Below are 66,704 nucleotides of genomic sequence, written 5' to 3' on the forward strand. Positions count from 1 at the left end.
ACTTCAAATCCCAGAATTCTTCCTCTCGCTCTTCATCTTGATGATGTATGGACAGGCGGGGGGAGGGAGCTGGAACTGGTTCTAAGCGGCATTGTAGATTTGTGAAACCTCTTCTATAGAAGAGGTTAGAACCAGTGATGTGCAGTCACTAGAGGCAAGGGAGGCGGGGCCTCACCAGTCTCCTGAGGGAAAGGAAACTATTTTTAAAATAATTAAAAAGGCCAAGGTAGTTGCTCCCAGACTCTAAGTCACAGTGACTCTGAGTCTCCTTACTGCAGGAGGAGGCTAGAGAACTATGGGCCTCCTTTGCATAAGGAATTTTTCGTCTTTTAAGAGTCAACCAAGGGTTAAAACACAAAAAATTCTATATGCAAATGAGGCACATGATTCTCCCGCCTCCTCCTGCAGAGGCACTTTGTTTAGAGCCTATTTTAAAACATTTAAGCAGAGTCATCCACATGGTGACTCTAGCAGCAACTAGCCTAGCCTGCCTGGCCCTGGCTAGACCAAATCTAGCATTTTCGCCACAGCTGGAAGGTATGTGGGTCAGAGCGAGAGGGCAGGAGGGAGGAATTCAATTTATTTGTAATGTAAGTAATTTTAATTTGTTTTTATTATGTGTATGTGCGTGTGTGTGGTTTTTTTTAAACCTGCCTCTGCTGGCCCGCGGGCTGGCACATCTATTTTCATTTTTCATTTTTTTTCAGTTTTCATTTTTCAATTTTTATATTTTTTTAAAGCCATGCCGCCTCGGCGCACCACAGAGCGAAACAGGTCTTGGTTTGTGGCCGGGCAGCATGTACTTTAAAGAACTCCAGAACCCAGGCAGGCCAGCGTCAAGACACAAAACCCAGTTTGCAAAAGACCCTTCTGCGTTCAGGTACAAATGGCAGTGCCCATCTTGGAAACCCAGTAGGGGTTTTTCTCCCCTTCTCCTTCCTTTCCTCCTTCCTTCCTTCCTTCCTTCCTTCCTTCCTTCCTTCCTTCCTTCCTTCCTTCCTTCCTTTTCTTCTTTCTCAGTTTCTTTTTTCTTTTTTACCAGCCTGCCATCTGGTTGAAATCAAGCCCACGAGATAGTTCTTTTTTTCCTTAAAAGCTTTGGGGTTTTGGAAAAAAAAACACTGCTCAGCCTTCTTCCTGGGTTGACAGGCCGAGCAATTCTTATCCCCTGCCCGGAGGAAAAGGAAAAAGAAAACAAAATGACACTTGCTGGCTTCAATTAAAAAAAAAAAGTATCTCTCGCCAATCTTTAAAAAAAAAGAATCCCAGAAAAATGGAACTTCTTTTTTCTCTTTTCTAAAGTCTCGGCTTCTTCTTGTCTGGAGTAATTTCTTCTTCTTCCCTTTGCTCCCCCAATGCACACCGATCCAGGCATGCAAATAAAACTCAAGAAACTTTTGAGGCTGCAGAATTTAAAGTCCAAACAAAGCGAGCAAATCGGGAGGGTAAAAGTTCCTCGGACTGCATGTTTCGCTGAATGGCAGCCGAGCCCTGCCTGAGTGCCGGCATGCCTTTAAAGTGCCGGCTTGTCATAGCAGACGCTGCGGGAGCGATTGTGGGGAGGCTGCGAGGTCCGGGCAACCCTCGCTCCCCAACTTCTTCCCCGGCGATCCTGAAGGTGCTCTACAGGCACTCAGGAGCCTGTCGCCTCCACCCATCGGCGGCTCGGCACTCCTCTGGCTGGCGTAGCTCGATCAGCACTCATTCGGTGCTGCCTTGGTGGCTCCATGTGGGTGCAGCGGCCATGGCGGTGGGCGCGGAGGGAGGTGGCAGCGGCCCCCTGGCCCTGGCAGCAGGTGAGCACTCCCCCTGGGAGGGTGGGGGGCTTCGGGCCCAGGGGGAGGGGAGGGGTGCCCGGGGGAGGGGTGCGGGCGTGGTGGGGGCTTGTGGAGGGACATGGTTGGAGGTCCTGGGTGGAGGGAGGAGGGGCAGGAGGTCCTGCCAAGGGTGGTTATAGATCAGTGAGCTTCATGGCCGGTGAGGGTCCCGCTCTATGGTGGACGTGGCGCCGGAGCTTTGGCAGGGCTTTTGCACTTGCCTCACCAGCCATGAAGCTCACCACACGTCACTGGTTAGAACTGGCAGGAACCTACCCCTGGTGTGTGTGTGTGTGTGTGTGTGTGTGTGTGTGTGTTTGTATGAATTCCCCATTCTTATTAAAAAGCACATATAAGATAAATTGTAAAACATGTTTTAGTTTTACATTTTTGAAATATTAGTTTTATTTTTTTTCAAATATCCTTGTCTGCTCTTATTTCTTCTTCTCCCCATCCTTGGATGGAATGTGTGAATGATTGTCTATTTCACTTTCACTTTTATCTAGTTTCCAAAGGATTTTCAAATCAAGATCAGTTAATCTGTACTAGACAGTTGATGTTTGACCATTTCATCCAACATTTGGCAAGGAAATGGATTCCCGACCCATTAATAAAAATTAAATCTTTGTCCTGGTTTCTAGAATTAGAGCGATGTTGTAGCTGCAAACTTCCCAATTCCATTTCTTCACTATTTTCAAAACAGGTTAAGGATTGTCACTTATTATGTCACTCCAAAGAAGCAAAGTTGTTGATCAGACATATAAAGAAAAAAATCACCAGGTAGCCAATGGTTCCATGGCAATTATGTCCCTTATGAATGACTGCAATTATTCCATTATTCTAGGAGGCCACAAAATCAAACATTCTGCACAGAAGGGAACAGAAATTCAGAAAGAATCTATATAAATATTTCAAGAGCCACACAGAGGAAGGACGTGTAATGCTGACTCTGTGCGATTCATTTCCACAAAGTTCTCTTCCTTCTGTTTTATCTGCCAGAAGTTCTCCTTGAAGATAGACCTCTTCTCCATACACAGAGAATCATAGAATCAATCCTCCTGGTATCCTGATGCACAAAGCAATTACTCTGAGCTGCCCTGCGAGTGATGCTTTCCCTGTTCCACATGAGTGGTATCAACCCGGGGACCTCATCATCGGTGGGATGATGTCTCATTTGATTTACCATTTCTATGAAACTCTATTCAAACAGCATCCTTTTGTCAACCTTGATGATTCACCAATGTAAAGATTTTTCCTTTGAATCACCTGACTTTAACCCACAATAGCAAAGAATTGTTTATATGATTAATAGCTGTTTGTAGAGAAAATGTAGAGTTTTTCAGGTAAATGTAAGGAATCTTTGTGTTTTGGAAGATTTCTAGCGGTGAGAGAAGGAGAAACCTTCTTCGTGTTTGTTTCATCAACAATGTATTTCAAAGCACATTTGATTGCATGGAAATTATCAAAAAGAAGGCTAAAAAAATCCAGCTCTGCCACATTTCACGAGACAAAAATATAAGGTGCTTCTCCAAAAGGCAACTGGATTTTCTTGGTTTTTGCTTTGAAAAGATTGCATTTCTCATCCAAGAAACTTCTTGGATGAGAAGTGAAATATTGGAAATGCACTTTTGGGACAGCCATGACCTGGACAACTGAGAATCTCCATAGACATAAATATGGGAACTTAGTTAAATTTATTGACATTCTATTATACTAAGGAGGTAAGGAATGGTAAAGGTAAAAGTTCCCCTCACACATATGTGCTAGTTGTTCCTGACTCTAGGGGGTGGTGTTCATCTCCGTTTCAAAGTCGAAGAGCCACACTGTCCGAAGATGTCTCTGTGGTCATGTGGCCGGCATGACTAAATACAGAGAGGCGCATGGAATGCTGTTACCTTCCCACCAAAGGAGGTCCCTATTTTTCTACTTCAAACTGCTAGGTTGGCATAAACTGAGACAAGTAATGGGAGCTCACTCCATTACACGGCAGTAGGGATTCAAACCACCCAACTGCCAACCTTTATAATCAACAATGTTCAGCGTCTCACACATGATCTATACTTCTTTCTAATTCAGTAAATTTCCTAGAAAACCAAATCAACTGGGAAAATACCAAAGCCACAGCATTCTAGTTTAAACTAAACATTGAAGTTAAAATTTCAGAAAATTAACATAGTGTGTTTTATAATGATAACCTTTCTGGAAAAATAAAAATATTAAAGGAAACAAATTGTGTTCAAAGTATATTTGGACTGATTATAAAGTTAACTAATCCTTCAATCAGAAATAGGGTTTTCCAGTGGTCAGTTATGGAATGAACAGCCTAAAATAATTTGCAAAATTATAAATTATCATTATTTTGATAATTATTGTGCTCAATCTATTTTCAGCATAATAACCAAATTCTACCAACATGTCCTTGCCTTGGCCTTTGCTGTGAAGGAGATCAATGAGGACCTCCAGATCTTACCTAACATCACACTTGGGTTCCATATCTATGATAGTTACCACAATCCATGGATGACCTATCGCACTACTCTGGACCTCCTTTTCAAATCCCGGGACTTTGTCTCTAACTACAAATGTGATAGCCAGAAGAATCTCATGGCCATCATTGGAGGATTAGGTTTTGATACATCATCTAACATAGCTGAAGTTGTAGGCTTCTACAAAGTTCCACAGGTCAGTGCGGAGAAGATGAGTAGAAAATTTCTGTACCTTGTTGTTATCGTATAATTATTGAGAATCAGATATTAACACTGTTTTAATATCGTATGTATGTATGTATGTAGTATAGAATCAGATATTAACACTGTAACAGCATTCCAAAAAAGGCATTAAGAATTGTTAATCTAATTGTGCGAAGCTTCTTTTCTGGTAACAATGTATTAACTAACTAGGGCATACAAAACCTTTGCCAGACCAATTCTCAAATACAGCTCATCTGCTTGGAATCCACACTGTGTATCGAATATTAATACAATTGAGCGAGTCCAGAGGCATTTCACGAGAATAGTACTCCACTCCTCTACTCACAATAGAATCCCTTATGCCACCAGGCTTGAAATTTTGGGCTTGGGCAATCTGAAACTGTGTCTCCTGCAGTATGATCTGAGCACAGTACACAGAATTGTCTGCTAAAACATTTTACTTGTCAAGAAAAGCTTCAGCTTCAACCTCAATAATACACAGGCAAACAATTGATACAAACTCAAGGCAAACCATTCCAAACCTAATTGCAGAAAATATGACTTCAGCAACAGAGTGGTCAATGCTTGGAATGCTCTACCAGACTCGGTTGTTACATCCTCAAACCTCCACAGCTTCAACCTTAAACTGTCTACCTGGGTCTTATCCCATTCCTAAGAGGTCTGTAAATAGCAGTAGCAATAGCAGTTAGACTTATACACCGCTTCATAAGGCTTTCAGCCCTCTCTAAGCGGTTTACAGAGTCAGCATATCGCCCCCACAGTCTGGGTCCTCATTTCTCCCACCTCGGAAGAATGGAAGGCTGAGTCAACCTTGAGCCGGTGAGATTTGAACCGCTGAACTGCAGATAACAGTCAGCTGAAGTGGCTGCAGTACTGCACTCTAACCACTGTGCCACCTCGGTAAAGGGGGTGTACATAAGCGCACCAGGTGCCTAATGCACCTGTCCTATGTCTCTATCTATTTTTATCCATTTCTTTCATTTATATCCATGTTTATATTTATACCTGGTATCTTGTATATGTTTAACAAAATAATAAATCTAAATACAAATTGTATTGTAGACCTTGAGGTATAATACTTATCAGTTGTTTTATAAAACTGTAATGCCAATCATAGAAGTAGAGGAAAGATTTGAATGAAGCACACCCTGGTCCTGTTCAACCAAATGAATTACCATATTTTGCAGAATATAAGTCGCACCTTTCCCCCCCCCCCAAAAAAAGAGGGTAAAAATCTGGGTGCATCTTATACACTGAAATCAGCATTTTTGGCCTAATGAAACCCTGCCCCCTTTGCAAAAATGGATGTGCAGAAGGTTTGGGAGGCCTGCAAAGTGATCTTGAGGGCTGGGGAGGGCAAAAAAAGGGGCCATTTTTGACCTTCCAGCCCCTAGGAGCACCCTACAAGCCTCCCAAAACCTCTGCATGTCTCCCCCCCAATTTTTTTTTGCAAAAAATGAGGTGTGCAGAGTGTTTGGAAGGCCTGCAGAGTACAAAACTTTTTTAAAAAAATTACCTCTTCAAAATCTTATATTCCGGTGCGTCTTATAGGCCAAAAATATGGTATTATAATGTGTTTGAAATAATTCATAGAAATTTGATTCTATATTAATATTTTAAACAAAATAGAAGGGAAAATCATCTCTTGGATATTGTTTACAGGAAACCTAGATCGAGAAAGATCTGATTTGAGCTAACAACTCAACAGAATATTACTCTGCTTTTTTTCAGCTGACATACGGCTCATTAGCCCAAGAGGAGTTTCCCACCAGCAAGCGACCTTCACTTTATTTCATGGCCCCAAAAGAGGACCATCAATATGTTGGAATTATCCAACTGCTTCTTCATTTCAGGTGGACGTGGATTGGGATTTTTACTATGGATAACAACAACGGAGAACGTTTCTTACAAAAAATGCAGCCCTTACTTTCACAGAACGGTATCTGCTCATCGTTCATAGAAAGGCTTGCACAACTAATCCACTTTGAACAGTATGGAGAACTTTATCACGTAATCTCAAGTATTTTCATTAATTTGAAGAATAGCAACAGCACTGCATTTCTCATCTATGGAGAATCTCAGACAATTACGTGGCTGAGAGCTCTCATGTTTCTAGCAGATCCTGAAAACAAGCAAATGGCATTATTTAGAAAGGTGTGGATCATGACTGCACAGATTGATTTCATATTATCAGGATTTCAAATCAGTTGGGATCGCCAGATGTTCCATGGGGCTATTTCCTTCAGTGTTCATTCTAGAGCAGTTGCAGGTTTCAAGGAGTTTCGTCAGACCATCAAACCTCATTCAGGGTGCAGAGATGGATTTCTGCAGGATGTCTGGGAACAATTCTTTGATTGTTCATTCTCAAAATCAGAATTACAAAAAATGCACAGTAGGAGATGTACTGGGGAGATGAAGCTAGAGAATCTCCCTGGGCCTGTCTTTGAAATGGAAATGACTGGCCAAAGCTACAGCATCTACAATGCCATTTATGCTGTGGCTCATGCTTTGCAAGCTCTATTCTTGTCAAGATTCAATAAGAAAAAAACAGTGATGAGTAAAAAAACTGACCTTCCACATCTGCAGCCTTGGCAGGTATTCTCTCTACATTGGACACTTCTATTATCTCAATGAGCAATTTGATCTAGAAATATGAGATCAGATCTGTCTGTCTGTCAGGTTTTTGAAAGATGCCCTAATTAATTCATGAGCCTTGAGCCAAGTTTCAAAAGAAAACTAGTCATTTATTAGGAACACCATTTCAGCAATACCTCATTGCAGTCAGATCTGATCTCATTTTAATTATGGCTGAATTTTACCCCTGTTTCCTCCCTCCCCTCAGTCTGTGTCATAAATCACATTCATCAATGAGGTGCACGCCTCACAAGCCTGCTGTAGTAATCTAAGATCTGACTCTAGCCAAAGGTATGCATGGAATGCCTTCCCCGCTTTCCTCACCATGGCAACTTTATGAGTTGACATATGGAGGAAAGACTTAATATTTTCTGCTTATAAAATCCAGTCAGTTGTGAACCTCAAGAAACTACTATATTATTAAGTACCACAGTTAAGGGAACCTCGCTTCCCCATGGATTTTGCTGGTCAGAAGGTGGCAAAGATCCTAAATGTGAAAACAGGTCATGTCACTTTTTTCAGTGCCACAGTAACTTAGAACACTCACTAAATGAACTGTTATAAATAGAAGATTAAATAGAATAAATAGAAATAAATAGAATAATAGAAACTAAATAGAGTAAATAGAAATTAAAAGAGGCTTGCTCCTAGGGAGGAAAGCTATGGCAAATCTAGACAGCATACTAAAAAGCAGAGACATCACCCTGCCAACAAAAGTGTGTATAGTCAAGGCTATGGTTTTCCCAGTTGCAATGGATGGCTGTGAAAGTTGGACGATAAGAAAGACTGAGCACCAAAGAATTGAGGCCTTTGAACTCTGGTGCTGGTGAATACTCCTGCGAGTCCCTTGAATTGCCAGGAGATTAAACTGATCAGTCCTAGAGGAGATCAACCCTGACTGCTCTTTAGAAGGCCAGATCCTGAAGATGAAACTCAAATACTTTGGCCCCCTAATGAGAAAGAAGGACTCACTGGAGATGAGCCTCATGCTGGGAATGATTAAGGGCAAAAGAAGAATGGGACGACAGAGAATAAGATGGCTGGATGGAGTCACCGAAACAGTAGGTGTGAGCTTCAATGGAGTTCAGAGGATGGTAGAGGAAAGGAAGGCCTGGAGGAACATTATCCATGGGATCATGATGGGTTGGGTATGACTTTGCAACTAAAAACAACAACAACATAGAGTGCTACCTGTATTATCATTCCAATTCTCTCTTTTTTTTTCATTCTCTTTCACATAGCTCTATCCATTTCTACATGGCATTTCTATTAACAATTCGGCTGGGGAGAAAGTTTCCCTGAATGAAAATGGGGAAGTAATAGGTGGATTTGATATCATCAACATCATCACATTTCCCAATCGGTCTTTTCAAAGAGTGAGAGTCGGAGTAATAGATCCAACTTCTCCAACAGGCAAAGAATTATTCATTGATGAAAATCTGATTATCTGGCACCCAGCTTTTAATCAGGCATGGATTCACTTAATGGACTATATCTTGAGCTATTATGATTGCAAATAGAGGCCTTGGTCTCTTAAATCATACTGACCAAAGCCTCTTTAGAAATCTATTTTTTATGTTTGTAAGAAAAAATGGAATACAATGAGCAAATATGGCCCATGAGCAAGCATTAATGAAATTGACAAAATGACCTTACAATGTAAAAGTCAGGTTTTGTTTTTGGTTGCAGTTATCTTTCAAATTATGGACATTGCCTTATTTCCATAGCATTGTGATCTCACATGTTAATCCACTCACCTTGCCTTTTTCCAACAGGCCCTTTAGCTCATCACTTTTATTTCTACAACTTTTAATGTATAATATAAATCCAGCTAGATAATATTCAGTAGCCCTTTGAGAAGTAAAGAATTCTTTTCCCCAATTAAAGGGATTGATTAATAACTCATGAACGAAAGTGTTCCCAGGATAATGTTGAAGAATCTACTCAACTGGTTAACCTTTGGTCCCAGTTACTGAATCAGATTGGATCCTTTAGTATTAATATTATTTTTTTTAAAAAAATCTTCCTTTGCAAAAGGCCTTTTATTTTTATCACCAGGTACTTCCAATTTCTCTGTGCAATGACCATTGCTCCCCTGGATACTGGAAGAAGGAGGCTGAAGGAAAGCAATTCTGTTGCTATGACTGTGTTCCATGTCCAGAAGGGAAAATTTCAAATCAAAAGGGTAGGTTAGACATTCCAAGAAGTTTTCATTAGGTTGATTTAAGCAAACGAAGAGGAGCAGTGGTTCAATGGCTTAATAATGCTGGAGAAGGTAATTAAACTCCAACCCTTTGAGCCCTAGCATTTTGTGCAGAGGTGATATTCAGCCAGTTCTGACAGGTTCTGGAGAACCGGTAGTGGAAATTTTTAGAATTGGTATTTTGCAGTATCCTTCCCCTGCCACGCCCACAAAGCCACACCCACAGAACCAGTAGCAAAAAAAATTGAATCCCACCAGTGACTGCGTGATGTGGTGAGCTTCCATCACTCGTCTCAGCTTCTGCCAATCTAATAGTTCAAAAGGATGTTATATGCAAGTAGATAAATAGGTACCACTTTGGTGGGAAAATGAGCAGGCATTTCATGTGGACGGTTAGAATCCTGCTGGCACTGCACTTCCCATTTGTGATGCTCATTTGCAAGGCAGCTCTGGTGGAGGGACAGGGCTACATATGATGTTACAGGAAAGGCACTCTACTTTCTTTCTGGTGCAGAGCTATCTTGCCCCCTTTGGAGACATTTTGCTTCTCATCCAAGAAGCTTCTTCAACTCTGACTGGATGGTGGGGAATGGAAGGATTTATATTTCTTGCAGACAGCTGGTCACTTGCATTCTTTCTGAGAGTTGTTGAGGCCACTTGAAGGTTTGTCTGTGTCCTCAGGGTCACCTGACTAGTGCAAATTGGAGCCTTCTTGGAGCTGCTGAAAGGACTGTGTTGTGGACTTGTGCTTTCTGCAACTGTGTTCCTTTCTGACCTGTGTCCCTTTCAGGCTGTTGGGGATGAGTCTCTGTTGTCTGTTTCTCAAACTGAAGCACAAATGGTTCCCGTAGCCTGTAATATTTTGCTGGAAATCCATTCATACTCCCAACCATTTGAAGGGTGCTCATCCCAAACTGCACAGCTAAATGTCAATAGATGTTCTCAGTCATCCAGGTCATGGTTGTCCCAAAGGTGATTTTTAATGACCAGCTGTCTGCAAGGAATAGAACTCCTTCCATTCCCCACTATCCAGTCAGAGCTAAAGAAACACCTAGGAGGAGAAGTGAAACATATTTTTAAAAAAAGAGGAAGGTCCAGTTGCCTCTTGAAAAAGCACCTTTGGGACAACTATGACCTGGGTGACTGAGAATCGTCATAGACAAACAGAGCTAGTAATCTTAGGCAGCCAAAGTACAAGCCTGTATCAGCATTATTGTCTCCTGGCTAATGTATCACTATATAATAAATAAATACTGTAAGTAAATTTAAGCAAGGTGTAATACACTATCTTATTGTGCAAATAACTCATACTTTACATCTTCAAGATGAATATTCATTTTTATAGCTGTGACTCACAATCTGTTGTTCAGGTCAATACGCTCTGTTACTAGGGATTTAAATGTATATCCTCACAGTTTTCTTCTCCATGTTTTGGAAAAAAAATGGGGGAAAGTCCAAATGGCCTACATTGCAATAAAATTTAAAATGACACAAAGAGTTGTATTTCCTTCCATTTCTGCTTTGAACTGAATTTTCATAGAAACATGATCCGCCGGGTAACCAGTGGGAAGAACTCAAAGGAATAACAACTGGCACCCATTTAGAAAGTACTTTGAATGCTATGGAATGCCTAGATGACAAATTCTTTGATTTTCCTTCCAGATATGGATGACTGTTTTCAATGTTTAGAAGATCATTATCCAAATAAAGAAAAGAAAGGCTGCATCCTGAAACCGATAGTCTTTATAACATTTGAAGAAACCTTAGGAATTGGTTTATCCTCAACAGCTCTTGGTTTCTTCTTCTTGACCTCTTGGGTACTTGGAACTTTTATTAACCACAAGGACACTCCCATTGTCAAAGCCAACAACCGATCCCTCACCTACACCCTCCTTGTCTCTCTTCTGCTCTGTTTTCTCTCCTCTTTGTTTTTTCTCAGCCAACCTGACAAAGTGATCTGCCTTCTCCAACAACCAACTTTTGGCATCACTTTTTCCATGGCCATTTCTTGTGTACTGGCCAAAACTATCACTGTGGTTGTTGCTTTCATGGCCACTAAACCTGGTTCTCAGATGAGGAGATGGGTAGGAAAAAGATTGGCCTTTTCTATTGTCCTTTCCTGCTCTCTCTTCCAAGTATTGATGTGTATTCTTTGGTTGTCGACATCACCTCCATTCCCTGAGTTGGACATGAAATCAGAGCTCCAAGAAATGATTTTAAAATGCAATGAGGGGTCAGCTTTCTTCTACTGTGTCTTGGGCTACATGGGTGTCTTGGCCATTGCCAGCTTTATTGTGGCTTTTCTTGCCCGTAAATTACCTGACAGCTTTAACGAAGCCAAGTTCATCATCTTCAGCATGTTGGCCTTTTGCAGTGTGTGGATCTCCTTCTTTCCAGCCTATCTGAGCACAAAAGGAAAAGCCATGGTAGCTGTGGAGGTCTTCTCCATCTTGGCCTCCAGTGCTGCATTACTGGGATGCATATTCCTCCCTAAATGCTACATCATTGTTTTGCGGCCTGACCTCAATCACAGGGAGCAACTCACAAAGAGAAAGTAGCATGTTATATTTCTGGCTCACCGAAATCCCCCCCCAAAAAAAAATGGAATAGAAAGACTACTATGTACAGGAAACATATATAAAGTTGTAGGAATATTTTAACTTCTCCCAAAGAAAGATTTGTGTAGGATATTTATGATCATTAAGATTTATTATGATTCCAAAATCAGTGCTGATGCAGTTTTATTTTCACCATTTTCCAAGATTCTTTAATTTAATCATTTCTCCCTTTCAACACATCCATTGCGCTTCACTTTGAGAGTCTAATTTTCTTTCTTACTATTAGGATATTTCAGATATTGACTCAAAGTCCAATGTTTGCAGAGACACTTTCATGATTTTTATACTTTCAGTTCCTAAAGCATTGCATAAATACAGTAAAAAGCTGGTTGTTGTTTTAGAAACATATATTTAACACAGCATCAGAGTAAATCAATTTTGGATATTTTAGGGTTCTTTCAAATGTAAAATTCTTTGATTTTGTGAATCTTGTACATTTAATTTTTTAAAAAAGCTTGCTTGCTGGGTCATAACTATTCACTCCCTAATAAATCAATATCCACTGCAACCAGTCATGAGATATTAATACAAGAAATTTAGTGAAATGAAATGTATTCTTGCTTTTGCCTCATCCTATGTTCCAAAGGTTTTTGGCCCAATAACTATATTTTTTATAGAAGACTAGTAGAGCCAGTGGGAAGAGTACAAAAAGATTTAGTTTAGAGGACTTACACAGAAACAAGAATAGAATAGAATAGAATAGAAAAATAGAATGGAATGGAATGGAATAGAATAGACTAGAATGGATTGGAATAGAATAGAATAGAATGGAATGGAGTAGAATAGAATGGAATGGAATGGAATAGATTAGAATAGAATAGAAAAATAGAATGGAATAGAATGGAATGGAATGGAAGGGAAGGGAAGGGAAGGGGAGGGGAGGGAAGGGAATAATAGAATAGAATAGAATAGAATAGAATAGAATAGAATAGAATAGAATAGAATAGAATAGAATAGAATAGAATAGAATAGAATAGAATAGAATAGAATAGAATAGAATAGAATAGAATAGAATAGAATAGAATAGAATAGAATAGAATATCAATTTAATAAAACAGACATCTTAGCACATCTGTGTTAATCCCAATACTGGAAATGACATCAGAATTCCACCCAGTTAAAAGTTCATGATCTTGTCCCTATACCCACAATCCATCACATGGTCCAATCTTCTTCTTCCACGCTGGCATCCACACCCAACTTCTTCCGGTCACATGTACTGGTGCGGAGACAAAGGATGACCTTGGCTTCTAGTAAAGAATGAAAACAATACATTCCACAATCTCACTCCTGTCTATTCCCCCCTCCCATCAACTATACTAATGAAACAGCATATTGAAATAAGAGAAAGTGTGGCAGGCCAAAATTCTAAAAGGAATATAATTGCAGGCCTGACACAATCATTTCAATATGAGACAGCCTTGTGCAGCAGCTGCCAAAAAAGCCAACACAGTTATTGCCATGTTTCAATTTTTACCCTCAAAATGATGCCATTGAGCACTGCACACCACAAGAACATTCCCCCCTCATCACTCTGCTAAACACATAATTCCCTCACCACTGTCAAACTATTCACTAAGGCTGCATTACTATTACGATTAGTCTTATCAGCGTTCCTATCACTCATCTCCCCTCACTTATGACTGCAGGGCTGTAACTTTGTTGCTTGTATCCTCTCGATTTATATTGATATTGATTGTTTCCTGATTGCTTATTGGTACCCTGTGACTATCATTAAGTGTTGTGCCTTATGATTCTTGACGAATGTATCTTGTCTTTTTATGTACACTGAGAGCATATGCACCAAAGAGAAATTCCTTGTGTGTCCAATCACACTTGGCCAATAAAGAATTATATTCTATATTCTATGTATTATAATCTATTCTATTCTATACATTCAAGTTGACAATAAAGTTATTCTAAGTCTACCTGTCCAATTCTATTTCTCCAGGTGTTTTCAAAACAGGTTCAATCTTAGTCATGCATTATGTCATCTAAATCAATGATCAGCTATATAGAGAAAATTGGCAGATTGCCTATTGTCCAATGGTAATTATGAATTACTGAAATCACTCATTATTCATAGTAGGGCAAAACAAGAAAGGTTCTGCGCAGAAGGGAATAACAAGTGAGAAACAATCCATATAAGTATTTCAAAAGCCACAGCGAGGCAGGAAGGGGTAATGCTGACATTCTGAGCTTCACTTCCACACATTCTCTTCCTCCTGTCTTATCTGCCAGAACGTCTCTTCGAATGATAGACCCAGATATTTTCCTCATGAGCAGGGAGTCATGAAGTTGCTCCTTCTGGTATTCCTGATGAACAAAGTAGTTACTCTGAGCTGCCCTTCAAGGGATGCTTTCCTAGTTCCACAGGAGTGGTACCAGCCAGGTGGCCTTATCATTGGTGGGATGGTGTCTCACATTGTTTACCACTTTTATGAAATTAAATTTAAGGAACATCCATCTTTAAAAGGTTATGGCTTACCACTGTAAGGGTTTCCTTCTCTTTCCACACAGTTTCCAATCTTAACCGAACCCTCCAAAACTTTCTTATGCAAATGAAAGCTGCTTGAATATAAAAGGCTGGGTTTTGTATATTATCTAACCCTGTTTGTCTTTCAAATGTATTTGTGCGTGTGAGAAGGAATAATTTCCTTTATATCATGTTAAAGTCATTCTTGTAAAATGTAGGAAACCTTGTTGCAAGAAGTCTTTTGAGGAACATTTAGTGAGATTAAGGTACTTTTTTTAAAAAAAGTCTACATTATCTATTCATATTCAGGTATGTGGATAGGAAATAAGAGTAATAGTTTGAAAAAAGCTACTATATTGTTGTAGTACACATCTCTTGCAAATCATAGAATGACTGTGTAAAAAGTATATTTAAATTCTGCACTAATTATTGAGTGTTTTAGAAAACCTGTCATCTATCTACGTCAGCAGGAGACAGAAATGCTTCTTCTTCTTATAGAAATCTTGCCACCTTACAAGAATTGTAGAATCATTTTTCAATGAGTGCATTTAACCTATTTGCAGTGTCATAACCAAATTCTACCAGCACATCCTCGCCTTGGCCTTTGCTGTGAAGGAGATCAATGAGGACTCCCAGATCTTACCTAACATCACTCTTGGGTTTCACATATATGATAGTTACCACAATCTAAGGATGACCTATCGTACCACTCTGGACCTGCTTTTCAAATCCCAGGGATTTGTCCCTAACTACAAATGTGATACTCAGAAGAACCTCATTGCCATCATTGGAGGATTAGGTTCAGACACATCATCTTATATGGCAGAAAGTATAAATGTCTACAAAATTCCACAGGTAGTTTGGGCAAGGGATCAGATAGAAACTTTAACTTCTGTTGTAATGAATGTTAGATATTAGATGTTTGTCATGCTTTTCTGCAGGATTTCACTGAAGTCCACTTTGCAATCCTTCTGTAATTTGATTCCACAATGCAGTGTATTGGCTCAAGGAAATGCATTTTTTTAAAAAAATCAAAATCTTTTAGCATGATCACAGATTGGAAAATTAAAATGGAAAATATAAATTACAGAACAAACTTAAACTTACTGAAGCAGGCAGGCATTGTGTTTTTACTGCCATCTGGGAACAGATGGTATCTCTCCTTACTCTGTCTTCATTGGGGTCTGTTAAAAAATAGTTTAGTATAAAACTCAACTGTTTTTCTTGAAGGATTGGATGATTGGGTCTTTTTGGAGAGCTGTATATTTTTTTAAAAGCACTAAAGGAAAACATACTTAACTGTTTCCATTTCTCCAGAATCTCATGGATAGTCTTTCATCTAAAATATTTTATTCTGCCAGCTATAAAGAAGAGCAGAAGGTAGTTCAATAAGTCTAGCTCTAAAGAACATAGAGTATAGAATAATAGAGTTGGAAGGGACCTTGAAGGTCTTCTAATCCATCCCCCTTTTTGAGCAGGAGACCTTATACCATTTCAGATAAATGATTCTCCAGTCTCTTTTTGAAAGTCTTCAGTGATGGAGTTTTGAAGGCAAGCTCTTCCATTGGTTGATTTAGCAAATTTCTCTCTTCTTCTAGATTGCTTCTCCTCTTAATTGCTTCTAGGTTTCTTCTGCCCAGATTTAACTATATTCCAGGTGTTCGTGAGGATGAACATTCTGGAACTATATCAGGATGCTAATTTTAGTTCATAATGTTATTCCATAAGTGAGAAAATATTTCATTTTGAGATTTCATTGCTTATATTGCTCAACTTCTATAATCTATGTATAATTGTAGACATTTTAAGTGTAGGGACACCTTCATTCAATATACATCCAGAAAGCAATCCTTTTTTTTTACATATTTCCCCCTTGATTGTCATGAATAATGGCTCTCCTTTTTTTTAGTTTAGTTGACTTATGGTTCTTTTGCCCAAGACGAGTTCCAGACTACTAAACTATCTTCACTTTATTGCATGGTCCCAAATGAGGACCATCAGTACGTTGGAGTTCTACAACTTCTTCTTCATTTTGGATGGACGTGGATAGGAGTCTTCACTCTTGACACTGACAAAGGAGAACGTTTCTTCCAGAAATTGCAGTCATTGCTTTCCCAGAATGCCATCTGCACAGCTTTCTCACAAAAGATTCCACAGTTGGTTAATTTGGAAAACGTGTCTGAATTACTTGGGGGAAACTCAATTGTCTGCAATAAACTGATAGATCAGAAAGCAAATGCTTTTCTTGTCTATGGAGAATCTTTCACAATTTTGTGGCTCAGAGTTGTTGTGTTTCTGTGTGATCTAGAAGAGAGCACCTCATTTAGAAAGGTTTGGATCCTGATGGACCCAACTGATTTCATACTGACAGCATTTCAAAGAGGTTTCGATCTCCAGGTGCTCCACGGGGCTCTTTCCTTTGCAGTGCACTCAAGAGAGGTTCAAGGCTTCAGAGAATTCCTTCGAGTCAACAAGCCTTCAACCCACAAAAATGGATTTTTTCAAGAAGTTTGGGAGCAAATGTTCGACTGTTCGTTTCCAAATGAAGAATTTTCTGATCAAACTTGTACCGGAGAAGAGAACTTGGAGAATCTGCCTGCATCTCTGTTCGAGTTGAAGATGACTGGCCATAGCTATAGTATCTACAATGCTGTCTATGCAGTGGCACATTCTTTGAATGAAGAAGTGAGTTCAAAATCCCAAAAGAGATATATTCAAAGGTTTGAATTCCCAGATCTTCAGCCTTGGAAGGTAATGTCTCAAAAGATGCTTTACCTATCGTTTGTTTTAGTGAATAGCCATTCTCACCCACTGCTGAGTATGGCTTCTTTTGGCCTATACTCACAGATCAATAAAAATATTGAGGGAACAAGACCGATGGTGTAAGAGGTGATTCTAAGTTACAGAATACAAGAAGATGAAAATAACCAATACCTTTGCAAATCTCAGTCCAGACAGTGAAGTTTATATATCATCCTTGGGTCTATAAATAACCATTTCATTCCCACATAGAATTGCCCTGTCTTGTAAATTTATCCAGCCCAGTTCCAAGAAAAAAATTAACGAAGGAGAGTCTGAAAGCATTGTTTCTTTGCTTTGTGCCCAACACACTTTTTAAAAATGTGGGGATTTCTCTTTTCTGATTAGTTTTTTGCAATGTAGTCAAGACAGGGATGTTAGAACTCGGAGACAATGACAATTGGGGTTTTTTTATCAGTAGAGGTGCACTATTTAGGTTTACTTTATTGTCACTGCATCTCGTAGAATGAAATTAAATGCCATCTTCAGAGTACATTGTACATAAAACAAAACACTCATCCTTCACATTCTATACAGTTGAATTGAAAACCCCTGATATTCCATTCATATTGCACTATACAATAGAATCCAATATAGTTTCTTCTCTGGGATAAGAGCTGAGGTGGCGCAGTGGTTAGGGTGCAATACTGCAGGCCACTTCAGCTGACTGTTATCTGCAGTTCAGCAGTTCTAATCTCACCGGCTCAAGTTTGACTCAGCCTTCCATCCTTCCGAGATGGGTGAAATGAGGACCCAGACTGTGGGGGCGATATGCTGACTCTGTAAACCGCTTAGAGAGGGCTGAAAGCCCTATGAAGCGGTATATAAGTCTAACTGCTATTGCTATTGCTATTGCTATATAAGCTGTTTTCCAGCTGATTTGTCCCTGTTTTTATTATCCTGTACCATCTGCCAGATGGTAACAGTTCAAAATAAGGGTGCCCAGAATCAGATGGATCTTTCAGAATGTTTTGAACTTCCTTAAGGCAGTGGGAGCTATAAAACTCTTCCAAAGAGGGGAGAAGGCAACCAATGATCCTCTGAGCAATGATGTGAACCCTCCAGAATACTGTCCTATCTGCCAGTGTGCAATTAGCAAACCATATACAGGTGCAGTAAGTTAAAATACCCTCTATGGTGTAACGGTAGAAGGTCACCAGCAGTTTTTCATTGAATTGTTGTTTCCTGAGAAATCTCAGGTAGCATAATCTCTGGTGGGCCCTTTTGATCAGTGCTGCAATGTGAGCACGCCAGGCCAGGTCCTCGTTTATGATAACACCCAGAAACTTAAAACTTCATGAAGTGATGTGAGTTTTCAGACTTAAACAAACTACCAGGAAAATTGTTGAGCTAGTTGCTTTGAAATACTTGTCCTCATTTACTAATATGGTCAAAATGAGTTCCAAACCTCATCTATTGACTATTCAATGTGGGTTTTACATTTTCTACTTCTATAGTTCAAGTTCAGAAGACTTTTTTTCCCATTTTCATTCACCACATGAGCCGTGCTGGCACAGTGGTTAGAGTGCAGTACTGCAGACTACTTCTGCTGACTGCCGGCTGCCTGCAATTTGGCAGTTCAAATCTCACCAGGCTCAAGGTCAACTCAGTCTTCCATCCTTCCGAGGTGGGTGAAATGAGGACCCAGATTGTTGGGGACAACATGCTGACTCTGTAAATCTCTTACAGATGACTGTAAAAGACTGTGAAGCTATATATAAGTCTATGTTCTATTGCTATTTCCTGGAAAAATGAGAGTAAAGTAAAGGGAAGTTTTAATCTTTTTAGCCCTCATAATTTATTTTCTTTTCGACTCCCTTTTTCTTATCCTTCTTCATGTAGCTCCACAAATTCCTTCAAGGGATTTCTTTTAACAACTCAGCCGGAGAAAGAGTCTTCTTTAAAGACAAAAGGGAAGGTCAAGGTGGTTTTGATATTCTCAACATGATCACTTTTCCGAACAGATCTTTTCAGAGAGTTAAAGTTGGAGAGTTAAGGTCGAATGCTCCAGAAGGAAAAGAACTCGTCATTGAGAGGAACACAATCCTTTGGCACCCTGGATTTAACCAGGTAGGCAATCATGATTGTGCAAAACCTGCATGAATTGTATCTTGATCCATTATGACCCATTGATCATTGTTTGTTAAAACATACCGAATAGAATAGAATTCTTTATTGGCCAAGTGTGATTGGATACATAAGGAATTTGTCTTTAGTGTGTATGCTCTCAGTGTACATAAAGAAGATATACGTTCACAAGAATCATAAAGTACAGCACTTAATGATAGTCATATGGTACAAATAAGCAATCAAATCATATTAGGAAACAATAAAAACAATATAAGTTGTAAAGATGCTTGTATCTAGATATAGCTATAAGTAGGAAGAGGTAGATACTAGTAAGGATGAGAAGAATAATAGTAATACAACCTGGATGGGTTGCAGAACCAAACCACACAGTTATAGAAGTCCAGTTGAAAGACTGAGTAATTTCTTTGTACAACTATATCAGCAGCTCCATGAGCTTCCTGAGTTGGCACAGAAAGAGCATTCTTTCTTGTGCTTTTTTGATGACATTTCTGATGTCCATTTTAGGTTTGGAGATATGATAGAACCTAGAAATTTGAAGATCTCTACTGTTGATACTGTGTTGACTAGTATTGTAAGAGGTGGTAGTATGGGAGGGTTTTTCCTAAAGTCTACCATCATTTTGTACAGTTTTGAGTGTGCTCACTTCCAGATGGTCACACCATGAGGCTAGTTGTTCAACCTCGAATGAGACCGATCACTGAAGATAGTCACTTTCCAAATTTGATTCCTCTTGTTGAAAAGCGGGGGGATCAGTGGTGGGTTTCAAAAATAGTTCAAACCTACTCTGTGGGTGTGGCCTCCTTTGTGGGAGTTGCTTGCTGCCCATGTGACTGGATGGGAGTGGCTTGCCACCCATGTGACCGGATATGAAGATGCCGATGACACTTGTCAGAACCACCTTAAATTACCTCACACACAACACTGGCATGCATAAGAATATGATGTAAACTTGTTTTTTTCAAGGCATCTTTGGTTTGCATTAAAACAACTTCAACACACGCAATGTTCGATTGCATCACATCCTTACCTTTCACAGAGGCACTGAGTTTTATAAATATGAGCATGATAGTATAGAATAATCATATCCAAGGAACAGTGGTGGGTTTCAAAAAATTTTGGAACCTCTTCTGTAGGTGTGGCCTGCTTTCTGGGTCCACTGGTGGAACTCTTCTAACCGGTTCGGTAGATTTGACGAACCGGTTCTACCGAATAGGTGTGAACTGGTAGGAACCCACCTCTGGGGGGAATGTACATTCTGTACAAAGGTTCATTTACCAAATTGACAAACTGGTACTATGATTTTATTACTGCCGTCATTCCAATTTATTTACTTGCTCTGTCCCTCTTCAAGCAGATCCTCTTACACTCCCTTGTAATTTCAACATCTTTTTAATGCACAGTTTAAATCCAAGTTGATAAAATTCAGCAGCCCTTGGGAAGTAAACTTTGATCTGCCTCCATAAAGGGGGATAAAAATCAGAAACTGTTTTAAAGATCTCCCTTTTCAAAACCTTTGATGTTTATCACCAGGTTCTTCCACTTTCTCAGTGTAATGACCATTGTTCCCCTGGATATTGGAAGAAAGGAGATGAAGGGAAAAAATTCTGTTGCTATGACTGTGTTCGATGTCCGGAAGGGAAGATTTCAAATCAAATGGGTAAGTTAGACATTCCAGGAAGCTTTCATTAAATATGCTTAAGCAAACTGTAACACATATAGGATGTATAGTATATGTAATTACTAGATTTATGAATACCGCAGGGGAAATATTTATCTCTTTACCTGTGGGTCAAACTCAATTTGCCATTGAGGTGCCTACAGGTTATGTTTCTTATACAAATGCAATATATATGAGCCATAGAGTTTATATGATGACATGATCTATATCTATAATTATTTATAGCTAGCTATATAGCTATATAGCTATATAGTTATATAGCTAGCTAGCTAGCTAGCTATATAGCTATATAGTTATATAGCTAGCTAGCTAGCTAGATAGATAGATAGATATGGGGAGGGGGAGGGGGAGGGGGAGGGGGAGGGGGAGGGGGAGGGGGAGGGGGAGAGGGAGAGAGAGAGAGAGAGAGAGAGAGAGAGAGAGAGAGAGAGAGAGAGAGAGAGAGAGAGAGAGAGAGAGAGAGAGAGAGAGAGAGAGAGAGAAAAATTATCCTAAAAATACAAGTTCCAGGTGAAGTTATAAAAGAAGAAACAGACATTGTGATCTCTGGAACTTAAAATATATTGCTTACTTAGCTTTCGTTAACCACTGCTAACATTGTCAGAGTGTAAAAACCATTAAAGAGATGTATATATACACACACAAATAGATGCATTTTCATCTTTATTTGTATTAGTTATTCTTCTCCCTAAGAATAACTAATCAGTAAACAAAATATTAGTTTTTGTAAACTTGGGATATATTCAGCATTTAATCTCTTGGTTTCTTCTGTCTTATGATGTCATCTTCATAACTTGTGAGGACAACCTACTCATTAGGCTAATCTGATAAATATTTGAATGGGAGATCACCAGCTAATTTCTTTTTAGAAAGTAGATGGGATTTATAGAGAAACTTCTAAAGGCAAACTGTTCCAACAATTAATTGTTGTCACCATTGGGACAACAGTAAATTTGAAAATGTCAGAAAGACTGCATTTTAAAAGTAGTTGCACTTTATTTTATGCCGGTCTTAAACGATACAATACCGTGTTTCCCCGAAAATATGACAGGGTATTATTTTCTTTTTACCATCAAAATATGTCTTGAGCTTTATTATGTGGGGAGGGTTTATTGTTTTGGGGTTGACGGGCGGCTGCTCTCTTGCAAGCGGGCTCCTAAAGAGCCGGGCACAGCCTCATGGGTGAATGGCTGTGTTGTACGAGTACCACAGGTGCTCATGCAGTTTGGCAATACCTCTAGGTCAGTGAATGGCATTGTGCCCGGCTGCAAAGGGGATTTGCCCCCTTTGCAGCCGGGCACAATGCCATTCACTGACCTAGAGGTATTGCCAAACTGCATGAGCACCTGTTTGCCGCTACTCAGCTCCCGTGGCTTGGCACCTTCCAAATGCCAGTGAATAGTGCTCTGCATGGCTGAAGAGGGGGGTTGCATGAGCGGCTGTTCCGCTCTTGCTCACCCGCCTCCCAGCCTCATATACATGGCCCAGCTCTCATTATGGAGCCAGGTCACTTCCGCCACTGCTACCATCCCAGCCTGGTTTTTTCCACAACTTCCAACCAGAGTCTTTCGGCAGTGGCCGCTCTGGGCGCACACTCTATGGTTGTGGGCCAGCTGCCTGCAGAGTGTACAACCATAGAGTGTGCACCCAAGCGGCCACTGCCAAAAGACTTGGGTTGGAAGCTGTGGAAAAAGCCAGGCTGGGATGGTGGTGGCGCCGGAGGTTCCCTGGCTCTGTAATGAGAGCTGGGCCATGCATCATGAGGCTGGGAGACGGGTGAGTGAGAGCAGAACAGCCGCTCGTGCAACCCTCCTCTCCAGTCATGCAGAGCACCATTCACTGGCATTTGGAAGGTGCCAAGCCATGGGAGCCGGGCAGCAGCAAACAGGTGCTCATGTGGCTTAGCGATACCTCTAGGTCAGTGAATGGCACTGTGCCCGGCTGCAAAAGGGGTTTGCCGGGTGGCTGCTCATGAGCATGGTCACTTCATGGCTGTTGTGTTGCGCTGCTGTGACAGTGCAACACAGCCATTCACCCATGAGGCTGTGCCCGGCTCTTTGGGAGCCTGATCGCAAGACAGCAACCACCCGGCAATCACCCTCTTCAGCTGGGCACAGGCTGCTCACCAACCTAGAGGTATCCGGAAGGTGCCCAGCAACACGATCACCTTAGCCTCCTCCCAGGTTCCTGTGGCTTGGCACCTTCAGGATACTGCTAGGTTGGTGAGCAGTGCTCTGCCTGGCCAGAGGTGGGGGGTTGTCCAGGGGGCTTATATGCGGGGGGCGGCTTAGATTTTTGCCCACCAGAAAAATGTGGCATGGCTGTATTATGAGGACACATCGTATTTTGGGGAAAACATGGTAGAAGTAAAACTGCCTAGTACCCAACAAGCAATTCCATCAATGGACACATTGACCTATAATCAGCCTACAAACCAGTGGTGGGTTCTGGACGGTACGCCCCAGTACAGGGGTACTGGTGGCAGATGGGAGCAGTGGCCACTGTACCAGAATAGTGCTTTGGAGGGCCCACCCACCCACCCACCTTCGTTCCTTACCTCTATTTGAGCTAACTAGGTCATTTGCGCATGTATGTGCAGCGTATGGCACCAATGCGACCTCCGCCAAGTAGCTGAAGCATCACAGGGCGGTGGGTGCACATGCGAGCACAGTGTACTTGCACGTGGTGGATGCCCAGCCACATCCAGTGTACCGATTGTGACGGGATCCAAACCAACCACACCCTCAGGATCCAAATCAACCACACAGCCAACCAGAGACAGCACTGACCTTCCAGCAACCCATGCAATTCCCCCCACACTCCCACTCACCAGCAGTTCACTTCTGAAAGAGCCTGATCTGAGGTAATGTCCTTATCACAAGACCCACCACAAGACTCACAGATAACTCAAAACTGATTCATCACAAGACCTGTCAGAAGACCCTCAGTTGATACACCCATCACACCTAAGCCCTTATAAACAGAACACTGACATCCCTTAAAATCTGCTGAAGATGTTACATAGCCTGGTAGCGAAACGTTTGGACACCAATCCACAAGCTCGGAGAATGAACCTTTACCCTCACATTACTTTAGTGTTTGCATAATCCCCGACCTCTGGTCCTTCCGACGCGCTCTAAAAAGTTGGCTTTTCCAGCAAGCCGGCCTGGCCTGAACAGAATAAAATAAATGATTAATTTAATTGTTAATTTTAATCTAATTTTTAAATTTTTATTGTTAATATTAATTGGGTTTAATTTGGATACTTTATTTAATTTCCTTTTCAACTTTTGTAATATGTGTGTCTTTTTATGTTGTACGCCACCCTGAGTCCTTTGGGAGAAGGGCGACATATAAATCCAATAAACAAACCAACAAATAGTTTTGTGACTTCTTCAAGGTGAATATTCATGTCTATCATTGTGAATCACAATCTGTTATTCGCAATACAAAATGCAAATAACCATCTGTTATTTGGAATATAAAGAGTGAAACTCATTACCCCACTTCACAGATTCCTTCTGTGAGTTTTGGAAAAATGGGAAAAGTCAAAATGATTTAAATTTTAATAAATTTGAATAATTATTAGACAGGAATGCATTTCATAGAATAATGGCCCTTCCCATTGTGTTTCTTTTATGCTGGTCCCAGCTGGTACAATGATGTAAAAAACTGCATTTCCATAGAAACACGATCCAACTGGTAGACAATTAAAAAAAACCCCGTGAGATGGATAATGGTTGGGACCCATAAAGAATATCATTTTCAAAAATATGGAATGTATAAAAACTTTCCTTGCCTTTCTTTTAGATACAGATGACTGTTTTGAATGTTCAGAAGATCATTATCCAAATGAGGAAAAGATAGAATGCCTTGTGAAACCAGTGGTGTTTCTAAATATTGAAGAAACCCTAGGAATTGGTTTCACCTCAACTGCTCTTTCTTTCTTCTTCCTCACAATGTGGGTACTTGGGACTTTTATTAAGCAGAGGGATACCCCCATTGTCAAAGCCAACAACCGATCCCTCACCTACACCCTGCTTGTCTCTCTTCTGCTCTGTTTTCTCTCCTCTTTGCTCTTCCTCAGCCAACCTGGCAAAGTGACCTGCCTTCTCCGACAATCAATGTTTGTCATCACCTTCTCAGTGGCCATTTCTAGTGTACTGGCCAAAACTATCACTGTGGTTGTGGCTTTCATGGCCACTAAACCAGGATCTCAGATGAGGAGATGGGTGGGGAAAAGATTGGCTCTTTCTATTGTCCTTTCCTGCTCCTTATTACAAGTATGTATTTGTATTCTTTGGTTGTCGACATCTCCCCCATTCCCCGAGTTGGACATGCATTCAGAGTTCCAAAAAATGATTTTACAATGCAATGAGGGTTCAGCTTTCTTCTACTACTGTGTGTTGGGCTACATGGGTATCTTGGCCATTGCCAGCTTCATTGTGGCTTTCCTTGCCCGTAAATTACCTGACAGCTTTAACGAAGCCAAGTTCATCACCTTCAGCATGTTGGCCTTTTGCAGTGTGTGGATCTCCTTCTTTCCAGCCTATCTGAGCACAAAGGGAAAAGCCATGGTAGCTGTGGAGGTCTTCTCCATCTTGGCCTCCAGTGCTGCATTACTGGGATGCATATTCCTCCCTAAATGCTACATCATTGTTTTGCGGCCTGACCTCAACCACAGGGAGCAACTAATAAAGAGGACTTAGTACATCAGTTAATTTTTCTTGCTGTTTTGACAAAGAAGAATTTTTAAAAAATCCTATTTGCTGTGTATATGAAACATATAGAAGTTATTTCTGTGAAAGGTGGATTTTTGGAAGGTTATTATGATTTTTAAGATTTATTAATGTCACCCATTCAAAAAAAGGGTTCATGGTGCTGCATTTTCAAATATGTTTGAAGATTGTTTAACCTAATTCTTTTTACTCTTTCAACACCTCAGCTCAAGAAGATTTGGGGAATCTAGATTTCTTAGGTACTCTTGGGAGATTTCAGATATTGACTCAAGAATATCAGAATTCTTTTGTGGTTTTTATACTTTCTGTTCATAAACCACTGTATAAAAAAATAAGAAGCTGGTTACCATTTTATGAACATGTATTTGGTACAGTATCATAGAATATTATTTTTTGGTTTTTTAGGGTCCTTTGACATGTAAAATTTAAAAAGTTTCTGAATCCAGTACATTTAATTAAATTTAATTGAATTAAAGGTCATAAGCATGTATCATTCTATTTCCATTTTAACCTATTACCCAATTTTAAAAATATTGGAAATGTAGTGAAATGAAGTTTTGTGAAATGTTTGCTTTGGCATACATTGTTCCTCTGTAACCATGTTCTCCCATCATAGGGGGAAGATTCAAGCAATCAATGCTCAAACTTTTATTGGAACCTCACATGCCCAATGCCACGAATAACCACTAGTAGTGATGTAGACCTCAGTATGTTTGTAGAATAGGGTTACACTGTCTCCAGATGGCATTATTTCTGGTCCTCATGACACAAGATGGACTTCAAGGAAGGACTTAAAAAAAAAGTAGAGGGAAAACCAGATACTTAATTATTTAAAATTGCTTACTTATAACATGGCAGGGCTTTCAAAGAAAAGGTAAAAGAGATAGAAATCCATATTGCCATTGTTAATTCCCATCAGTCTGGTCTACCCACATTGGAAAAGAGAAGTGGATCAAACAAAGTTCAACATCCTTTCAAAGGATGGAGGAGATCTTCATAAGCTTGGTGACCAGTAAATAAATTCTTAGAAGCCCAAATGTTTCAATATTCATTAGTTTTAATTGCCCATTAAAAAACCCCTTTGGAAAAAAAAATGCCATTTATTTTTCAGAGTATAAGATGCACCAGAGTATAAGACACACCAAGATTTTGACGAGGTAAATTAAAAAAAAGGTTTTTGCACTCTGCAGGCCTCCCAAACCCTCTGCACACCTCATTTTTTTGTGAAAAATGTGGCACGCAGAATGTTTGAGAGGCCTGCAAAGTGCTCCTGGGGGCTGGGGGGGAAATGAGTAAAAAATGACCCGGACTTTGTGAAAATGGGCCCATTTTTTGCCAAAAACAAGGCATGCATAGGCTTTGGGAGGTTAGTAGATTGCTCCTGCATAGCTGCAAAGCTTGTCGGGCCACCACCCTTCTCCCTGTCAGGCTAGCGTCTCCCGAAGTCGCCGGTATTGCATGAGTAACAGTTACTACTGGCTGCGCTGGGTGCCCAAGAAAACTCCCCAGTGCAGCAAACTTCGAGGGTGGCGGAGGACTCTGACATGCTCTGCCACCACTACTGCTGCCACTGCTGCTTCCATTGCTGCTGCTGCTGCTGCTACCAGCTGCACTGGGCGCCCACTGGCGCAGTGCAGTTCTGGAGTGGTGGAGTGTCCTGCCCTGCTGTTCTTAGCCTGCTCGTTTTGTGGATCGAGCTGGGAAAAGGATAGCAGGAGTCGCCGGAGAAGCAGCACATGAACAGCAGTCTTCATTCAACACTGGAAGTCTTTAAGAAGATGTTGGGTAGCCATTTGTCTGAAACGGTATAGGGTTTCCTGCCTAGGCATGGGGGTGGACTAGAAGATCTCCAAGGTCCCTTCCAACTCTGCTGTTGTACTATTGTATTCCTTGGCAAGCTGATGGCATCTCATCAGCAAATCAGAATTCAATCCTACCTGGAAAGGAAAAAGATTGGGCCCTTCTTCGAGGTAAGAGCCCCTCTGAGCCTCCGGCTTGCTCAGCTTGGACTGAGGCAGCAGCTCTTGGGTCTTTTTGGTGTGAGCAGCTAACTGGGCAAGTGCACACTGGGTCATACCAGGTTACTTCGAGTTTGCTTTAATTGAGGTTGCAATTGATGCTGAAAGCAAGCAGTGCAGGAGTGTCATTTTACCTATTGCTGAATGATTCAAATTGTTTGTCAACTATTAGCGATCAGATAGATCCTCCCCCCCATGTCACACCTTCTTTTTCTGTGTGCTGCTTCTTTCCCTTCCCACTTGAATAGGGTAGAGAGAGAGACAGAGAGACAGAGAAGGAGGAGGAGGAGGAGGAGGAGGCAAAAAAGAAAGAGGAATAGAGAGAAAAGAAAGAGAGATACAAAGAAAAAGAAAGAGAAGAAAGAGAAAGAAAGAAAGAAAGAAAGAAAGAAAGAAAGAAAGAAAGAAAGAAAGAAAGAAAGAGGGAGATACAGGAAAGAAAGAATGAGAGAGAGAGAGATAGAAAGAAAAAGAAAGAGAAAGAAAGAAAAAGGAAGAAAAAGGAAAGAAGGGAGAGTCAAGAAAGAAAGAGAGAAATAGAGAGAGAGACAAAGAGAAAGAAAGATAAAGAAAAAGAGAGAGAGAAAGAAAGAGGAAGGAAGAGACAAGAAAGAAAGAAAGAAAGAAAGAAAGAAAGAAAGAAAGAAAGAAAGAAAGAAAGAAAGAAAGAAAGATAAAGAAAGAGGAAGGAAGGGAGAGACAAGAAAGAAAGATAAAGAAAAAGAGAAAAAGAGGAAGGGAGAGAGAGGGAAAGAAGAGAAAGGAAGCACCACAAATCCTGGCACTAGACATGGCTTCAGAATACGCTTTGAAACAGCAGTGCTGGAAGGCATCTTGAAGGTCATCTAATCCAACCACCTGCTGCAGCAGGAAACCTTACATTGTCTGGATTATATTGGTACCTCTAACAGAGAGGAAAATTGCCAGAAAGAAGAAGGAGTTTACTAGGACAAGGCTGCCATGCAGAGGAAGGCAGAGATAGTTCTTGACTTATGACTACAATGAGCCCCAAATTTTGGTTGCAAAGGAAGAATGTTGTTAAGTGAGCTTCACCACATTGTACTCAATCCATGACATGTCCTGGTTCTAACTGTCATGTGCAAACTAGGGAAGAACATCTGAAGGCATGTGCAATGTAGTTACACATTATAACAGAAGTTATAGTTAAATGTGTGGCAGAAAGTGGACTCGGTGTGTTTTTCCAAAGGCAGTAAGTGAAGTTGAATGTGTATAGTTTTAGAAGAGCTGTGTGTGTGTATGTCTGTGTGTGTGTGTGTACATACTCATAGAATATATATATAGTAGATAATGTATCTTTTTGTGTGCCTATATACACTATACCAGCGATGGCGAACCTTTTTTGGCTCGCGTTCCTCCAGAGGCTTTATAGGAGCCTGGGGAGGGCGAAAAAAGTGTTCCTGCACCCCCCCGGAGGGGAAAAAAAGACCCCACAAGCAAACCAGAAGTGACTTCCGTTTTTTTCGGAGGGTCGTTTTGAGTGCTTTGGAGGCTTCAGGGACCTTCAGGAGGCTTCCTTGAAGCCTCTGGAGCACTTAAAATGACCCTCCGAGCAAACCAGAAGTCTGTTCCCGAACTTCCGGTTTGCCCATAGGGTCATTTTTTTTGTGTGCTCCAGAGGCTTCAGGGAAGCTCATGAAGCCTCCGGAGGTCCTTCGGGGAGGCTCTTTTCACACTCCCCAGGCTCCTATAAAGCCTCAGGGCCTGAAGAGGGTGAAAAATGGCTTTAAAAAAGGGTGAACTCAGCTGGCCAGCGTGCGCATGCCCTGACAAATGGCTCCGCGTGCCACCTGATAGGTTCACCATCCTGGCTCTATACTATGTAATATGTATGTACGCATACGGCATATATACATAAGATTAAATAGTATATTTTGGATGTTCAGAAATAGTAAATAAATAGACAGAGAAATCTGTAATCTTTTTGAGGCCTTTGAGGTGAGGAGAGGCCAGGCAAGGCATCCCTTGACATGAGTGACGTCAAGTTGGCCATGCCCACCCAGTCACATGACCAACCAGCTATGTCCACCCAGCCACAGGATCAAACCAATCAGTCACATGATCAACCAGTCACATGACCATGAAGCCACACCCACCAAACAAGCAACGCCCACAGAACCAGTAGTAAAAGAAATTGAAACCCCCATGCCCCCCCCCCAGATATTTTCATCTTTTTTGTCCCTCCCTCTATCAGTGAGGAGTATACATTTTCCTATGATTTCCACTGGATTTCACCTTTACTTTTATTGAAAAAAAATGGCAGTCTTCTCATTTCAAACCAATTCAAATCACTATTTATTATGGTCCACGGTCAGCACAACTCTGAATAAAGGATGAAGCACAAGGAAAAATACATTTAATTTCATTTTATCAATTTTTTCCATACTATTGAAATCTGAAAACAGGTTGCAATGAAAACAAATTTATGGAAATAGAGCAAATTGTTATGACCCAGCATGAAAGTCTATGGTAAAATGCAATTAAATCTATGGGATTAACAAACTCAAGAGGTTTTCATTTTGAAGAAGCCTAACAAATCCAAGACTGATATTCTATAATACTATGTTAAATATATATTCATAAAATAGTAATTAGCTTTTGCCATATTTAAGTAGTCCGTAATGAAAGAATCTTGTAAAATGTTGAAAATGTAGCAACTTAGACTTGGATATTAAAAGGTAATTTTGTTGCATACATCTCTCACAGGGTCACCAAATATACACTACATAAACATGACAAAATTAATAAATACAAAATTATGCATATACCCTCATACCCACATAGTGTATGACATAGTGTATAGAGAAACAACACAGTCTAGTTCAGATGTACACATATACACATGTGGTACTAATTCCTCTTTATGAGTTGTTCCCTGTGGTTGAGGTCAGGACGGAAAACAATGATGTAGCATTTGGGCAGGAATATGCATGCCAGTAATGCAGCACTGGAGGACAAGATGGAGAAGACCTCCACAGCCACCATGGCTTTTCCCTTTGTGCTCAGATAGGCTGGAAAGAAGGAGATCCACACACTGCAGAAGGCCAACATGCTGAAGGTGATGAACTTGGCTTCGTTAAAGCTGTCAGGTAATTTACGGGCAAGGAAAGCCACAATAAAGCTGCCAATAGCCAAGATACCCATGTAGCCCAAGACACAGTAGAAGAAGAAAGCTGAACCCTCATTGCATTGTAAAATCATTTCTTGGAGCTCCGAGTACATGTCCAACTCAGGAAATGGGGGAAATGTCGACAACCAAACAATACAAATACATACTTGTAAGAGAGAGCATGAGAGGACAATAGAAAAGGCCAATTTTTTCCCCACCCATTTTCTCATGTGAGATCCTGGTTTAGTAGCCATGAAAGCCACAACCACAGTGATGGTTTTGGCCAGTACACTAGAAATGGCCACTGAGAAGGTGATGCCAAACATTGATTGTCGGAGAAGGCAGGTCACTTTGCCAGGTTGGCTGAGGAAGAACAAAGAGGAGAGAAAACAGAGCAGAAGAGAGACAAGGAGGGTGTAGGTAAGGGACCGGTTATTGGCTTTGACAATGGGAGTATCTCTGTGCTTAATAAAAGTTCCAACTACCCACGTTGTCAAGATGAGGAAAGAAAGATCTGCTGAAGCTAAACCAATTCCTAAGGTTTCTTCAAAAGTTAGAAAGACCAACAGTTTCAGGATACATCCATTCTTTTCTTTATTTGGATAATGATCTTCTGAACATTCAAAACAGTCATCCATATCTGGAAGGAAAATCAAGGAATTTGTCATCTAGACTTTCCAAATTATTGAAAAATCACTTTACCAATTTTATGCATCCCAAAGAAGGGTATTAAACTTCCCTTAATTCTAATGAATTTTGGTAGAATTTCTACCCTACCATTTTGATTCGAAATCTTCCCTTCTGGGCATGGAACGCAGTCATAGCAGCAGAACTGACTTCCTTCAATTCCTTTCTTCCAATATCCAGGGAAACAAGGCTCATTGCATTGAGAAAGCGGAAGGTCCTGGTGATAAGCATAAACAATGTTATGAAAAGTTTGATTTTTAAAAACAATTTCTGGGTTTTTTTCTTTTATGGAAGGAAAAGTATTTTCAGAATCCCAAATGGATACTCAATTTATGAACTTGGATTTTTAATATATAAATTAAAAAGAAGTAGACATTACAATGATATACAAAAGATCCTATTTAAAGCCCAGGGTGAGTAAATAACTACATATAGTGAAAATGTATAGAAAAATGGGCACTTGTGATTTCCAATCGAAATGCAGGCTAAATGTGGCCAAAGGGCATATCATTTTGTCAATCTGATCAATGCTTGGTGATTTACATCTTATGAAAAGAATATGTCATGTCTCATTTTAAGAAACAGAAATTAGATCCTAATGGATTCAGGCATGGTTGTATCAATGACTCCATTTATACCTGGTTAAAAGCTGGGTGCCAGGCAATCAAACTTTCATCCATGGATAATTCTTTCCCTTTTGGAGCCTGGAGATCCATTTTTCCCACTCTAACTCTCTGAAGGGATCTGTTTGGAAAAGTGATCAAGTTGGTGATGTCGAATCCACCTGTTGCTTCCCCTTTCTCATTCAGGAACACTCTCTCCCCAGCTGAATTGTTAAAAGAAATGCCTTGAAGAAATGGATGGAGCTACTTGAAAGAGAATAAAAGAGACAGGGAGTATATTTCCACCCTATTTATAATGTGTTACTATTTACAGAGAAATAGAAACTATCAACCAAATGAAGCAGAATGAAAATATACAAATGCCTTCGGTTATAAAATAGGCCCACTACAGTTAACTAAAACCAGATCATATTTAATCATTCCTGATTGGTACAAAGCTATTTGACAGTCTGAGTTCTGACTAATTTCCTTTAGCCAGATTTTAGAACTGGAAACTCAAGCATTCTTCCATAGATAGATGAGACGTTGAGAATAGGATGGGGTAGGGTAGGGTAGGGGTGGGGGTGGGTAGGGTAGGGTAGGATAGGATTCTTTATTGGCCAAGTGTGATTGGACACACAAGGAATTTGTCTTTGGTGCATAGGCTCTTAGTGTACCATGTTTCCCCAAAAATACAACCTGTCACGAAACTAACACCTTGCCACATTTTTCCCGTGGGCAAAAATATAAGCTCACCACTGAAAATAAACCCCCTGGACAACCCCCCCTCTGGCCAGGCAGAGCACCACTCACCGACCTAGCGGTATCCCGAAGGTGTCAAGCCATGGGAGCCGGGGGAAGGCACTCACATTGCTTGCCGCCTTCGGGATACCACTAGGTTGGGGAGTGGCATTTTGCCTGGCCGCAGCGGGGAGTTGCCTGGCATCTGCTCCCTTGCGAGCAGGCTCCCGAAGAGCCAGGCACAACCTCAGGGGCGAAGCAGCCATGAGGTAACCACACTCACGAGCAGCCGCCCAGCAAATCCCCTCTCCAGCCAGGCAGAGCGCCATTCACTGACCTAGGGGGTATCACTAAGGCGCCAAGCCACATGGTGTCTGCCTGTCCCCCAGCTTCTGTGGCTTGGTACATTCGGGATACCCACTAGGTCAGTGCATGGAGCTCTGCCTGGCTGGAGAGGGGAGTTGCGTGAGCACCTGTTCCACCACCAGCCTCACCAAGCCCTTGCACCACTCTCCCAGGACACTGCCGCTGTCCACTGCTGGCTGCCGCCGCCACGCTCCAAGCATAACTTCCAAACTCCAAAATTTGGGGCTGTGTCTTCCAGCATCAGCCACTGTAGGAGTGCTCTCTATGGTGGCCCAGCTGCTGGAAGACTCTCTGTCCGGAAGACTCTCTGTCCGGCAGCTGGCCCACCATAGAGAGCACTCCTAGAGCGGCCAATGCTGGAAGACTTGGCCCCGAGTTTTGGAGTTTGGAAGTTATGCTCAGAGTGTGGCAGTGGGTGGCGGCAGCCAGCGGTGGCCAGCAGCAGCAAGCGGTGGTGCCCTGGAAGAGCTGCGCAATGGCTTGGTGAGGTTGGGGGTGGAACAGGTGCTCGCGCAACCCCCCTCCCCCCCTGGGCAGAGCTCCATGCACTGACCTAGAGGGTATCCCGAATGTGCAAAGCCATGGGAGCTGGGGCGTGAGCAGAGAGCTGCATGGCTTGGCGCCTTAGTGATACCCCCTAGGTCAGTGAATGGCGCTCTGCCTGGCTGGAGAGGGGATTTGCCAGGAGGCTGCTCATGAGCATGTTTACCTCATAACTGCTTTGCCCCTAAGGCTGTGCCCGGCTCTTCGGGAGCCAGTTCGCAAGGGAACAGCTACCCAGCAACCCCAAAACAATAAGCTCTCCCTGATAATAAGCCCAAGGCCATATTTCATGGGGCCAAAGAGTATAATGTCGTATTTTCGGGGAAACACGGTACATAAAAGACAAGTAACATTCGTCATGAATCCTAAGGTACAAGACTTAATGATAGTCATAGGGTACAAATAAGCAATCAAATCATACTAGGAAACAATCAATATAAACCATAAGGATACAAGCAACAAAGTTACAGTCTTGCAGTCATAAGTGGAAGGAGGGGAGTGATAGGAATGATGAGAAGGTTAATAGTAATAGTAATGCAGACTTAATAAATAATTTGACAGTATTGTAGGAATTATTTTTTAGCAGCGTAATGCCTTCTATAGTGGCCTCTCTCTGATCACATTTAACTTCACAGCACATGGAGAATATATATATTTTTATTCTATGTATTTATTTCATCAACCGTGAATCAGATAACAGATATGAGTATAGACATGATTATGAATACATGAAATGAATACAAATACAAGGGAATATTAGGACAGGGATGGTAGACCTCTTAGGAATGGGGTGAGGTTGACAGTAGATAAATTAAATTAAATTAAATTAAATTATAAAATCAATAAAATCAATAAAATCAATAAAATCAATAAAATCAATAAAATCAATAAAATCAATAAAATCAATAAAATCAATAAAATCCATAAAATCCATAAAATCCATAAAATCCATAAAATCCATAAAATCCATAAAATCCATAAAATCCATAAAATCATAAAATCATAAAATCATAAAATCATAAAATCATATAAAATCATATAAAATCATATAAAATAATAAAATAATAAAATAATAAAATAAATAAAATAAAATAAAATAAAATAAAATAAAATAAAATAAAATAAAATAAAATAAAATAAAATAAAATAAAATAAAATAAAATAAAATAAAATAAAATAAAATAAAATAAAATAAAATAAAATAAAATAATAAAATAAAATAAATAAAATAAAATAAAATAAAATAAAATAAAATAAAATAAAATAAAATAAAATAAAATAAAATAATAAAATAAAATAAAATAATAAAATAAAATTTTCAGACATTTCAGACATTTATTACGATTTATAGGCCGCCCTTCTCCCTGAGGGGACTCAGGGCGGCTTACAATCACAGGAAGGGGGTGCAATAATACAAGACAAACAGTGAGTAAACAAGATAGATAATAAAACACCAACTTGCATTCAACAGTCAACACTCGGGCGGGTAATTTAAAAGCTTATCCCCAGGCCTGCTGGGAGAGCCAGGTCTTAAGGGCCGTGCGGAAGGTCTGGATGGTGGTGAGGGTACGAATCTCAACGGGGAGATCGTTCCACAGGGTCGGAGCTGTAACAGAAAAGGCTCTCCTCCGTGTAGTCGCCAGTCGACATTGACTGGCAGATGGAATCCGGAGGAGGCCCAATCTGTGCGATCTTATCGGTCGAAGGGAGGTAATCGGCAGAAGGCGGTCTCTCAAGTACCCAGATCCACTACCATGGAGTGCTTTAAAGGCATCAATACCCTGAAGCGCACCCGGAGATCGACAGGTAGCCAGTGCAGCTCGCGGAGGATGGGTGTAATGTGGGCGAACCGCGGTGCGCCCACTATCACTCGCGCGGCTGCATTCTGGACTAACTGCAGTCACCGGATGCACTTCAAGGGCAACCCCATGTAGAGCCCATTGCAGTATTCCAGCCTAGAGATCACAAGGGCTCGAGTGACTGTTGTGAGAGCCTCCCGGTTCGCAAGGGAGTAAATAATAATAAAATAAAATAAAATAAAATAAAATAAAATAAAATAAAATAAAATAAAATAAAATAAAATAAAATAAAATAAAATAAAATAAAATAAAATAAAATAAAATAAAATAAAATAAAATAAAATAAAATAAAATAAAATAAAATAAAATAAAATAAAATAAAATAAAATAAAATAAAATAAAATAAAATAAAATAAAATAAAATAAAATAAATAAAATAAAATAAAATAAAATAAAATAAAATAAAATAAAATAAAATAAAATAAAATAAAATAAAATAAAATAAAATAAAATAAAATAAAATAAAATAAAATAAAATAAAATAAAATAAAATAAATAAAATAAAATAAAATAAAATAAAATAAAATAAAATAAAATAAAATAAAATAAAATAAAATAAAATAAAATAAAATAAATAAATAAAATAAAATAAAATAAAATAAAATAATAATAAATAAAATAAAATAAAATAATAAAATAAAATAAAATAAAATAAAATAAAATAAATTAAATTAAATTAAATTAAATTAAATTAAATTAAATTAAATTAAATTAAATTAAATTAAATTAAATTAAATTAAATTAAATTAAATTAAATTAAATTAAATTAAATTAAATTAAATTAAATTAAATTAAATTAAATTAAATTAAATTAAATTAAATTAAATTAAATTAAATTAAATTAAATTAAATTAAATTAAATTAAATTAAATTAAATTAAATTAAATTAAATTAAATTAAATTAATTAAATTAAATTAAATTAAATTAAATTAAATTAAATTAAATTAAATTATTAAATTAAATTAAATTAAATTAAATTAAATTAAATTAAATTAAATTAAATTAAATTATTAAATTAAATTAAATTAAATTAAATTAAATTAAATTAAATTAAATTAAATTAAATTAAATTAAATTAAATTAAATTAAATTAAATTAAATTAAATTAAATTAAATTAAATTAAATTAAATTAAATTAAATTAAATTAATTAAATTAAATTAAATTAAATTAAATTAAATTAAATTAAATTAAATTAAATTAAATTTTATATTAAATATTATATTATATTAAATTAAATCTTTCCAGAATGGTTCCAAAAAGTAATTCTGCTCATTAAAATAAAAGAAGTATCAAATGCAAAGGGAATACCTGCCAAGCTTGCAAAGGTGGAAGGTCAGTTTTTTTATCCATTTTAGTTTTCTTATTATTAAACCTCAACATGTGTAGAGCCTGCAAAGCATGAGCCACCGCATAAACAGCATTGTAGACACTGTAGCTATGGCCAGTCATTTCCATTTCAAACACAGCCCCAGGAAGATCCTCCAGCTTCATCTCCCCAATGCATTTCCTACTGTCTGTTTCTTGTAATTCTGGTTTTGGAAATGAACAATCAAATGACTGTTCCCAGACATTTTGCCGAAACCCATCTCTGCTGTCTGAAAGAGGATTGATGGCCTGAAGAAATTCCTTGAAACCTGCAACTGCTGATGAATGAATGGTGAAGGAAAGAGCCCCATGGAACATCTGGAGATCCCATGTGATTTGAATGCCTGATAGTAGAAAATCGATCTGTGCAGTCATGATCCACACCTTTCTTAATAAGGCTGTGTCCTTGCCTTCAGGATCTTCCAGCAACATGACAACTCTCAGCCACATCATGGCCAATGATTCTCCATAGACAAGAAATGTGTGGGTTTTGCTGTTCACCAAATGAACCAAAACATGTGAGAGTGCGTGAAAAAGTTTCGGGATATCTTCCAAGTATATTTGTTCTGAGAGCCTTTCTGTGAACGATGAGCAGATTTTGTTCTCGGAGAGCAAGGGCTGCATTTCCCGTAAGAAGTTTTCTCCATTGTTGTTATCAACAACAAAAATCCCAATCCATGTCCAGCTGAAATGACGAAGCAGTTGGATAATCCCAACATACTGATGGTCCTCTTTGGGGACCATAAAATAAAGTGAAGAGAGTTTACTGCTCTGAAATGCCTCTTGGGCTAATGAACCGTATGTCAGCTGCAAGAAAGTGGATTAGTATTCTCTTTAATTGTTAGATCTAATCTGATTGTCCTTTCTAGTTTTTATATAAGATAAATGCAAGGAATATTTTTTTCCTCTGGATTTCTTCAAAACATTAATATAGGAAGGTGGTGATCAGAAGTGGATACAGTTTTTCCGAGTGTGGTTTTATTAAGGCTTTGTAAAGTGATACTACAACTTCATGTGATCTTGATTCTATCCCTCTATTAATATGGTGGCTCAGTGGCTAAGACGCTGAGCTTGTTGATCAGAAAGGTCAGCAGTTTAACGGTTCAAATCACTAGTGCGCCCTGTAACAGGGTGAGCTCCAAGGGTGGGTTGCTAATCCCATTCTAACCGGTTTGGTTGGAACAGGGCTGGCGGTGTCCTCGTGCATGCGTGCAGTTCACGCATGCGTCTTAGCGCCTGTGCGATGCTCCAGCTGCTCGTGGAGACTCACGCAGGCACTGTATGTGCCATCCAGCTGCTCGTGGAGAATCGCGCAGGCGCTGTATGTGCCATGCGGCTGCGTGGAAGCGCAGAAGCCTTCAAAGACCGGTAAGGAGTGCGGGCGGGCGCGTGGGCCCTTCGCCGTTCCCAGAAGTTACTTACTTCCGGGTTTGCTGACCAACTGGTGAGCTCCCATTACTTGTCCCAGCTTCTGCCAACCTAGCAGTTCGAAAGCATGTAAAAATGCAGGTAGAAAAATAGGGACCACCTTAGTGGGAAGGTAACTGCATTCCATGCATTTAGTCATGCTAGCCATATGACCACAGAGATGTCTTTGGACAGTGCTGGATCTTCGGCTTTGAAACGGAGATGAGCACTGCCCCCCTAGAGTTGGGAACAACTAGCTCATATGTTCAAGGGGGAACCAATATAGGAAGGAATTACTTGGAATTACTTCAAATACATGTAATAATGTTATATGTATCTGAAGTAATTCCAAGAAACATGGAATACACATTGAAATCTTCCCTCAGCTGTGGAATGTCCTCAGACACTAACTTCATATAACTGGCATTGTAGTTTCAGAAAAAAAAACAGCAAAGCATTACACCTTAAGCCATGCAGAACATATTAACAAAAAGCTAAGCCTAATTTTTGATGCATATTAATTATTCCACAACAACAATAATATTAATAATTTTATTTTCAACCCCTTCAAAACTTACTTGTGGAATTTTGAAGTAACCTGTAATTTCAGCTATATAAAATGATATATCAAAGCCCAATCCTCCAATGATAGCCATGAGAGTCTTCTGGTTATCACATTTGTAGTTAGGAACAAATTCCTGGGATTTGAAAAGCAGGTCCAGAGTGGTGCGATAGGTCATCCTTGCATTGTGGTAACTGTCATAGACGTGGAACCCGAGAGTGGTGTTTGGTAAGATCTGGGAGTCCTCATTAATCTCCTTCACAGCAAAAGCCAAGGCGAGGATTTGCTGGTAGATCTTAGTTACTGCAGTGCTAATGATTTAAATACCCCAGTGGAAAAAGGAAATTGATAATTCTCATAAAATGGCATTATATCTATGTAAATATCAAAGTTTTCTCTGGGGGCTGGGCTTGACATCGCAACGACACGACATGCAATCTTGGGTCTCCAGGACTGCTGTCGATATCTCTGTTTCTGGACGGTCCTTTTGGACCTAAACTGCTCTGAAGGAACAGTGATAGAGAAGAGCATCTCCTGCTGATCTCAGGGGCATCGCAAAGCCCCTGATTGATCCACGAGAAAGCTCTTTTTGCCAGCTAGAAGAGAAGCAATCAAAATGGCTGCCAAAGGTTGGGACAAGCCTCTGAAACAGCAGCAGTACAGGAGTGTGTCGAATTGGTGAGAAAAAAAATTATTATTAGAGAAGGGAAAAGCTAAAAGAATTGGAATTTAAAATAAAATTGAAGACAGAAGAAAACAAGCGGTGAATTAACTCTGGTTTAAGACAATTGTGTTATCTTTTCTACCTTAACTTTGTTTGTTTTCTATGGATGGACTCTTTACAAATGCCTCTTACTTTTAAACTGGACTGGTCTCTTTTTTTCCTTCTTCCTCTATACTTTCTCCATTTTTTGTATTCATGGATTAAAAGCTTCTTTTCTCGTAAGGCTGGGACAGAGCGTAATTTTTACACTTTTTTTTCCTCTCTCGGACAGAGAGGTAGAAACAGATGGAAAAGAGTAACACTGCCATCAAGTGGCTAGAGGCTTGGCAATATAAAGCTATAAGCTTTGTTTACTGAAAGGCTCAGTGAAAACGTTTTGTTGATACAGGTATTCCTTTGAAAGAATGAAAAAGTTTTGATTTGAAAAACTCCACTGAATTTATTTGACCTAAAAAGTCTCGGATGTTTTGGCAGTGTTTATAACCTGGAAAATAGCACAACGTGAAGAAGAAAAGGCACTAACTTTGCAAATAATGTTCTTAGAAATTCAAAAAGTTTTAATAATTACAGAGATAATTGAAGAGACTTGAAATTATAGATCAAAATACGAAAAGTACAGGGACAGTGATGAAGTTTGAGGACAGAGCTGAAAAAATAAGAGAGACATATGAAAGTGATAAGAAAATTGTTGACACTGACAGCAAACTGAGAGTGGAGGGAAATGACAGGTATGAAATACGGAAAGGAGAAATTGATGAACCGGATCTTCATTTCGGATGTCAGAAAATAGATGAAGAAAGGAGAGAAAATTTGGCAGAAATAATGAGAGTAATCTCGGCAAAAGGACTAATGATAACAAAAGTGAAGCTGATACAAAGAGCAGATAAAGGGCTTTGAATTCTTATAATGAACAAGTTCTTAAAAGAAGTCCACATAAGACTTATCAAGAAAACATTTAGAATACAGACTTTACAAATGGCAAGAGATATTGGACTACACTATCTCTGGAAGGATACAGGATGATGAAATGAAATGTCACAATAAATTTTAGTTAAATGTAGTTAAATTGTGAGTGCTACGTACAATGTAATAATAGCTATAGTCAAATAAATGATTAATAATGATAACAAAGCATTTATATATACTAGATTGATAATATGAAATTTTATACAATACTGTAAGTGAGGATATGGAGATGATGTTGAAAAACCTTTTTATAAAAATTAAACAATTTTATATAGAATAGAATATAAAAATGTAATATCATTGGATGATTTCAGGATGATGTAATAAAATGTTATAATATAAATTTACTTCAAATTTAATATGCCTTATGTTGAAAGGATGTAAAAATAGCTGGGATCAATGGATGTTTAATAATTATACCAATTTGTATACATGTATATTAGATTGATCATACTAATAATGGGGAAAAACATGGAATTGAAAATTATTAGAGAATGTTATCAATTCTAAAATAATGGAATGATGTCACAATAAATTTAGTTAAATATAGTTACATTCTGAGTGCAATGTACAACGTAATAACAGCTATAGTCAAATAAATGATTAATATTGATAACAAAGCATTTATATATACTAGATTGATAATATGAAATCTTATACAAACTGTAAGTGAGGATCATGGAGATGATGTTGAAAAGCCTTTTTATAAAAGATAAACAATTCTATATAGAATAGATTATAAAGATGTAATATCATTGGATGATTTCAGGATAATGTAATAAAATGTTATAATATAAATTTACTTCAAATTTAATATGCCTTATGTTGAAAGGATGTAAAAATAGCTGGGATCAATGGATGTTTAATAATTATAACAATTTGTATACATGTATATTAGATTGATCATACTAATAATGGGGAAAAACATGGAATTGGAAACTATTAGAGAATGTTATCAATGCTAAAGTGATTGAATGACTTAGAATAGGAGGAAGCATAATAACAATGTATACAAAGATACCTTGTTTGTTAATATGTGGATTTTGATAAAATTCAAGTGAGGACTACGGAAAGGACACAGAAAGACTTTGTAACCAATCGACACACTGTGTGTAATTGAAGAGGCTTTTATGTTATATGTGTTGTGTGTTTGTGTTTGTCTGAAAATAAAAAAAAATATTTAAAAAAGTTTTCTCTGATGGAAGATAATAAACTTTCTAAAATGCTCAATAATTTGTACAAAGTTTTTTTAATACAGTATTTCCATGGTTTGCCAAAAAAAATCTACTAATAGAAACAAAAACAGTGCTTTTTTCATGGTACACATTTATTTCTAACATTTTTCACAATTCAGCAGGATCAATCATTCATTGTATGAATAGAGTAGAATAGAATAGAATAGAATAGAATAGAATAGAATAGAATAGAATAGAATAGAATAGAATAGAATAGAATAGAATAGAATAGAATAGAATAGAATAGAATAGAATAAAGAACTGGAATAGAGTAGAGTAGACTAAACAGGAATAGAGTAGAATAGAAAAGAATAAGAACAGGAATAGGGTAGTGTAGTGTAGTGTAGTGTAGTGTAGTGTAGGGTAAGGTAGAGTGGAGTAGAGTAGAGTAGAGTAGAGTAGAGTAGAGTAGAGTAGAGTAGAGTAGAGTAGAGTAGAGTAGAGTAGAGTAGAGTAGAGTAGAGTAGAGTAGAGTAGAATTCTTTATAGAATAGACTAGAATTCTTTATTGGCCAAGTGTGATTGGACACACAAGGAATTTGTCTTTGGTACATATGCTCCCAGTGTACATAAAAAGACAAGAAGCATTCATCAAAAATCATAAAGTACAACACCTAATTATAGTCATAGGGTAATGCAGTAATGTAGCCCTTAGTGAATGGTTTGACAGTATGCATGTTTTGTTAAGAGTGAAAATACAGTATTTTTTTTAAAAAAAATATATCTTAAGCTCACTAAATGTTCTTCCAACATTTCTCATATATTATATGCCAAACACTTTGCCGTAAAGTAAAGAAAATTGTTTATTCTCCCATAATTAGAAATAGACAGATATAATTAGATTAGCAATAGCAATAGCAGATATACCACTTCACTTATACTTCTATCTCTAAGTGGATTAAAGAGTCAGCCTATTGCTGCCAACAATCTGGGTCTTCATTTGACCGACCTTGGAAAGATAGAAGGCTGAGTCAACCTTGAGCCGCTCAGGATCAAACTCCTGGAGAAAGCACTCATTTATAGCCTTCATTCTAACTGCTGTACCACCACAGCTCTTTACACAGATTACATATAACACCTACATTTATGTTGAAAACCTTTTACTCATAAGGAGTTTTGGGGGAGCTTATTAAGATTAGGGGGGAAAAAACATCCTTACCTTGGTAAGTCTTTAGGTCCTAGATAATGATTTTCCTTAAAATTCATTTCATAGAAATTGTAAATGATGTGGGATGCCATCCCACCAATGACGAGGTCACCAGGCTGGTACCACTCGTGTGGAACAAGGAAAGCATCACTCTCAGGGCAGCTCAGAGTCTCTATTTTCTTCACCAGAAACACCAGTTCGAGCAACATCTTCCTTCTTGAAAGGTCTCTTGTCATTGTTTTGGCAGCGTGACTTTTATTATGAGATATGCCCAGGAGCCAAACACAGCACACAAAGCCTTTATACAGTTAATAGTGGCTTATATACAAATATATTCAAACATATCCATGGAGATAAATCCCTTACCACTCAGCTATAGACGCAAGGAGAGAAATGAGATACACGATGAGAAAGAGGAATGCCCTCTAATGGACACACACAAACACACCACATTGCATCAGCTTTACATTGCATCAGTTTACAGATTACAACCTTATATCAGCAGGCAGCTATTAAATCCTCAGTATCTGACATCTCTTTTCCATCTTCTTCTATCCTAACCTAGAGGGAAGTTTGCATAGTTTCAATAGTGAATCCTGTGATTAATTCAAGGTTTCTATCTGAGAATGCACCTAATCAGAAAATACACCATTGTCTATTTGGAGATCCACGAGAGTGCAAATGTGTATCTTGAACAGAATAGAATGCCATCAGGATTGGAACAGATACTAGGGCAGAAAAGAACAGAGGAAGCAACAAATCTGGTAGAGATCTTATTACCTCTTGTGTCAATCTCCTTGTGGTTTGTTGATGAATTTCAGTAGCCTTCTGTGCAGCCTTTTAAGTTTTGGCCTAGAGTAATTCCTCTGGGATATAATTGTTTTGTTTTGATGAGATACTATGTAGCTGATGGTTCATCTATTTATTTAATGAGCAAAGTCAATGAAAGTTAGCCTATGGAAGATTGGCAATCCCATATGCATTTAATTGTTAAAAATAATGCTTTTTTCAAAGTACCACATTTATTTTCTGCCAATTTTTCACCAAATAAAATATGAGCAGATCCAGTTGGTATGAGTCATTTATTGTATGTATTTTTTTTCAAAGAGTAACAATGCAGAAGTATTTTTTTAAAAAACAACAACATTACCTTAAGCTCACTAAATATCCTGAAAAGATTTCTTGTATCGAAGTTTCATACATTCTATTGCCAACACTTTAACATATACTAAAGCAGAGGTCCCCATCTAGTCCAAACCAGGGGAACTAGGTGGCCTATAAGGGACCTTATAGGCCATCTAGTCCACCCCCCCCCCAAACAGGAGACCCTACACCTGTGATGGTGAACCTATGGCACGCATACCACAGGTGGCACATGGAGCCATATTTCCTGGAATGCTCCGGCACACCAGCCAGCTGATATTTGGCCCTCTCGGAGGGCTGGGGTATGCCATTTTTGCCCTCCCCAGGGTTGAGGAAAGTCTCTGGAGCCTGGGGAGAGTGAAAAATGGGCCAACCAGATGGTCAGAAATGATCAATTTCTGGCTTCCGGAGGTCCTCCACATGAGGCTGTTTTTGTGGCTTCATGAAAGCCTCCAGAACCTGGGGAGGGAGAAAATTCTCCCACACACGGTGTGTGTGTGTGTGTGTGTGTCGTGAGTGCATTCACAGATGGGTGGGGTGCATTGCATTGTGGGTGTGGGCCAGTGGTGGGTTCTGGCAGCATCCGTATGGATGAGCACAGCGTGCCCTCTCATGCATGCAGTGCGCCCATGCATCTTTGCACCTCTGCGAGCCTATGCGATTCTACAGATACTCCGTGGAGCATCATGCAGATGCTGTATGTGCCATGTGCATGCACGGAAGCCTTAAAAGACAGGTAAGGAGCTCGGGCAGGCAGGTGAACTTACAGTAAGTTCATATGCAAGTAAAGGCAGGTGAGCGAATACTTTTAGCAATATAGTGTAAGTTGCATTAGCAGAAGGATACAATCAAGAACAAGAGAGGTACTAATACCACTCTATGAAGACTTAGTAAGACCACATCTGGAATACTGCATTCAGTTTTGTTCACCACACTATAAAAAAGATGTGGAGATTCTAGAAAGAATGCAGAGAAGAGCAACCAAGATGGTTAGAGGACTGGAGACTAGAATAGCAATAGCAGTTAGACTTATATACCACTTCATAGGGCTTTCAGCCCTCTCTAAGCAGTTTACAGAGTTGGCATATTGCCCCCACAATCTGGGCCCTCATTTTAGCCACCTTGGAAGGATGGAAGGCTGAGTCAACCCTGAGCCGGTGAGATTTGAACCGCCGAGCTGCAGAACTAGCAGTCAGCTGAAGTGGCTGCAGTACTGCACCCTAACCACTGTGCCACCTCGGACATATGAAGAACAGTTGCAGGGACTGGGCATGGCTACTCTGCTGAAGAGAAGGATCAGGGGAGATATTATACCATATATCCAATATTTGAGGGGTTGCCAAAGAAGAAGGGGTAAAAGCTATTTTCCAAGGCACCCGAAGGCCAGACAAGGAATAATGGATGGAAACTGATCGAGGAGAGATTCAACCTTAAAATAAGGAGAAACTTTCTGACAGTGAAAACTATCTACCAATGGAACAGAAGTTGCCTTCGGATGTTATGGGGGCTTCATCACTTGAGACTTCCAAGAAGAGATTGGACTGCCATTTGTCAGAAATGGTGTAGGGCAGTGATGGCAAACCTTTTTCTTATGCCGTGCCAAAATTGAGTGCATGCCCACACCAATTCAATCTTCCTCGCCCACCTGTGCATGTGCAACCTCCCTCTTCCATGCATGCATGACCCCGGACTCCGGAGGCTTTCCTGAAGCCTGGGAGGGCAAAAACATCCTCCCCTGCCCCCCCCGGAGGCTCTCCGGAAGTCAGAAACAGATTGTTTCCAAACTTCCAGTTGGCCTGTTGCGACCTTTTTTTCACTGTTCCCAGCCTCCAGATGCTTTCCTGAACCCGGGAGTGCAAAAACGGCCTCTCTGAGCCCTCCAGAAGGATGGAAATCAGCTGGCTGATGGACACATCTGCAGCAGAGCTGACAGCTCTCATGCCAGCAAAAATGGCTCCATGTGCCACTTGTGGTATGCATGACATAAATTCACCATCACAGATGTAGGGTCTCTACTTGAGGGGGGGGGGGGTTGGACTAAATGGCTATAAGGTCCCTTATAGGCCACCTAGTTCCCCTAGATTGGACTAGATGGGGACCTCTGCTTTAGATTATGTTAAAGTGTTGGCAATAGAATGTATGAAACATGGTCCTACACAATTTCCGACAAATGGTTTTCAGTCTCTTTTTTGATGAAGTAATTGCCAAACATCTGCAGGCAAGCTATTCCATTAGTTGATTGCTCTCACCGCTAGGAAATTTCTCCTTAGTTCTAACTTGCTTCCCTCCTTGCATAGTTCCCATCCATTGTTTCTGGTCTCATGCTTTGGTGTCTTTAAAAATAGTTTGAACCCCTTGTTTATGTAGGAGTCCCTCAAATATTGGAACATTGTTGTCATGTCACCCCACTTCTTCTTTTCTCTAGACTAGTCATACCCACTTCCTCTAACTATTGTTCATATGTTGTACCATCCAGCACCTAATTACTGTTGTTATTTCTTCTCTTCCCTCTTTCTAGCATAACCACATTTTTTTTATAGTGTGGTGACCAGAACTGGAAACAGTTTTCTGAGTGTGGTTTTATAGAGGCATGGTAAAGTGATACTACATCTTCATGTGATCTTGATTCTATCCCTCTATTAATGTGGTAGCTCAGGGGCCAAGATGTTGAGTTTGTTGAACAGAAAGGTCGGCAGTTTGGCAGTTTGAATCCCTAGCACTGCATAATGGAATGAGCTCCCATAAATTGTCCCAGCTTCTGCTAACCTAGCACTTCAAAAGCATGTAAAAATCCAAGTAGAAAAACAGAAACTATGTTTGCTGGGAAGATAACAGCATTCCATGTGCCTTCGGCATTTAGTCATGCCGGCCACATGACCACAGATATGTCTTCAGACACTGCTGGCTATTTGGCCTTGAAACAGAGATGAACACCACCCCCTGGAGTTAGGAACAACTAGTACATACTTTATGTGTGAGTGGAACCTTTAGCTTTACCTATTAATGTAGCCTAGGATTGTATTGTAGGTATTTTTTTTTTGTCTGGGAAAAATTCATTTCAATAAATTTCCCATATTATTAATACATGATAGTAATTTACAGAGGAAATAGATTTATATGTAGAGATTGAATTGTTATAATCCAGTACGAAAGCCGTTTTCTTTCAATACAGTTAAATATTCAGGATTCACAATCTCAATATATTTTATACTTCAAAGAACCCGAAGAAATCCAAACTAATATCCTACAACACTGTGTTAAATATATATTCATAAAATGGCAGTCAGCATTTTACTACATTTGTATAGTGCTTTACGAAATGAAAGAATAAAACCCAGGAAAATGTCCTTGTAAATATTGGACATCATCTGAGTCAATATATGAAATACCCTAATAGCAGCTAAGAAAACTAGGTCAAAGTCAAGTACAACAGGAGTGTTGAAAGGGAAATTGATTAGGATAAAGAATCTTGGACAATGAGGGAAATGCAGCAACATGAGCACTTACTTTGGAATGGGCTTAAATATGAATAAATCTTAAATACCTTACATAAATCCTTCCTTCACAGAAAAACAAAACAAAACAATATTGCTATATGTTTTATATATACCTGTAGGCAGCAAACAGTTTTTTCTATGGTTTCTCAACAATTGTACTTAGAAAGAAAGATCACATGATGTGTTCATTCCTTTTTATTAGTTGATCCCTGTGGTTGAGGTCAGGCCGCAAAACAATGATGTAGCATTTTGGGAGGAATATGCACCCCAGTAATGCAGCGCTGGAGGCCAAGATGGAGAAGATCTCCACAGCTACCATGGCTTTTCCCTTTGTGCTCAGATAGGCTGGAAAGAAGGAGATCCACACACTGCAGAAGGCCAACATGCTGAAGGTGATGAACTTGGCTTCGTTAAAGCTGTTAGGTAATTTACGGGCAAGGAAAGCCACAATAAAGCTGGCAATGGCCAAGATACCCATGTAGCCCAAGACACAATAGAAGAAGAAAGCTGACCCCTCATTGCATTGTAAAATCATTTTTTGGAACTCTGAATGCATGTCCAAATCAGGGAATGGGGGAGATGTCGACAACCAAAGAATACAAATACATACTTGTAATAAGGAGCAGGAAAGGACAATAGAAAGAGCCAATCTTTTCCCCACCCATTTCCTCATCTGAGATCCTGGTTTAGTGGCTATGAATGCCACAACCACAGTGATGGTTTTGGCCAGTACACTAGAAATGGCCACTGAAAAAGTGATGCCAAACATTGATTGTCGGAGAAGGCAGATCACTTTGCCAGGTTGGCTGAGGAAGAGCAAAGAGGAGAGAAAACAGAGCAGAAGAGAGACAAGCAGGGTGTAGGTGAGAGACCGGTTATTGGCTTTGACAATGGGGGTATCCCTGTTCTTAAAAACAGTTCCAAGTACCCATGAAGTCAAGAAGAAGAAACCAAGAGCTGCTGAGGTTAAACCAATTCCTAAGGTTTCTTCAAAAGTTAGAAAGACCAGCAATTTCAGGATACATCCATTCTTTTCTTTATTTGGGTAATGATCTTCTGAACATTGAAAACAGTCGTCCATATCTGGAAGGAAAATAAAAAAAATGTCATCTAGGCCTTCCAAATTATTGAAAATAATAAGATTATTTTTATGCACCCATGTAGTTTATTAAAGTTCCCTTATTTCTAATGAAAATTGGTAGAATTTCTACCCTACCATTTTGATTCGAAATCTTCCCTTCTGGGCATGGAACACAGTCATAGCAGCAGAACTGACTTCCCTCAATTCCTTTCTTCCAGGATCCAGGTAAACAAGGGTCATTGCATTGAGAAAATGGAAGAACCTGATGATAAACATGGATATGTTTTGAAAAGGAGAGTTTTAAAGACAGTTTCTGAATTTTCTCCTTATCATGTAGTAACATGATTATTGACTTCCTAAAAGAATGCAGCATATTAACAGCTTCAACAACAACTGAAAAATAATTGAGAAAATATAATGAGGTACAAAAACTCCTGTCTGAACAGTAGGGTAAATACATGGTAACGATGTCATGCAAGCATGGCCACTCTTGTGATTTCAAGTGGAAATGCCCACCAAATATGCCATCCTGGCTTTTAGATTGCAATATTGGATTGGATTGGATTGGATTTGTTACATTTATATGCCGCCCTTTTCCCCGAAGGGGACTCAGGGCTGCTCACAATTCAGTCAGGGAAGGGGGTACAGACAGGGGGATAAAAAGACAAACATAACAATACAAAATTTAAAAACACACAACAGCCATACCATTCGAGAAGGGGGGCAAAGCTCTTTAACCCCAGGCCTGTCAGAACAGCCAGGTTTTAAGGGCTTTGCGGAAGGCCTGGAGGGCGGTGAGGGTTCGAATCTCCATGGGGAACTCGTTCCAGAGGGTCGGAGCAGCCACAGAGAAGGCTCTCCTCCGGGTAGTCGCCAGTCGGCATTGGCCGGCGGATGGAATTCGGAGGAGGCCTAATCTGTGGGATCTAATCGGTCTATTGGAGGTAATTGGCAGCAGGCGGTCTCTCAAGTACCCAGGTCCAATACCATGAAGGGCTTTATAAGTGACGACTAGCGCCTTGAAGCGTATCCGAAGACCAATAGGCAGCCAGTGCAGCTCGCGGAGGATAGGTGTTACGTGGGTGAACCAAGGTGCACCCACGATCGCTCGCGCGGCTGCATTCTGGACAAGCTGAAGTCTCCGAATGCTCTTCAAGGGCTGCCCCATGTAGAGCACGTTGCAGTAGTCCAGTCTAGTGGTCACAATGGCATGAGTGACTGTTGTGAGGGCCTCCCAGTTCAGGTAGGGACGCAACTGGTGCATCAGGAGAACCTGGCCAAATGCCCCCCTGGTCACAGCCGACAAGTAGTGTTCGAAAGTCAGCTGTGGGTCCAGGAGGACTCCCAAATTGCGAACCCTGTCTGAGAGGCATACTGTTTGACCCCCCAGCCTGAGAGATGGAAAACTTGGCCAATTAGTAAGAGGGAAACACACCAGCCACTCGGTCTTATCCGGATTGCGTACAAGCTTGTTAACCCCCATCCAGGCCCTAACAGCCTCGAGGCACTGGCACATCACGTCAACCGCTTCACTGAGTTGGCATGGGGCGGACAGATACAATTGTGTATCGTCCGCATACTGGTGGTATTTTATCCCGTGCCGTTGAATGATCTCACCCAGCGGCTTCATGTAGATATTAAACAGGAGTGGGGGACAGGACCGAACCCTGCAGCACCCCATAATTCAGGGGCCTAGGGGTCAATCTCTGCCCTCCGACCAACACCGACTGCGACCTGTCCGAGAAGTAAGAGGAGAACCACCGTAAAACAGTGCCTCCCACCCCCACCTCCCGCAGTCATCGCAGAAGGATACCATGGTCGATGGTATTAAAGGACGCTGAGAGGTCAAGGAGCACTAGGACAGAGGCATGACCTCTATCCTTGGCTCTCCAGAGATCATCGGTCAGCGCGACCAAAGCGGTTTCCATGCTGTAGCCAGGCCTAAATCCCAACTGGAAGGGATCTAGATAATCGGTTTCTTCCAAGGATCGCTGGAGCTAAAAGGCCACCACCTTCTCAACAACCTTCCCCACGAAGGGGAGGTTGGAGACTGGACGATAGTTGTTTAAAACGGCTGGATCCAAAGATGGCTTCTTCAGAAGGGGTCTCACCACCACCACCTTTAAAGCGGGGGGAAAGAACCCCTCCCGATGGGAGGCGGTAAAACCGCCTGGATCCAGCCCCGTGTCACCTCCCTGCTGTTAGCAACCAGCCAGGAGGGGCACGGGTCCAGTACACATGTGGAAGCACTTACGGCTCCCATGGCCTTGTTCACTTCCTCAGGGGTAACAGCTTGAAAATCAATCCAGTGATGTCCATCCAGATTCTCTCCTGGTGCCTCAGCTGGCTCTGCGCAATTGGAGTCCAGGTCCATCCGAAGCCGAGCAACTTTATCCGCGAGGAATTGGACGTAGTCCTCAGCTCTGCCTTGCAAAGGATCGCTCGTATCCCTCCTATTTAGGAGGGAACGGGTTATCCTGAACAAGGTGGCTGGGCGCGACTCAGCGGAATCTATCAGAGAGGCAATGTATGTTCTTTTTGTCGTCTTGATTGCTCGAAGGTAGACTCTGATGCTGGATGTTAAAAGCGCTCGGTCTGACTCAGACTTACTGTATCTCCATTGTTGCTCTAGGCGTCTCTTTCGGCGCTTCATCTCCCGGAGTTCCTCAATATCATACTGTGTCAATTTGAGAATACAATATGATGTCCACAACATTTGAAAAAATGTGCTATTGTTTATTTAAAAAAGACTAGAAATTAGATTTCTAAAGAGATTATGTTCAATATGGGATCATAATGGGTTAAGGCATGGATCACAATAGACTAAGGTGGAATCATTAATTTGATACCTGGTTAAAAGCTGGACTCCAAACAATCACATCATCATTAATCCACAATTCCTTCCCTTTTAGAGCCTGAAGATCCATCTTTCCAACTCTAACTTTCCGAAAGGATCTGTTTGGAAAAGTGATCAAGTTGATGATGTCGAATCCACCTGTTGCTTCCCCTTTCTCATTCAGAAACACTCTCTCCCCAGCTGAATTGTTAAAAGAAATGCCTCGAAGATGTGAATGGAGCTACTTGAAAGGGAATAAAAGGGAGAGGGAATTAAAAGCAAAATAATAACGAAGAGAAAATCATATTTAAGTTTCATTTCCTCATTCTTCCTAATCCTATAACTATTATTAAGTATGAACTTAATAAAAAAATATTACAATCAATATTGCCTGATAATGTACGTGTCCTATCTCTCTCTTTCTCTCTCTCTCTCTCTCTCTCCCTCCCTCCACCCACCCACCCACCCACCCACCCACCCACCCACCCACCCACCCACCCACCCACCCACCCACCCATCCATCCATCTATCTATCTATCTATCTATCTATCTATCTATCTATCTATATTATTGATATTAATATAAGGAAGAGTAAGAATGAACTGAAGCAGAATGAATAAAAGGTTATGGAATTATGTACCTTCCTTGAATTATGATTTAGATCAGGGGTGTCAAACTCACACCATCATGCCATCATGTGACATGTCACAACTTTTTCCCCCTTCACTAAACCAGGGGTAAGCATGGATAGTGTGTGATCCAGCTGGCCCGTGGGCCATGATTTTTACACAAATGATTTAAATCTACTATATAAAGAATTAATTCCACCTAGATCATATCTAATCTTTCCTCATTGTCCGCTACTCAAATTTTAGGTTCTGAGACTAAAGCATTCCTTCATAGAAAGATGCAAGATAGAGATTATTGCAAATGTATTTCATGTTTCATACTATGGATTTCACAACTAAAAGGCCCATTTTTATTTCATTCCATGAAAGCATCATTCCTTCTATGACAAGTCCATGAGTCACATGAAAATTCTTGGAGAATTGATTATTGTTGGAGGAGGCAATGAAAAGTAATCTAAATTATAATTTTAACTATCTCTTATTATGCAATATATGGTGATTTACTAAATAACCTCTACTGACAACTAAACCATAATTTATACAGTAGCTCCAGAACAACAACATAAATTATTTTTTCAATATCTATTTAAGACGGAACAGCATTTCAGAGTCAGAAGACTTGGAGGTCTTCTAATCCAACACCCTACTCAAGGAGGAGACCCTTTGCTATTTCAGATAAGTGGCTGTCCGTCTCTAAATAAAAATCCCCAGTGTTGAGAATATTCAAAACTTCAGAAGACAAGCTGTTCCACCAATTAATGGTTAATTGTTGTCACCATCACAGAATTCCTCCTTATTTCTAGGTTGTTTCTTGTGCTTGATTTCACATGGAGAAAATATTAAGACTTTCCAAAATCGTTTCAAAACATAATTCTACGACAAGTTACTTATTGAAATAACAGAAATGGCCAAAGCAAAGGGAATACCTGCCAAGCTGGGAGATGTGGAAGGTCAGGATTTTTACTCATCATTGTTTTTTTTCTATTGTATGGTAAAGTGTACAAAGCCTGCAAAGCATGAGCCACAGAATAAACAGCATTGTAGACGCTGTAGCTATGGCCAGTCATCTCCATTTCAAAGGCAGGTCCAGGGAGATCCTCTAGCTTCATCTCCTCAGTGCATATTCTACCTTCCTTCTGGAAAATGTCTTGTATTTCTTTTAACTCTGGTTTTGGAAATGAACAATCAAATGCTTGTTCCCAAACTTCCTGCAGAAACTGATCTCTGTAGTCTGAAAGAGGATTCATGATCTGAAGAAATTCCTTGAAACCTGCAACTGCTGTTGAATGAATGGCAAAGGAAATAGCTCCATGGAACATTGTGAGATCCAATGTGATTTGAAATCCTGATAATAAGAAATCAATCTGGGCAGTCATAATCCACACCCTTCTAAATAATGCAATTTCCTTGCTTTCAGGATCTACCATAAATGTGACAACTCTCAGCCACATAATTGTCAATGATTCTCCATAGACAAGAAATGCATTGGCTTTGCTATTTATCCAATTCATGGAAATAATTAAGATTTTTTCAATTACTTTTAGGAAGTCTTCCAAGTGGATTAGCTGTTGAAGTCTTTCTATGAATGATATACAGATTCCGTTCTCTGAAAGCAAGGGCAGCATTTTCTGTAAGAAATTTTCTCCATCGTTGTTATCAACAGCAAATATCCCAATCCATGTCCACTTGAAATGGTGAAGCAGTTGGACAATCCCAATGTACTGATGGTCTTCTTTGGGGACCATGAAATAAAGTGAAGATAGCTTATTGGTCTGAAATTGCTCTTGGGGTAATGAGCCATATGTCAGCTGCAAGAAAATGGAGTAGTATTCTCTTGAGTTGTAAGATCAAATGAAATTCTCCTGATTGAGTTTTCATATAAAATATATGCAAGGAAGGAATTGTTTCCCTGAAATTCTTCTAAGTATAAATACGGAAAGGAATTTATTGGAATTATTTCAAACACATAGAATTGATCAATTCTTTTGACAGAAATAAAGCATACTATTCTCAACTCTTTTCTCAGGTGTGGACTGTCTGTGGATACTCAGTTCTTGTATTCGGCATTGTAGTTTCAAAAGTATGTCAACTAATAGACCATAAGCCAGGCAGAACATCTTAATACAAACATAACTCTAATCTTTATTGTTCCTTAATTAATCCAGAACAACATCAAGAACAGAATATAGAATTCTTCTCCTTTAACCCTTTCACAACTTACTTGTGGAATTTTGAAGGATCCAGTAATTTCAGCAACATGAGATGATGTGACAAAATCCAGTCCTCCAATGATAGCCATGAGATTTTTCTGGCTGTCACACTTGTAGTTAGGGACAAATTCCTGGGATTTGAAAAGCAGGTCCAGAGTGGTGCGATAGGTCATCCTTGCATTGAGGTAACTGTCAAATATGTGGAACCCAAGAGTGACATTAGGTAAAATCTTTGAATCCTCGTTGTTCTCCTTCACAGCAAAGGCCAAGGCGAGGACATGCTGGTGAAATTTGGTGAATATGCTGCAAAAATTTAAATACCCCCCAGTTGAAAGGGAAAATTGAGAATTCTCATCAGGTGACAACATTTCTGTTTCAATAACAAACATTTCTTTCTCTGACAGTAATAGAAAGAGAATAGTTTTTCTAAAATTTCTACAGAGGGGTCGTTAATGTTCTCTGAGCCTGGTTGTTTTCTTCCAGACATTTCATCTCCCAAAGAACATAACATCATCACAACCTAACACTGATGATATTATCTAGTATGGCTAATGAAACGTCTTCAAGAAAACAATCAATGTGAGAGGACCCCTCATTTCCACCCTGAACTAAAATATACTCTTATATTGGTAATTTCTACAGAGATCAAATTTATTTTACACAGCATTTCCCCGACTTCCAAGAAATATGTACCACAACTAATACAAGTGGTCACTTTTTTCAAAATACTATATTCTCTAAGACATTTTTTTAAAAAAAGGTTTATGAGCAGATTCAGTAGGTGTCACTTATTTGCCAAATATATGTATTTTGTGAGGAGAGATATTGTCAAATCTTTCTAAAAATTATCTTATCCCAGTAAATCTTCATATAGAGACTTCTTGATTTGAACTTTTATACATTTCATGTGAAATACCTTAAGATAATGTTAAGAAGGTTATTTCTCCTTTCTTTAACAGATACAATTGGAAGAAAGGGAAGGCATAGATAATATTTTAAACACAATGTTTATGCAGAGAGAACTTTTTAGTCATATAAAGGATTTTTGAAAATCTTTGATAAGATAAAGCAGTCTGCAGGAAGGGTCCCTCTGATCTCTTGAAATGCTAATTAACTTCAAAGAATGACTTTGGAGATGTGGAGATGATCTTCTTAAGCATCATGTGTAATGATTAGAAAAATATAAATTGTATTGCTTGAAACCTGTTTTTTGCACTCTTTGTACTCAGGAAGAGTCTGGAAGGCCACACTTGCAACCTCTATTTCATTTCTTTGCAATAAATCTTTGAATTGTGAACCAGAGTTGTCTTTTGCATTGTGAGTATAAGAATTGGTTTTAATATCTCACAAAGGTTATTTCTCCTTTCGTAAACAGATACAATTGGAAGAAAGGGGAGACATAGATTATATTTTACACCTTACAGTTACGCACAAATAACTTTTTAGTCATAGAAAGGATTTTTGAAAATCTGAGTAAGGTTAGACATAGAGAAAAAAATTCTTACACTGGTATCTCATAAGGTTTCTTAGAAGGATTTTCGCTAAATTTAGCTTCATAAAGGTGGTAAGCGAAGTGAGATGCCATCCCACCAATGATGAGGTCTCCAGGCTGGTACCACTCATGTGGAACAAGGAAAGCATCACTTGCAGGGCATTTCAAAGTGACTACTTTGTACACCAAAAACATCACAAGAAACATCTTCATGCTTTTGTTACTGTGAAAATGTTTTCCCTTCCATCCTCCCGATCAGAAAGTACCTAGAGTCCAATGCTTCATCTGAAGATCGATCCAAGGTTATATGTGAGAATGCACCTAATGGGAAAATCTGTTCTTTTCTACTTGAAGATCCATGTGAGCGCAAATTTGTATCCTGTACAGTATTTGAACAGATACTCTGGCAGAAGAGAAGAGAGGGTAGAAATCTGAAGCAATGTGTCCAACAGAGCTTTTGTTATCCTTGTACCAAACTTCTTGTGCTTCAAATGTTTCTTTTTATCCAAACTGATACCTTGACTGTTATTGAATATTGTTCTCTTCTGCAAAGACTTTGGTGTTTTGTCCCAGTCAAGAAAACATGGTGATTCCTGTAGGGTATAATTATTTTGTTTTGCTGAGATAATAATTGGCTACTGGTTCAACTTTTTTTTTTTTACATATGAGCAAATGCCAAAGCAAGTCATATAAGGGAGATTTGCAATAAAATATATGCCTAGTTGTTGAAATTGTTGAAAGTATTCTTTTGAATCTAAAAACATTTATTTTCTATTGATTTTTCACAAAATAGAATAGGAACATATCCAGCAGATATCAATCACGAGGAGTAACAATGCAGAAACTTTTTTTAAATAATTACCTTGAACTCAGTGGAAACTTTTTTTGCACCAAAGTTTCTAGTATTCTACTGCTAACATTTTAACATATGATTTCTTCTCCCAGAACTAGAAACATTGGAAAGACAGAATGGCTTATGTTAGATATAAAACCTACATTTATGCTGTAACATCATTTACTGAAATAAACAATTTTTGGGGAACTGGCTAAGAATATATATATCACTCTTGTGACGAGCCGATTGACAGATGATGGAAGCAGTTAGCTTCCTCCCATAATTGGGGCTTACCAGGGGTTGTAAAAAATCTATATATATATATATATATATATATATATATATATATATATATATATATATATATATATATATATATATATATATATATATATATATATATATATATATATATATATATATATATATATATATATATATATATATATATATATATATATATATATATATATAATTAAAGTCACAACCCCTGGTATGCCCAAATATGGGAGGAAGGTCACACTTCCATTCTCTATTCTTCGGCTCGTCACAAGAGACCATCCAGACAGAAACCCAATATTACATACTAGGCAGACATCTTAGCCATTAGGCCACAGGCTCTTATCCATTATCCGTGAAGCCAGGGTGAAAGGTATCTATTAGATTTTTACAAACCCCGGTATGCCCAAATATGGGAGGAAGATCACTACTTCCATTCTCTGTCCTTTGGCTCGTCACAAGAGACCATCCAGAAACCCAATATTTTTACTGTTGCCTTTTTGTTACATTTTGTTGTATTAGTAAAGGACTATGGAAAGAGACCAATATTGTTGAAGTTGGAAGATTTGTACAGATATTTATTTGTATTTCTTTTGTTTATGTGGTTTAGAAAAGGTTTGACCCAGTCAATGTACTGTCCATAAAATATGAAGGTTAGGAGGAGGAGGAGGAGAGGAGAAAGAAGAAGAAGAGGAAGAGGAAGAGGAAGAGGAAGAAGAAGTAGTAGAAGTAGAAGTAGAAGAAGATGATTTTGTACAGACCCAGGTGTTCAGATGTGTCGCCTCTCCTGTAACAGCTGCATTGGCTGCCAATTTCCTTCTGGGTAAAGCTTGTCACCTTTAAATCCTAACATGGTTGGGACCATGTTATTTGAAGGACCATCTCATCCTGGTCACATCCTCCCGACTCACCAGAGTGGGGAGGCAGGGACGGTCTCCTCTCCATATGGAAGGACTCAGAAAATGGGCCTATGGTACCTCCAACTCTTTGGAACTTCGTCCCCATGGAGGTTAGATTGGGACTACTTTGATTATCTTCAGCAAGGCCCTTTTGCCAACATGCCTTTGGAACCCAGAGTGGGATGGAGCCCGTCAAGTGGCTTATCTAATGGATTGTCATTCCCAGAGGTTTTGTGTGTGTGTTTGTGTGTGTTTGTGTTTGTGTGTAGGAATGTTTATTATTTGGATTTTTTTCAGCAGCCCAGAAACCCTGACAGTGAATGGGTCCCAAATAAATTATCACAAATGAACAAACAATGAAATAAGCAGAATATAATAGAATAACAGACTTGGAAGTGATCATGGAGGGCTTCTATTCCAACCCACTGCCTAGGCTGGAAACCCTACAATAATTTTGTTTTTCTTGCCTAAACATAGAAACTTATTTTTTCACCATTGAATTTTAATTTGTTAGATAGTGCTCAATGTTTTTTTTTTACTTTTTTTATTTTTTTTTATTTTTGAGTGTTAAAATTTTATTTCATTTTCATTTTCATTTTATACAATCACATATATACTGTGCATGATTAAGGCCATATAACATTAAGCAATAAACACAACTCTTCTTATATTCCAAAATACAAAACCAACATAGTGCTTCAACCCTCCATACACCCTTTCTTTCTCCCCCCTCCAACTTTCTTTTCTCCCCTTCAACATTCCCCTCTTCTACTTCCCCTCCCCCTCTAATGTTCCTTTCTCCCCCTCCCTTCCATCTCACCCTCTTTCCATTCCCCTCTCACTCCCTCTCTACCCCTCTCTCTTCTTTCCCTCTACTCCTCACTTCGGTGTATTTCTACTATCCATCGATGTATTCGGCTTCTTATTTTATACTAAAATTTAAAAAAGGAAAAGAAAAAAGCAACAGTATACAAGTGCATTCTTGTTGTTCTAAAGATTAACATAAACTATATTACCCCCTTCCCCCCCTCCCCCCTATAATCCCCCCTCCCTTCCCCCCTTACGACTTCCCAAATCCCGTACCCGGTATAGCTTTTTATCAAACACAGTCTTGAGTATATTAAAACCAAGTAAGTTAAAAGTGAAAAGAAAAAGGAAAAGAATAGAAGAAAAAGTACTAAAAAAAAGAAAGAAAATCAATAAACTCTCTACATTGAGCTCAGCTTCTTATCATTAAACAAAAAGGAAAGGAAAAAAAAACTAAGCGGTTTACATCATTCCTAATCTTAATTAGTTAATTACCTGCAGGATTTCAACATATATTAAAACCAAGTAAGTTAACCAAGTAGAATTTTTCTCTAGCTAGGGGCCTTATCCCTTTATCTAAATATCTATCTATTTCCAAACCCTTAATTTGTCCCTTTTATGCTTCCTTCCTCTCTGACACAATTTAAACACATCTCAAGTTCTTCTCTCAGTTTCCTCTTCCAGCTCTTCTCGTCCCTGCCTCTATCTGTATCCATATACATCCATATATATATATATTTTATATTCATCCGTACTCCTCTCATATATGCTCCGCCTTCCTGCAAACTCCCTGGATGTATCCTTCCAAGCAGTATATTCAGATAGCAATTTTTACAGTTCCATCTCAAAGTAAGCTCTCATTCAACCTCCACTACCCTCCCATCTACACCACACCTCCCAACTCCATCCAAATTGGGCTGCGATCCAAGAGAACCACCACGATCTCCGCCCTCCACCCTGGAAAATAAGTCATCAGTAATTTATATAAAGGAAAATTCAAAATTATCCATTAAGTCTTTTTAGATCCCATACAATATATCTTCCAAAAAAAAAATCAACATCAGTTCGTTCAACCTTAATGTCTCTTCCTCGGTATACAACTATATCATTTTATACAAAACAAAAGTCACAGAATGTTAACCAAGTTCAAAATTAAGCCAATATTTTGGGTCAGTTAATTAAATATAATTTTCTTACAGAGGAATTATATCATTTTAAAGCTGTTTGATATAGTAAAATATTTGCTTTCTCTTTTGTAATGAGTTCATACATGTCTCCTTAATCAATAGTTGATGATCATAAATGTTGCTGCAATCCACCTTATTTTCCCATTCGTCTAAGAGCACGACTGGGTCCTTGTTCTCTGGTCTCCTGCTCTTCCGGAAGGGGAAAATGATACTTCCTGTTTTGTAATTGTGTGTTACATAGTTTCTCTTGTCCTTCTCTTTGTCTTTCTCCAAGTCCAGGTGATTCAAGATGTTCCGCCTTTAAGATCTTATGGTAAAAATCTCGGGCTTCCCATACAGAGTTAAGACGATATTTTTGCTCACCGAATGTGATTATAATACCAAAAGGCACATCCCATCTATACTGTATCTGACGATTTCTGAGTTCTTTAACTAGAAAAGCATAGTCTCTCCTGGCTCTTAACATTTGAGGTGGTATTTCCTTGAAAACAATCAAGTCCTGTCCATCAATTTGCAGCCTGGTATTATAAAACTCTTGTAGCATCGCGTTTCTGGATTCTCTTGTAGCAAGATATATAATTACATCTCTCGGGAGCTGTCTCTGTTTTGCCACCCACGAATTATGATGGTAAATTTTCTGGATCTGCCAATCAAATTTGAGTCCCGGATTTCCCACCGAACGACTGAAAGCCTCAGAAAAAATCTGTTTCAAGTTCTCCTGATCGTTTTCGCGCAATCCCCTAACTCTTAATGCAAGCTCTGTCTTTTTATAATTTGTCATAACAAGTTGTTTTTCTGCGTTTTCAACTTTTCTGAGGCCTTTGACTGTCTGGTGGGAAGACCGGGATCCAATTTTGATTGGCAGATTGATAAAATTTTTCGCGTCAACTCCTGGGCGGCAAAACAAAAGCAATTCCCCCGAGACGTGGTAATATATTTTGTTACAAGAGAATCCAGAAATAAGATATTACAAGAGTCCTACAATACCAAACTTCAAATTGGCGGACAGGATTTGATGGTTTTGAAAGAGATACCACCTCAAATGCTAAGAGCCAGAAGAGATTATGCTTTTTTGGTGGAAGAGCTCAGAAAGCGCCAGATACAGTACAGATGGGATGCCCCGTTTGGCATCATAGTTACATTTGATAAGCAAAGATATCGTCTCAACTCTGTATGGAAAGCTCGAGATTTCTATCATAAGATTTTGAAAGTGGGGCACCCTGAACCATCGGGATATGGAGAAAAACCACAAGCAGGACAAGAGAAACAGCAAACTACACAATCACCAGACAAAACGTATCATCTCCCCCTCCCAGAAGGGCAAGGGGTTAAGGAACAAAGATCTAACCATATGACCACCAGACAAACAGAAAAACAAGCCATAACGCAACAATCTTTACAATTTTCGGCCATTGACCAAGGAGCTACAGCAACAAGCTCAGAAGCTGTGGGAGGAGCTAGACCCAAGGTGAGACAGGCCATGCGGGAGGCTCTAAAAAAGCTTCAGGCAACCAAAAATGACAACTAAGATTCTGACATGGAATGTTAATGGACTGAACTCTCCACAGAAGAGAAAGAAAATATTTCATTATCTTAAACAATCTAAGAATGATAAAATTTGTTTGCAGGAAACTCATATCAAAATAACTGATCAAAAATATCTGTTCAATCCCAAACTTGGTCAACACTTTGTGACCTCTGCTACGGAAAAAAAAAATGGTATAGTAGTATACTTAAGGAAAGACATTAAAGCTGAGCTAATCGAAGCAGATCCCTTTGGAAGATATATCGCATTAGATTTAATCTTAGAAGGGAAAAAGACACTGCTTTTGGGAATCTATGCTCCTAATCAACAACAAGATGGATTTTATAGAAATCTCCATGCTAAATTAGTACAGTGGGACTTTAAGTCGTGCATACTATTGGGTGATTGGAATGGCGTGATTGACACCAAAAGAGATAAGAAGACATCTCGCCCGAATACTAAATTCCGAGCTAAACTACCCAAATCCTTTTTTGACATGATAGACGACTTCGAACTGCGAGACGTTTGGCGTGAAAGGCATGCAGAAGAATATGACTTTACCTTCTTCTCCGACAGACATCAATCTTTTTCAAGGATCGACTTTATATTAATTACTAATGATTTACTTTCTAGGGTGAAGAAGACAAAGATTACGGCCAGAGTCCTTTCGGATCATAACCCAGTTTGGATGGAGCTGGGAAGGGTAGTTCAGGCTAGAAGGTCCTGGAGGCTGAATGAAAATTTATTCAGATATGAAAAGTATGTTAATGATTGTAAAAAATTGTTATCTGAATACTTTGTTTTTAACATGAATAAGGGTACACCTATGGAATATGTATGGGATGCAAGCAAAGCCTATATGAGAGGAGTATTGATAAATATAAACAAAATACATAGACATAAACAAGGGCAAAAACGTAAAGAATTGGAAGAGGAAATTAAAGCGAAAGAGCAGGAATTAATATTGAACCCAGGTGATACAAAGACTAAAGAAGCAATTTCCATATTAAAATCTCAATTTGATATGCTGATCTCTGACCAGGTAGCCACCAGTTTATTATATGCTAAACATAATACTTTCTGCAATGCAAATAAACCCGGTAGATGGTTGGCTTATCAGATCAGGAAAAAAAGGAAAATTCGAAATGTATCCAAATTGTGTTACAGAGGGAAGGAAGTGTTTCAGCAGGAAGAGATCCAAAAGGGATTTCGAGAATTTTTTACAGAGTTGTATAAAGGGGACAAAATTAGGGACTTAGATATAAATAAATACTTAGATAAAGAGAAAATCCCCCTAGTTAGCGAAGAACATAGGTATAGGTTGAACCAACCAATAACCTCTGGGGAAATCCTGCAGGTAATCAAACAATTAAAGCTAGGGAAAGCACCAGGTACAGATGGCTTAACAGCCGTTTATTATAGAAACTTACAGTTAGAAATGGTAGAACCTCTTAGAGAATTATTTAATAAAATTCAATTGGAAGGTAAAGTGCCCCCCTCATGGAAGACAGCGTTCATATCGTTGATACCCAAAGAAGACCAAGATCTTACTCAGCCGAAAAATTATAGACCTATTTCACTACTTAATGTAGATTATAAAATTTTTACCAAAATATTAGCAAATAGGTTAATGGTGGTTATCCAACAACTGATACATACTGACCAAACAGGTTTTATACAGGGCAGACAGATGAAGAGCAATGTCAGGTTAATTACTAATGCTTTAGAATACTTGGGAAAGAATAATCAAATTCCTGCCGCATTCATATTTTTGGACGCTGAGAAAGCCTTTGATCGAGTCAATTGGCAATTCTTGTTGAAGATATTGCAAAAAATGCAGATAGGAGATGGCTTTTTAAGGTCAATTGGTGCAATATATCAGCAGCAAAAAGTCCAAATTATAGTTAATGGAAGTTTAACAGATTCCTTTCAAATAGAAAAAGGTACAAGACAGGGTTGTCCTTTGTCCCCACTATTGTTTATTATAACTTTGGAAGTATTGCTGAATAAGATACAGGCTTTGGATGCTTTAAAAGGGATCAAGATCAGACAGCAAGAATACAGAGTCCGCGCTTTTGCGGACGATTTGGTTATAATATTGAAACAACCGCAGGAATCCAGTAAGGTTTTAATGAATACGATTAATCAATATGGTCAAGTCTCTGGATTTAAAATTAATTTAGGAAAAAACAAAATATTAGCAATGAATATGAATACCAAACAGAAGGAAGAATTGGGAGTGATGTTAGGATGTGAGGTTGTTAAAAAAGTCAAATATCTTGGAGTTAATATTTTAACTTCAAATGGGAAATTATACAAGCATAATTATGAACCACTCTGGCATAGTATACAAATGGAGATGAAAAGGTGGGAGAAACTGCATTTATCTTTGTTGGGAAGGATAGCGGCAGTGAAAATGAATATTTTACCAAAATTTTTATTTTTGTTTCAAATGTTACCAATACTTAAAAGAGATGCGAACCTTTTAGAATGGCAGAAGGGTATCAACAAATTTGTATGGGCAGGAAAGAAGCCGAGGGTTAAGATGAAAATAATGCAAGATGTACGTGAAAGAGGAGGATTGAAATTACCAAATTTAAAATTATATTATGATGCAGTGGCTTTATCTGCAATTAGTGATTGGATCCATTTAACCAATGACAGAATATTGAATATTGAGGGACATGATTTGGTATATGGTTGGCATGCTTACTTGTTATTCAACAAAAAACTGGATAAGAATTTCAAAAATCATATTTTAAGAAATGCCTTATTGCGGGTTTGGAAAAAATATCAACATAAACTAAATGACAAATTGCCCATGTGGGCAATTCCTAGACATGCAATTGAAAATATGAATATAGAACAAAAACACGATAGAACCACTTATATTTCAGAAATACATTTTATTTATTTCATTTTCATTTTCATTTTATACAATCACTTATATACTGTGCATAAAAAAAAGAAAAAAGGAAAAAAAAAAACCCAACATAACACTTCATTCCCCCATACACCCTCTCTTCTCCCCCTCCAACTTTCCTTTCACCCCTCCAGCATTCCCCTCTTCTACTTCCCTACCCCCTCAGACATCTCCCCCTCCCTCCATTTCACCCTCCTTACATTCCCTCTCACTCCCTCTTTACTTCTCCCTTCTCTTTCCCTCTTCTCCTCGCTTTGGTGTATCCATACAACTCAGTTTGTTTTTAAAATAAAAGTAGAAAAAGAAAAAAGGAAAAAAAAAAAAAAAAGAAAAACGAGCCGCAGTACACAAGTGAATTCTTGTTGTTCTAAGGATTGAAACTGTAATTCCACCCTCCCCCCTCCCCCCTATAATCCCCCCTCCCTAACCCCCTTACGGCTTCGCAGGTCCCATACCCGGCATAATTCTTTAACAAGCATTTGAGTATAATAAGGCCAGCTAACTTTAAAATTAAAAAAATAAGATAAAAGTAAAGCCAAAAAGAAAAAGGAAAAATAGTAGAAAATAAGAAATTTTTTTTTAAAAAAAAACCCACACTCACACACAAAAAGAAGAAAGAAACAAAAAGGGTCAATAAACCCACTACGTTAACACAGCTTCCCATTATCTGTAAATCTTAAACAATGTAGCTCATTCCAAATTTCGATTATTTTGCTACTTGCAGGGTTTCAAACTGTATTAGAGCCAGGTAAGTTGAACATTTAGAATTCCCCAACTAAAAGTCTCCTTGCTTTATCTATCTATTCAGACCTTTAATTTATCTCTTTTTTATCCAAATATCCAAACCTTTCTATAACACCATTAAACTCAAATACTTCTTTCATTTTTCATTTCCAACACCTCCCTTTCTGTCCTTACCCACCTCCACATATAAATTTTTTACCTTCCACCCTGCCTTTATCCATATCCACATATATATTTTATCCACATTCATTGCTCCTCCCATGTTTACTCCACTTTCCTGAAGATTCTCCGACCAATCTTTCTTAACCTTATATTGATATAGCAACTCAAACAAACATCAGCTTGCGTTCTAGCCCCAAGTAATCTAATTAAGCTTTCGCTACCCTTCCCTCTCCCACGCACCTCCCAACTCCGTTCGTCCCAAACCGCAACTCAAAAAGATCACAATTTCCGCTCTCCTCGCCTAAGAAAATAGTTCATGCACAATTTGAGTTAGAGTTCAGACAAAACTTCTGTACAATATATGTCCACAATCAGCAACGCTTCTTTCAGTCTCCATGTCTCATCATCGATATGCCACTTTTCCATTTTATCCCAGACGGAAATCATAAAACTTTAAAAACATCGCTTAGTCTTTATTCTTTAGTCTTCTGCCCTTCCGGAAGAGAAAAGCAACACCCTCCGCCTTGTAGCCACGTGTCTCGCTGTTTGTCTTCTCCTTCTCCTTGTCTCTCCCCAGATCCGGATGAATCAGGAAGTCCCGCCTTCAGAGTCTCGTAGTAAAATTTTCGGGCTTCACAGACGGAATTAATGCGGTGTTTTTGGTTACCAAATGTAACTGTAATACCAGCTGGGACTTCCCATTTGTATGAAATCTGAGAGTTTCTGAGTTCTTCGGTTAAGAAAGCGTACTGTCTTCTTGTTCTTAATATTTGAGCTGGTATCTCTTTAAAAACAATCAAGTCCTCCCCATCAATTCTCAACCTCTTTCCGTAGAGCCTCTGTATTATCTCATTTCTAGATTCCCTTGTAGTAAAGTATATTATTATGTCCCTCGGAAGCTGTCGCTGTTTTGCTACCCAGGAATTCTGGCGGTAAATTCTTTGAATCTGCCAATCAAAGTTAAGTCCCGGACTTCCCACCAAGCGACTGAAAGCCTCAAAGAAGGTCTGTTTCAAATTCTCCTGTTGGTTTTCACGCAGTCCTCTAACTCTTATAGCAAAGGCAGTCTTATTAAAATTTATCATGACAAGTTCTCTTTGAGCGGTTTCAATTTCCTGTTGTAACGTTTGAATTTTTGATATCAGGTTAAGGTTAGTTTCTTCCAAAAGTTCCAATTTGTCCTCCGTTTCAGCAATATAATCTGTCATGACTGTCATTACTCCGATCATATCCTGCTTTGCCTGAGCAATTTTAGCATCAAATTGATCACATAAATCCGATATCAGTTGATTAATCTCCTGTCTGAAATCATTAAGCGTTTTGAGAAGGAATTCTTG

The 66,704-nt window shown here is 39.1% G+C and overlaps 3 protein-coding genes and 2 long non-coding RNA genes across 5 annotated transcripts; 3 read left to right on the forward strand and 2 right to left on the reverse strand.

The window, feature by feature from the left end:
- The first annotated feature begins 1,744 nt into the window (after window positions 1-1,744).
- LOC148046843 (vomeronasal type-2 receptor 26-like) lies at window positions 1,745-16,173 on the forward strand. The gene is made up of 9 exons (XM_087715003.1): window positions 1,745-1,796; window positions 2,855-3,059; window positions 4,208-4,499; window positions 6,260-7,123; window positions 8,404-8,631; window positions 9,221-9,347; window positions 11,028-11,919; window positions 15,023-15,288; window positions 16,085-16,173. The coding sequence occupies exons 1-9, from the start codon at window positions 1,745-1,747 to the stop codon at window positions 16,171-16,173; spliced, it is 3,015 nt and encodes a 1,004-aa protein (XP_087571129.1).
- A 713-nt stretch (window positions 16,174-16,886) lies between these two features.
- LOC148046844 (uncharacterized) lies at window positions 16,887-21,009 on the forward strand. The gene is made up of 3 exons (XR_015696279.1): window positions 16,887-17,210; window positions 19,101-19,328; window positions 20,880-21,009. It is a non-coding gene; the product is annotated as an uncharacterized LOC148046844 (long non-coding RNA).
- Window positions 21,010-23,384: 2,375 nt separating this feature from the next.
- LOC148046845 (vomeronasal type-2 receptor 26-like) lies at window positions 23,385-26,334 on the forward strand. Its single transcript, XM_087715004.1, has 2 exons — window positions 23,385-23,481; window positions 24,838-26,334. Exons 1-2 carry the CDS (start codon window positions 23,385-23,387, stop codon window positions 25,734-25,736), a joined length of 996 nt encoding a protein of 331 aa, XP_087571130.1. The 3' UTR covers window positions 25,737-26,334.
- A 3,772-nt stretch (window positions 26,335-30,106) lies between these two features.
- On the reverse strand, window positions 30,107-43,354 carry LOC148046846 (vomeronasal type-2 receptor 26-like). Its single transcript, XM_087715005.1, has 6 exons — window positions 43,131-43,354; window positions 39,063-39,357; window positions 37,175-37,884; window positions 32,237-32,342; window positions 31,689-31,815; window positions 30,107-31,551 (listed from the first exon to the last, which is right to left on the reverse strand). The coding sequence occupies exons 1-6, from the start codon at window positions 43,352-43,354 to the stop codon at window positions 30,653-30,655; spliced, it is 2,361 nt and encodes a 786-aa protein (XP_087571131.1). The 3' UTR covers window positions 30,107-30,652.
- Window positions 43,355-48,974: 5,620 nt separating this feature from the next.
- LOC148046847 (uncharacterized) lies at window positions 48,975-53,612 on the reverse strand. The gene is made up of 3 exons (XR_015696280.1): window positions 53,231-53,612; window positions 51,689-51,916; window positions 48,975-49,101 (listed from the first exon to the last, which is right to left on the reverse strand). It is a non-coding gene; the product is annotated as an uncharacterized LOC148046847 (long non-coding RNA).
- Between the last annotated feature and the right edge of the window lie 13,092 nt (window positions 53,613-66,704).

This window comes from Thamnophis sirtalis, unplaced genomic scaffold (genome assembly GCF_051295495.1).
Source record: "Thamnophis sirtalis isolate CommonGarterSnake01/CBP01778 unplaced genomic scaffold, rThaSir2_p1.2 scaffold_4, whole genome shotgun sequence".
Taxonomy (NCBI): Eukaryota; Metazoa; Chordata; class Lepidosauria; order Squamata; family Natricidae; genus Thamnophis; species Thamnophis sirtalis.

Excerpts from the sequence above, each read along its gene's own strand:
- LOC148046843 (XM_087715003.1), top strand. The coding sequence starts at position 1,745 with ATGGCGGTGGGCGCGGAGGGAGGTGGCAGCGGCCCCCTGGCCCTGGCA. Across the intron at positions 3,060-4,207 it reads AACCTTGATGATTCACCAAT|CATAATAACCAAATTCTACC; the intron begins GTAAAGATTTTT and ends ATCTATTTTCAG. Across the intron at positions 15,289-16,084 it reads ATCATCTTATATGGCAGAAA|GTTTCTTCTGCCCAGATTTA; the intron begins GTATAAATGTCT and ends AATTGCTTCTAG.
- LOC148046845 (XM_087715004.1), top strand. The coding sequence starts at position 23,385 with ATGGTAGAAGTAAAACTGCCTAGTACCCAACAAGCAATTCCATCAATG. Across the intron at positions 23,482-24,837 it reads CCAGTGGTGGGTTCTGGACG|ATACAGATGACTGTTTTGAA; the intron begins GTACGCCCCAGT and ends CCTTTCTTTTAG.
- LOC148046846 (XM_087715005.1), bottom strand. The coding sequence starts at position 43,354 with ATGACAAGAGACCTTTCAAGAAGGAAGATGTTGCTCGAACTGGTGTTT. Across the intron at positions 31,816-32,236 it reads GGCACCCAGCTTTTAACCAG|GACCTTCCGCTTTCTCAATG; the intron begins GTATAAATGGAG and ends GCTTATCACCAG. Across the intron at positions 31,552-31,688 it reads GAAGATTTCGAATCAAAATG|ATATGGATGACTGTTTTGAA; the intron begins GTAGGGTAGAAA and ends TTTTCCTTCCAG.